This window comes from Microcaecilia unicolor, chromosome 5 (assembly GCF_901765095.1).
Source record: "Microcaecilia unicolor chromosome 5, aMicUni1.1, whole genome shotgun sequence".
In the NCBI taxonomy this organism is placed as follows: Eukaryota; Metazoa; Chordata; class Amphibia; order Gymnophiona; family Siphonopidae; genus Microcaecilia; species Microcaecilia unicolor.
This window is the reverse complement of record NC_044035.1, coordinates 314,921,175-314,993,263: the sequence shown is the minus strand read 5'-3', so window position 1 is coordinate 314,993,263 and position 72,089 is coordinate 314,921,175.

Sequence of the window (72,089 nt, the reverse complement as noted above, 5' to 3'; positions counted from 1 at the left end):
ACTCGTTCTTGCTGGTTCTATGCTGGTCAAGGATAAGGCTGATACTCTGATCATCTTGAATGCCTATCCATGAACTTTGATGTAGGTTAGATACTGTTTTGTATTTTATTTTTATTTCTTTTGCTTTGTATGTTTTATGCGTTTTTATGTGTATATATTGTACCTCGCCTTGAATAAGATGGGTTATAAATAATAAAATCTAAATCTCATTAAAATAGGTGCCTTCATAGCCTAAGTACCATTTTATAAAATCATCTTCCCTGTGACCCATCCCCAACATTGTTAGGGTTAATGCATTTTTTTAGTTAGGAAAATAAGCCATCCTGGTATACAAATTTAGCAGCACGGAACATCCTAGTCTCTTCCATCAGGGTATCAAACTAGGACTGGGTTTTTTTCACCCTGGTGTGTAACAAATTAATTTGCTGTCTCTTAGGCCTATTTTGTATGTTCATTTCGTTGCTGTACATTTGCATAGATTTTGTAAGACAATTAAATAACAGCAAACACACCAAAGTCTCAGTGCTTAGAAATAGCCTATGGTGTCAAGTAAGAGTTTTGCTCAAATTGATCATGCAATCACTTTTTTTTAAAACTGTAATCCTCCAAAGATATTATTCTAATTATAGATCATGATCCTTCTTAGCAACATTTAGAGAAACAATTTATGTAATGCAATGAAGCTTTCTAGCTGCAGGAGCCTTATTTACCTAAAAGATGGGGATTCCTCTGTAAGCATAGCATCAGTTAATACAATCCATTTTCTGTTTCTTCTGCAGAGAAGCCAAATTTAAGTGTGTAATGAGTTTTTTTTTTTAATTATTTTGATTGCTTTACTTATATTTCACAAGTAATAACTTGTTACATACAACACAGGGAAATAATACAAACTGAATATGTCTTCACATATAAAGAAAAAAAGGAAAAAACTTTTTGACTTCATTTTTGTTTTGTATTTAACCCTTCCTTAGACCACAAACTTGGGGAATGACCAAAACATTTAAGGAAATCAAAGTGGAATACAATAAACAAGGAAAGGCCCAGCCCGCCCTATGTTAAATCATACAGCCTATTTAACAGTTGTTAATTCCCCTGATACCCTCTTCAGGTCCATGAAAGCCCTAATCTGATCTGGTACAAAAAAACATATTTTGATTCCCAAATATTTAACTATACATTATTTACAAGGGCAAGCTAAAAAGAAAGTAGCCCCCCCAACAATTTTGTTTCATCTCTCATATCTAAGAAACTTTTCCGTTTGTCTTGAGTAGATATAGAAAGGCATAATCGAAAGCGAACGCCCATCTCCATGGGCGTCTATATCCGAGAATGGGTACGTGAAGGGGTGGTACAGACTGTATTTTCGAAAAAAAATGGGCGTCCATCTTTTGTTTCGAAATCCATGGCATTTTGGTACGTACAAACCGTATCTTTTGTTTCGAAAATACGGTTTGTACGGACCAAAATGCCATGGATTTAGTTGTTTGTGAGCTGGGCGTTTGTTTTTTTTAGCGATAATGGAAAATAAAAATGCCCAGCTCAGAAACGATCTAATCCAAGCCATTTGGTCGTGGGAGGGGCCAGGATTGGTAGTACACTTGCCCCCCTGACATGCCAGGACACAAACTGGACACCCTAGAGGTCAGTGCGGTGGACTTCAGAAAACGCTCCCACATGCATAGCTCCCTTACCACGGGTGCTGAGCACTCAACCCCCCTCCCCCAAAACCTACTACCCACAAATGTACAACACTACCATAGCTCTTAGGGGTGAATGGGGCACCTACATGTGGGTACAGTGGGTTTTGGAGGCCTCCCATTTACCAGCACAAGTGTTACAGTTAGGGGGGATGGGCCTGGGTCCGCCTGCCTGAAGTGCACTGCTCCAGGGACCTGCATACATGCAGGCCTCTAGGACTTGTTGCTGCTGTATAACCTTGGCACACCAGTTGACACCTGAAGACTAATTTCTTTGAAAAAGTCCTTTATTTGAATAAGCACGTTTACTCACAGTTAACTGCAGATCATAGGTTGTGCCCCACTGGCAAAGAGTCTTCCTGGTACTGAGATTAGCAGTAGTTCCGAGCTGGCAGAATGCCCTCTTTCAGCAACATTCAATGGAAGAACTAAGTGCTGTAACGTGGCTAACACATGAAAGGGATCTAAAACTGTGTTACAAAAATGGCCACTACCTCATGGACTACCGGAAACAAAACAGGGCACACTCTGACCCAGTAAGCAGAAGGAAAAGCACCATGGGAGTAGAGCCTACCAACTACCAACATCGTGAGCATTTAACACAAGCTACTGGAATCATGGAGCCCAATACCCTACACCCATCACAATGCATTGCTGATGTGACTCTGCAGTGCGCATAACAGAAAAGGTGTCACACTCACCCGAGAGCCACATCAGAACCAGGGAAAGGCTGTCACAGGATAGAACACATTCTGCTGTCATGGAGGTGGGTACGGCATTTGAGGCTGGCATAGAGGCTGGAAAAAAAGTTTTTAAAGTGTTTTTTTTTGGTGGGAGGGGGTTAGTGACCACTGGGGGAGTCAGGGGAGGTGATCCCCAATTCCCTCCAGTGGTCATCTGGTCAGTTGGGACACCTTTTTGGAACTTGGACCTGAAAAAAAAGGGTCCAAATAAAGCGGACCAAATTCTCGTCCAAAACGCCCTTCTTGTTTCGATTATCAGCTAAAGACGCCCATCTCTCCTCGGCCGATAACCACTCCCCAGTTTCACCTTTGCCACGCCTCCGACTTTGTTCGTTCCTGCAACAGAATGCAGTTGAAGATGACCAAAATCGGCTTTCGATTATACCGATTTAGTCACACACGGGAGAAAGACGCCCATCTCCCAATTTGGGTGAAATATGGGCATCTTTCTCTTTCGAAAATAAGCTGGATAGTGACATCTGGGAATATCCTTAATGTTTGACCACAAAAGTTTTGGTTAACATTCTTAAAGTATAACATCAAAATGGCATTAAAGTCTTGTTCAAATACGAATGATACCAATAATGTGGCACTTTTTGTTACTTCTGATAATGAGTCCTCCAAAATCGAGGAAATATTTCTTAAATCATCCAATTTCTCCTCTTCCTGGACCTACTCGATTTCTTCATAAGCATAGGCGTAGACTGGGGGGGGTGAGGGGGGGCAATGCCCCCCAAACGACAACAAGGCGCCGCCGCGCCATTAGTTAAAAAACAAAACACATGCAGGCACACGCTCCTCTCCATCCGCTTGGCTTCCCTGCCCTCTCTGTCTGCGTCCCACCTTCCTCTGATGTCAGAAGAAGGCGGGACGCAGACAGAGAGGGCAGGGAAGCCAAGCGGACGGAGAGGAGCGTGTCCGTCTACCCCTCTCTCTTCCTCCCTCCCTCCGGCGCAGGCAGCAGTCTTTTTCAGCGTTCCTGGCAGCGGTAGCGATGTACACGCTGCCTTCGGCTCTGCCCCAAAGCCTTCTCTTCAAGTTCCTGTTCCCGCATAGGTGGGAACAGGAACTTGAAGAGAAAGCTTCCGGGGCAGACCGAAGGCAGCGTGTACATCGCTACCGCTGCCAGGAACGCTGAAAAAGCTGAAGACTGTTGCCTGCGCCGGAGGGAGGGAGGAAGAGAGGGGGTAAACGGAGTCACGATCTTGGACCTCGCGGGGGGGGGGGCAGTAGAAGGAAGATGGATGGAACTGGGAGGGGTGGGGAGCAGAGGGAAGATGGATGGGATTGGGAGGGGTGGGGAGCAGAGGGAAGGAGCAAGAGATGGATGGTACTGGGAGGGGTGGGGAGCAGAGGGAAGGAGCAAGAGATGGATGGGACTGGGAGGGATGGTGAGCAGAGGGAAGGAACAGAAGATGGATGGGACTGGGAGGGGTGGGGAGCAGAGGGAAGGAGCAAGAGATGGATGGGACTGGGAGGGATGGTGAGCAGAGGGAAGGAGCAAGAGATGGATGGTACTGGGAGGGGTGGGGAGCAGAGGGAAGGAGCAAGAGATGGATGGGACTGGGAGGGATGGTGAGCAGAGGGAAGGAACAGAAGATGGATGGGACTGGGAGGGGTGGGGAGCAGAGGGAAGGAGCAAGAGATGGATGGGACTGGGAGGGATGGTGAGCAGAGAGAAGGAACAGAAGATGGATGGGACTGGGAGGGGTGGGGAGCAGAGGGAAGGAGCAAGAGATGGTTGGTACTGGGAGGGGTGGGGAGCAGAGGGAAGGAGCAAGAGATGGATGGGACTGGGAGGGATGGTGAGCAGAGGGAAGGAACAGAAGATGGATGGAGGGGTGGGGAGCAGAGGGAAGGAGCAAGAGATGGATGGGACTGGGAGGGATGGTGAGCAGAGGGAAGGAGCAAGAGATGGATGGGACTGGGAGGGATGGTGAGCAGAGGGAAGGAACAGAAGATGGATGGGACTGGGAGGGGTGGGGAGCAGAGGGAAGGAGCAAGAGATGGATGGGACTGGGAGGGGTGGGGAGCAGAGGGATGGACCAGGAGATGGATGGGATTGGGAGAGGTCAGGCACACCAGAGGGAAGGAGCAGAAGATGGATGGGACGGAGGGATGGTGAGCAGAGGGAAGGAACAGAAGATGGATGGGACTGGGAGGGGTGGGGAGCAGAGGGAAGGAGCAAGAGATGGTTGGGACTGGGAGGGGTGGGGAGCAGAGGGAAGGAGCAAGAGATAGATGGGACTGGGAGGGGTGGGGAGCAGAGGGATGGACCAGGAGATGGATGGGATTGGGAGAGGTCAGGCACACCAGAGGGAAGGAGCAGAAGATGGATGGGACGGAGGGATGGTGAGCAGAGGGAAGGAACAGAAGATGGATGGGACTGGGAGGGGTGGGGGAGCAGAGGGAAGGAGCAAGAGATGGATGAGACTGGGAGGGTGGGGAGCAGAGGGAAGCCTACTGGAAAGAAGACACTGCATAAAACAGAAGACACTGGGACCAAAGCGAATAGAAAAACTAAATGATCAGACAACAAAGGTAGATAAAAGTATTTTATTCATAATTTATTTTTTGAAATGTGTCAGCTTTTTGAAATGTGCATCTGTGATATTTTGCCTGTAAATTTCAATTCCTTCCTCCATATTAGCATATTCATTTGTATATGTATATGCAAATGATATGCTAATATGCTCCGCCCATTCTTTGCCCCCCCAAATGAAACAGTCAAACTACGCCTATGTTCATAAGAACCTACTTGTCTCTTCTTTTCTGGAAGAAAGAATATCTTATTTATAGGAGGAATATTTTGACCTGAAATTTTCAAATTTTCAATAAGGTTTTTTTTAAATATTTCTAAAGGAAGAATTCCAACAGGCCTTGGGAAGTTCAATATCCTCATATTTAGACGTCTGTTATAATTTTCAATTTGTTCTATTTTTTGATGTATAAATGAATTATTTTTCATAACTGCTGAAACATTGTCCTTAATAGTCACAACATCAGTTTGATATTTCAATACCTGATTATTGAAGTTCTCCTTTAATTTATCCATCGATTTGGAAAGCTGCTCCACCGTTGAAACTAGTGTTGTTGTTTCCTGGGTCGATTTTGTAACAGAAAAGTTCAGTTTCTCAATTGCCTGCCAGAGGGCGTCAAGAGTTACCACCACGGGAGAGTTCAATACACCCTTCATATCCAAGGTCTCTGCTTCCACTGCCGGCCGCCCTGATGAGGAGCCGCTACCACAGGGCCCAATTCCAGCGCCTTCCGTGTTCTTGGGACCCGTCATCTCCACCCACGACTTGGCAGGATATGGTGGTATCTCGGCTTCCGGGGGGGGGGGGGGGGGGAGGATAATGTTGTTTCATGATCCAGGGGTGCCGAGGTTCCTCCCTCGGCACACACAGCAGAACTTCCCCCGGTTATAGTCCGTGGGCACTGGAGTGCGAAGCTGTCGAGGGTTTGCTGCTTCAGGAAACACGCAAGGGCTGGAAGTGGTAAGGACCTTACAATCCCCTTCCTTTTTTTTAGTTTGAGGCATAGTAATCAATTCAATTCAAAAATCTTCAGCAAGCCTTCCTAAACAGCCTCACTCCTCTCGGCGTGTCAGCGCCATCCTGGTCATGCCCCCCGTGTAATGAGTTTTTATATGGAACTCCTTCTTAGGTCTTCAGGGACCTTGATGATCAGTATAGCAATCAATACAGAAAAACTTCACATGAGGTTGTTCCTATCCAATGGCAGCTGACTGGTTCCAAATTCAACCAAGCTGCTAAAAATGACTATAAAATACTTGTTTCAAAATGACAGTTTTGAACAAAATTTTTAAAAATTCACAGCTGAAAATTCTTGGAATTCTTTTGCCCTCTATTGCCTCTAAGATTTCCTCACAAAACACAATAACATAGTAAATGATGACAGATAAAGACTTATATGACCCATCCAGTCTGCCCAGCAGGGTGGCCAGAGTTGTACTGGCTGCTCCTTAGTACATATAAGTACATAAGTATTATCATACTGGGAAAGACCAAAGGTCCATCAAGCCCAGCATCCTGTTTCCAACAATGGCCAATCCAGGTCACAAATACCTGGCAAGATCCCAAAAAAGTACAAAACATTTTATACTGCTTATCCCAGAAATAGTGGATTTTCCCCAAGTCCATTTAATACTGGTCTATGGACTTTTCCTTTCGGAAGCCGTCCAAACCTTCTAAGTCCGCTAAGCTTTACCACATTCTCTGGCAACGAATTCCAGAGTTTAATTACACATTGAGTGAAGAAACATTTTCTCCAATTCGTTTTAAATTTACTACATTGTAGCTTCATCGCATGCCCCCTAGTCCTAGTATTTTTGACGCTTCACATCTACCTGTTCAACTCTACTTATTATTTTATAGATCTCTATCATATCTCCCCTCAGCTGCCTTTTCTCCAAGCTAAAGAGCCCTAGCCGCTTTAGCCTTTCCTCATAGGGAAGTTGTCCCATCCCCTTTATCATTTTCGTTGCCCTTCTCTGCACCTTTTCTAATTCCATTATATCTTTTTTGAGATGCGGTGACCAGAATTGAACACAGTATTTGAGGTGCGGTTGCATCATGAAGCGATACAAAGGCATTATAACATCCTCATTTTTGTTTTCCATTCCTTTCCTAATATAGTAACATAGTAGTAACATAGTAGATGACGGCAGAAAAAGACCTGCACGGTCCATCCAGTCTGCCCAACAAGATAAACTCACATGTGCTACTTTTTGTGTATACCTTACCTTGATTTGTACCTGTCCTTTTCCGGGCACAGACCGTATAAGTCTGGCCAGCACTATCCCCGCCCCCCGCCCCCCAACCACCAGCCCCGCCTCCCACCACCGGTTCTGGCACAGACCGTATAAGTCTGGCCAGCACTATCCCCGCCTCCAAACCACCAGTCCCGCCTCCCACCACCGGCTCTGGCACAGACCGTATAAGTCTGCCCAGCACCATCTCCGCCTCCAAACCACCAGTCCCGCCTCCCACCACCGGCTCTGGCACAGACCGTATAAGTCTGCCCAGCACCATCTCCGTCTCCCGCCACCGGCTTTGCCACCCAATCTCGTCTAAGCTCCTTAGGATCCATTCCTTCTGAGCAGGATTCCTTTATGTTGATAATACAGCTCAAAACACAGCTGCAAGGCTAATATTAGGCAAATCACGCTTTGATCATGCCCAGCCTCTTCGTTTTAACCTACACTGGCTCCCCATTATAGACCGTATTACTTTCAAAATATGCTCATTGACTCACAAGATAATATATGGTGAAGCCCCTGCTTACATACTAGATTTAATTGATCTGCCATCCAGAAATTCTTTGATAACTGCTCGATCCTACCTTATCTACACTATCCAAGTTGCAAGTCAGTTAAATATAAATTGCTTTTTTCATCATCTTTCTCCTAAGTCAGCCCAAAGTCTTGGAATGTTCTACCAAGGCATCTAAAGGAGATTGATGATCACCAGCTATTCAAGAAATCTTTAAAAACATTTTTCTTCAAGAAAGCTTATCCTACCAATTAATGCTTAATCCCCGCCTACCTCAATTTGTCTATACCCATTTACTACTCCAACCTATTCAAGCATCCTTGTATAATCCTCCTGTACTTTCCCATCTTTCTGACTTATGCCATTACCCTCATTGCATTGTAACCTTTTGTAACATTGTAAGCCACATTGTGCTCGCTCTACTGGGAAAATGTGGGGTATAAATGTACCAAAAGTAAATAAATAAATAAATAAATAATACCTAACATTCTATTTGCTTTCTTAGCTGCAGCAGCACACTGAGCAGAAGGTTTCAACGTATCATCAATGAGGACACCTAGATCCTTTTCTTGGTCTGTGACTCCTAATGTGGAACCTTGTATGACGTAGTTATAATTCGGGTTCCTCTTTCCCACATGCATCACTTTGCACTTGCTTACATTAAATGTCATCTGCTATTTAAACGCCCAGTCTCCCAGTCTTGTAAGGTCCTCTTGTAATTTTTCACAATCCTCCCGCAATTTAACGACTTTGAATAACTTTGTGTCATCAGCAAATATAATTACCTCACTAGTTACTCCCATCTCTAGGTCATTTATAAATATGTTTAAAAGCAGCAGTCCCAGCACAGACCCCTGGGGAACCCCACTAACTACCCTTCTCCATTGAGAATACTGACCATTTAACCCTACTCTCTGTTTTCTATCTTTTAACCAGTTTTTAATCCACAATAGAACACTACCTCCTATCCCATGACTCTCCAATTTCCTCTGGAGTCTTTCATGAGGTACTTTGTCAAATGCCTTCTGAAAATCCAGATACACAATACCGGCTCTCCTTTATCCACATGTTTGTTCACCCCTTCAAAGAAATGTAGTAGATTGGTGATGCAAGATTTCCCTTCACTAAATCCATGTTGACTTTGAGGGGCATAATCAAATGTCCACTTAGCTTACCTTGTAGTTGCACTACCACTTCTGTCCTCGTTTTTTAAGATATATCATAAAACGATCATTCATCTCGGAGACCACTCATTTCGACATGAATTCATGTTTCGCATTTAATGCTGTGATATTGAGAGGATGTTAAAAAGAGTTGGGTAATAGATTGACATCTGTATATGAGAAACCTCCTCTACTAAATATAATAGTGATACCGTATAAATTGTACATTTGACCTTGGGCACTTTGGTTAATATATATTTTTTTTCAAAACAGAGCTCTGCCCTTTTTTGTTTGAATACAGTATAACACATATACTACAACTGAAGCAGCAGACTCGCACTAGCATAAGAGCTAGAAACATAAAGACTGGTTAAAATTCCAACATAGATAAATATATAAATAAGTGCCAAGGCTACAAGACTAATTACAACAAAAAAAATCAAACAGTACAGAGCCTCAGGTAATAAAATATATAATACATCTTTAAAAAGATCTAGCAAAGGCACAAAAATAATGTAAATCAAAAATAAAAAGCCCCTCACAATGTGTGACTTTAGTAACCTGTGGAACTTTGAAAGTCTAAGTGCTTTGAAAATGAGCCCCCGGGGGACTTAAAGGCAGCCAAAGATAATGCTAAAAATACACAAGCCATTAAATTGCCTTAATCGGGGCTCACAGGAGACAACATCAGTGAAGATGCAGCTGAAGGGAACTGAAAACAAAAATCATAACACATACATCATTAGTGGTCCTGTAGCATTTCCAGCATGGGATCAATGTATTGAGAGGTCTGTGCTTTACTGTCTGTCTTATTAAGATCCAAATTTCCCGTGCTATGCAGCTGATTGATAGCCCAACAGGACAACTAAAAAAACTGAAATCAAAATCAAAATTAACTTCAAAGACTCATTAAAAAAAGATTATGTGACTTTAGGGGCTTACCCCTAGATTCTATATATCGCACCCAGAATTCTGCATGGAAATCCAGGCGTATTCCAAAACAATGGACATAATTTAATTAACAGCCAATCAACACACAATTATTAGCACTAATTAGCAGTAATTGCAATTTACACGCATAACTATCTAGGCACAGTAAGTTACAGAATACATGTGATTTGGAATGTGCACATTTGAAAAGGGGCATTCCAAACATTTAAAAATATATGTGATGTGGCATTCCTAAATTCTATGTGTGTGGTTATAGAATTTACTGCTTCCTGCAGAAATCTAGACACAGGCTTTTACACCATGTTTTCCTTAGCGTAAATGGCCACATCTTCCGTTATGGCGCTCATCCAGCAGTTAAATGTATTCTAGTTACTGTGCTTTGGACTTCAACCTTTTTTTTTTTTTTGGAAAAGACCACCTTTCCTATGAACCTATCTGTTTCTGTAGCTTGCACTTCTGCCATACTAAACTTTTGGCCAAACCTGTTTTTCAGTGCCTCAGAACTATCCCATGTACACATTGGTCTCGGTTGATGGAAAAAGCTGGGTGTGGCACTCAGTTGGGAGGGGAGGCACATCACAGCTGGCCACACAATCCCTAACCTAATGAGAGCTTTCTCCTCATTAACAGGCTCACAGGATGTCTTTGCAGTGTGGTCTAATGGCTAGCGCACTGCTCTTTGATGCTGCCAAGTGGGGTTCAAGTCCCACTGTAGTGGCTGGGCAGCAAATACATGTTAACCAAGTCATCTGTCATGAATCATGGAGGGAGAGATCTTGCTTGAGATGGGTGGACTGACATTGAACTGGACCCCACTCCACCTACAAAAAAAGATAAGATACTTGATGGGGAAAGTGGGTCTCCTACTGCTGTGGACTATTGTCTCAGTGGTAAGTCTTCCCATGGAGTAATTTGTGTTTGGAAAATACCTTACTGATTACTGTGTCTCCCGGGTGTGGAAGAGGTCACTAAGAGAGCTGTCAGTGGTCAGGCGTGCCGTACTCAAGTCTTGTGTTTGTCTCATTTCGAGGTGTGAGGGTGAATGGGAGAGGGAGTTGCTGTTGTTGGCTCATACTATTGTTTTGCCAGGCCATTAGATAATGCCAATTTAACCCTCTGAGCTGAACATACTGACTTCCCAAAACATCTTCAGATGACAGACAGTAAAGATTACATAGTAGATGAGGGAGTGTATAGGTTAGATTAGGTGGCATGTCATGCTTGAACAAAGAACGGTGATGCCCCTGGGCTGCTGCCCTGTGCACCCTGTATCATGTGGTTACTGTAACGGTATTCCTGGGAGGCTCTGGGCCCATTGCCAAAGCCAAACACTCTCTCCCCAGATGAGCAGAGTTACCTATTTCCAGAGGGAGACCTCTTGCCCAGTCCAGGATTCCTCCTCACCTCATCCTGGTATGTTATGGGACCTGCAGTACTGATTGCAATGGATAGAATCATGGACTACAGATACTATAGTGTTTTGGAGTGTAGGTGGAACACTAGATCCGGCTCCAAACCTTCCCAGCTCTGTCTAAGCCTTTTCCTAAACTAGAAATCTCTGTGCCCCATTCTCCAGGCGGAATAGACAGTTGTAGATCATTGGAAAGACAATGGAGGAAAAAGAAAGATGCAATGGAGACCTGCATCTTTCTTTTTCCTCCATTGTCTTTCCAATGATCTACAACTGCGTTTTAACATTGACAAAGTTTCTGTATACCATGGATTATCAATTTTCTTCCTATTTTTAATATAATGTGCTGTTCTACAAAATCAAAGTTATAAAGCATCTCTTGCCAGAAAACATCTCCTTTATGATATTTATGACCTATTTGATCTCTTACAAGGGGGGGTCTGACAGAAATTAGACTTAGACAATTTTAAGAAAAAATGTAATAAAAACTGATCAGACCAGATTAAAGGTTCTCAGGAAATATTATCAATCATAAATTCTAAATCTGAACCCACTGTAAAATTAATAGAGTGTCCCTTGTTATGGGTTGAACAAATTGGACCATACCTTAGATGAAGAGAGGATAAAAATTGATGAAAAGTTTCTACTCTGGAATCTTCAATATCTTCCACATGAAGATTCAAATCTCGCAAAAATCACAAATCTATTAAACAACATATTATAATAATAGCCAATGATCTAATTCCCAACTGCCTGGTGGTCTATAGAGCAGCAGAAATCCAAGTGAACCACAAAAATCATTAGCAATAAATTGACATACCATATAGTCCAGGCCTTTATCAACCGATTTCTCAATTAATGTGTCATAGTCAGTCACCAAAATAATCTGCAGTTATTTGTATTTTTGACTGGAAACTATCAATGGCTAACAGTTCATTGTTCAAACGCCAACATGATACCAAACCACAGGACTGCAACCCTTGCATACTGTCAACTGCTGCACGGTTACCAAAATCAGTCTGATATTAACTTCTGTTACAAGTGGGATCAAGTATTTGAATAACAACAGATAATCAATCCTACTCTATGTTGAGTGCAGATAGGAGTAGAAGGTATAGAGCAGTGGCGTAGCAAGGGGGGGGCAGGAGGGGCAGTCCGCCCCAGGTGTCAGCTCGGGGGGGGGGTGCTCCCTGCCAGCTCCCCCCCCCGGCGCATCGACACCCCCCCCCAGTGCCCACCCTCCTCTGTCCAACCAGCTCCCCCTACCTTTAAAAAAATAGCGGAATCCTCGCACCTGCACGTAAAAGAAATGTGCAGCGTCTCATCGGGCCTTCTCTCGCTCTGTCTGTCCCGCCCTTGTGGAAATAGGAAGTTGCGTCAGCGGAGGGCGGGACAGACAGAGCGAGGGAAGGCCCGATGAGATGCTGCACATTTATGTTCAGGCGCGAGGATTCCGATATTTTTTTAAAGGTAGGGAGCTGGTTGGATGGAAGAGGGTGGGCACTGGGGCGGGGGGAGGGGGTGTCGATGCGCCGAGGGGGGGTATGTCATCGTGCTGACCCCGGGGGGGGGGGGGGTGCAACGGCGAACCGCCCAGGGTGGCAGCCCCCCTTACTACGCCACTGATATAGAGGCATATTTTCAAAGCACTTAGCCTTCCAAAGTTCCATAGAAACCTATAGAACTTTGGAAAGCTAAGTGCTTTGAAAATATGCCTCATGGTCGCTTTCATCTGGTTTTAAAATACACCAAGTACCTACCATACTGTGTTCTGTCATTAGTTCTTTCAGCGTAGGGCAGAACTGTAAGCTTGATGGTCTGCACCTCGATTGTTGGTCCAATATCAGGTTCAACAGCAGGTTCAAATTGCCACCCATAATTATGGGCATATCCACAAACTGTAATAATTGACCAACCAGGGTCTTGAAGAAGTCTGGATAGTCCACAGTGGATGCATACATATTACAACTCACAACTTTAACATTCTGGATTCTATATAGCACGACCGGAATTACTCATGCAAATTTGGGCGTATTCTGGATTTGCACGCGCAATTTAATTGAATAATGAGCCAATCAGTGCTGATAATTGCCACTTTACAAGCAATTATTGAACCTTATTAGCATTAATTAGAATTTATATGCACAACTTGCTAAGCATATTCTGTAAAGTGGTCTGCGTAACTTCTAATGCACGCAGTCAAAAAAGAGTTGTGGCCATGAGCATGGAATGGGCGGGTGTTGGGCATTCCAAAATTTTGCACGCAGTGTTATAGAATGGACCTGCACTGTGCCTAACTTAGGCGCCGGTATTTACATCAGATTTTACTTGGTGTAAATGGACATGCCTAAAGTTAGGCCCACCTACTATGGTATCTCTTTTATTTATACTTAATAGAGGGGGTATTACTATATCTCACAAAATATTACCCAGCTCTCAATATACTTCAATATACTTCAACCGTACTTTTATATTCATAAGTAGGGTGGGAGGGTGGTAACATTGAAAATATCTTAAACTATAAAGAACAATCATGGATTTTCTCTTTAAACTCAGTATACCCTAAGGGTTTAAATCGAGAAATTGAGTAGATGTCAGTCATCTAATGCAAGGGGAGGAGTTAGAGTGTGGAGCTCTGTGATTGGTGCTAGTAAATTACTGACGTAAGACTTGAGAAATCCCCTATTTAAATAGCTAGAACGCCGTGGCCATTTTTGAAACATGATGGAGAAAGTAGAGAACTGTTTCCAGACTTGTTTGAGGTATTCTTATTGTAAAATTGTTACTGAGGATTGTTAAAATATTAGAGACTAATATATGTTTTTTAATCCCAGGAGATATACCTTGATACAGCACTAGTTGCGAAACGTGAATTCATGTCGGTGCAAATCTCCGAGATGAGTGATCAGTCATTAAAATCATTTGAAATGAAAGAAGAAATATAAAGCGATGTTCCAGTATTGAAGCTAAGTGCTTTTTTTCGATTGAAATCTGAACCTGATTTTATAAAGTATAAGAGAAAAATAGCTGGTGCAAATCTCCGAGATGAGTGATCAGTCGTTAAAATCATTTGAAATGAAAGAAGAAATATAAAGCGATGTTCCAGTATTGAAGCTAAGTGCTTTTTTTCGATTGAAATCTGAACCTGATTTTATAAAGTATAAGAGAAAAATAGCTAAAAATTCTTAAAATTGAAATTTAATTAAAATGGATCAAGTGAGGAATATCTACCCATCACAAAAGTGTCTGGCTCACATTATTAGCCTGTGTGATGGTGATAAGAAAATCTGATGGATCCTAAAAAAATGCAATAATACCCTCTTATGAATATAAAAGTACGGTTGAAGTATATTGAAGTATATTGAGAGCTGGGTAAAGTTAGGCCCAGGCATGGCTGATAGACATATTCTCTAAATCACGCATTACGTTAGGCATGTTTTATAGAATAAGCCTAGGCGTAATTTTTTCAACACCAATTTCTCAGGCATCGTATATAGAATCTAGTCCTTAATAGGGTAGTTAACATCATTACAAAGAATACTACTTGAAGAGCCATTAGCCGATCAAAATACTTAGCAGTTGAACTCTTACAGATATGTTTTTCCTTCTTAAACAAAGCAATATATTCTGAAAAAATAGAAACATAAACAGAGAAAACGAGTATGACAAATTGCATGTTCATGCAGTAGGGTCCCGGTATATGCCCTGCAGCAAGTTCACTCCCAAATAAATAGAAGACAAAGACCCAACAATCATAGATTGGCAATAGTCTGCTATACCCAGCAGTGATAATGAGGCGCTACCCTAACAGCCCTCAAACAATATGAACATTGAATAAGACCGACAGATACAGAAATTCCAAAGTACGAGCAACACACTTCAACCCCTTCATCAGATATAGAAAAAAACAGAACTCTGGACTTAATGTAACAGCCAGTTAAGATGCTAATTGCACTATTTATGGGAGCCGCTGATTGCACAAGAGGAACACAATACTTACAGTCCCCTAAAGAACATGATGCAGCTGTTCAGAATTTGCCAGACCTGTACCAAGCAAGACTTTTGATCACCATTCAGCCTGTGATGATTTCGTTCAGTAAGATTGAAACCCTGAGGCACTCTGCATTTTACTGTCATAGTCAGTCACCAACATGCTGTAAGGTGAACCGAAAACTTGTAGAAGATGACGCAGCTCAATTGTCCATTTTTGCAGCCTCCTGCTCCAACTCAATAAAGCTCCACAGATCTTCGATTTTATGAAACGAATAGACAGAGTAAGCCATATTTTGCTACTAGTGTTTTCAGTTGCGGTCTTGTACCCAGAATTGTTTTGTGCTGTTGCACTGTGGTACTCCTTAAATCCTGCACAATGATGACTTTTCAACCTCTCACCTCCAGTGATGATTGCAACACATACAATCATACGGCCTGCACTTGAGATAGCAGAGTAGCTTAGCAATAACAGGCCTCAGAGCATCAGATTTCCCATGCCGGTATGCTGCAATTCTGTGAGCCCGTTTGATTTCCAGTGCCAGCATGAAGGTGAGGTTAAATAGTTATTTGCAGTAGACTTTTGAGGTAGTCAACCATACAGTTCCCTTCTAATCCCTTAGTGAGGCTTAGGAGACTTATATTGCTTTGATGACTACAGTTTGTCAGGTCCTCTAGAGTATTTTGCAGCTGCATAATACTGTGAGCATTTGCTTTGATCTGGTGCTGTTTCTGTTCCAACTTGAGTGTTTTTCCCTCCAATTGCTCTAATCTGTCTTGAGACTCCTACACTTGCCAAGTGTTGTCATTGCAAGTAGTATACCATGCCATACTTTGTATTGTTCGAATATTTTTACTGCTCTAATTGCCTCCTGCTCATGTTTGATCTATTCTTACTGTACACTGCCTTGAGTGAATTCCTTCAAAAAGGCAGTAAATAAATCCTAATAAATAAATAAATAAATAAATAAATAAATAAATAAATAAATAAAAGTTAGGGGGTCCTTTTACTAAGCTGTGCTGAAAAATGGGCTGTAGAAGTGTAGACATGGGTTTTGGGTGCGCACAGATCCATTTTTCAGCGCACCTGTAAAAAAGGCTTTTTACAAATTTTTTTGCTGAAACTGGATGTGCAGCAAAATAAAAATTGGCACGCATCCATTTTGGGTCTGAGACCTTACCACCAGCCATTGACTTAGCAGTAAGGTCTCTCATGTTAACTGTGTGGTAATCACCTACGCATGTCAAGTTGGATTTACCACCCGATTTTCACCGTGTGCCAGACAATAAAACATTTTTTCTGGTGCATGTAGTAGACGCGCGTCAAAAATAAAATTACTGCATGGGCCAAGCGGTAGCCAGGTGGTAACTCCCAATTGATGCGCATTGGATGTGCATAGGTGCCTACATGGCTTAGTAAAAGGGCCCCTTCGTTTCTAGATCATGTAACCCCCTTGTCTGCACACCTATGTGGCTGCCTGACATAAGCCCTGGAAGCTGGGTAGAAGGGACACACATCAAATTTGTTGGTTTGGGTCCAGGGGCGGAACCAGGATTTGTCCTGGGAGGCTGCACCAAGCTGCATTAGACTTTGACTCAATAATTCACAGCACTCAGTCCTTTCTGTCTGAACCAAAGCTTTCCTGTCCTTTAAATGATTTAGACACTGCACACTTTATCTTCACTGATCAAGTACTAACTATTTACAGTTCTTTCCTCCTCTCTGCAGACATAGGTGAAAATATACTTAAGGGTTATTTTAATTCCCTTAGATGGTTAAACCTACTCACTGGATTGGTGAGGATCTTTCAAACACACAGTTTAGATTATCTGCTGTTTATTTATTTCATTTATAGCCTACATTTTCCCAATCAAATTGGGTTCAATATGGCTAACAGATTATTATACTAACTATACAAATCAGGATCAATGTATCTAACATATTATTAAACTAACAATATAAATTAGTGAATACATCAGTATAAAAGACTTGTAGAGTTTCATTAAACAATGATTAAATAGATAATTAATTTGAAAGAATAACATTATGAAGTGAAAAAGAATGGAAATGGACATTCTCCATTAGGATTCTTCGTTGTAGAGGCTGTCCACCAGTAAAAAAATGTCTTAGAAAGAAAGGTTTTCAAAGATTTCCAGAATTTCAAATAATTATACTCCTATCTGACTAGTTTCAGGAGGGAGTTCCACCATTTGGAGGGAGTTCCACATTGGTAAAGGAACCCTGCTGTGAAAACTGATTTATATACCACTTTTTTGCAATGGAGAGTTAAATAGACTCTGCGTTACATAAGGGTAGATTAATTAAAGATTGCATATAATCTGTGGTTAACCCATATAGATTTTTGAAAACGAGTATGCAGAGTTTAAGGGCTGTTAGTTTAAAGGTAGTTTCCTGAGCAGAGGAGATGCTTTTTGAAAATGTGTGACCTTCTGGCTGTGGTGTTTTGGGCTGTTTGCAATCTTTTCAAGGTCAATTCTTTGCAACCGGCATAAATGGCATTGCAGTAATCAAAGAGTGATAGCAAATGATTGTAACAAGGTTCTGAAGATATCATTAGTTTACAGATATCTGATTAGATTTAACCTCCATATTACTCTGAATGCTTTTTCTGTGACTTCTTGAACTTGGGCATTAAAAGACATATGAGTCTATTATTACTCCTAATATCTTTAGTTGTCACTCCAACGCATAAGTTACTTGATTGATGGTAAAGCTATGGTAATGTATAGTGTGATAGGGGTTAGATAAGATCAAGAATTTGGTTTTTTTCTCTATTTAATTTTAATTTAAAGGTGGAGGCCCAATTTTCCATCAAATTAAGGCCAAATTTAACATTATTCAGCATGTCTTCAATGGTATTGTCCGAAGGGATATAAATTGTTTACATCATCTGCATAAATGTGGAAGAAATAGAGCTTTGTGATTTGACCTGATAGGATCTGGATTTTAAAAATCCTTGGAACCAATTAAGTACATTCCTACCTATTCCTAGATTGTCCATTAGCACTAGTAGCAAATTGTGATCGACCACATCAAATGCACTAGACATGTCAAATGAAAAATGATTTTCCTCCCTATACTGATTTCTTTTCTGAAGTTAGCAATGAGCGTGGGAAGGACTGTCTCCATACTATAATTAGGTCTAAAGCCTGATTGTGAATAGTGTAGCAGAGAAAAGGAAGTCAAGTAGTCTATGAGTTGGTGAGCAACTATACCCTCCATCACCTTAACCAACAAGGGGATGGAGGCCATAGGTCTGTAGTTGGTGACATCATCTATATTTACCTGAGGGTTTTTCTGAATGGGGGTTAACATTATGGATACTTTATCTATGAGGAAGTGACCTAGTAAGAACAAAATAGAGAGATGAGATCTAAGAGACTTCCCCGGAGTGCATTCTTACTGCTTTCGTATGGCAGTAAGAATGCACTCCGGGGGGGGGGGGGGGGCGCATGCCGAGGAGGGGGGTGCCATGCTGCACCCAGGGGGGGAGTGCACAGTGGCAACCCGCCCCGGGTGTCAGCCGCCCTCGCTACGGCACTGCCTGTAGTTACAAGGTCAGAGGTGGAAGATGAACCTATGACAAAGTGGAATAGCAGGGAGTGGGCTTTAATACTCAGAGGGAATTGCTCTACTGCCACCAGAACCTTCTCTCCGAACATGGTAAGGACCTTCCAGGCTTCTATCAACTTCTAGCACTTTCTAAACCATAAATTCCAGAGTTTTCCTATACTGGAGCTTTCTATAGACTAGCTGGAGCTTATCCTGACAGGTACAGGATGTACAGAGTTTAGCATGAGGCCACAATTAGAATGGACCTCAGGAACATTGCTGGAATAAAATGCAGGCATCTCTTTTCTATTGGCTAGCTAGTTTTTCCCTACTATAGCCAGCAGTATGGGCACTGATACCATCATGACCTTTAGGGCACAGCAATGAAAAATTCAGCCAGATTTAACCTCCTGAATCTCTCAAGATGTTGCAATCATGTTTAATGTAACTAAAGGTATCCAACTGCTTCTGCATCATTGCTTTTTACACATTTATTTATTTATTAGCCTTTATTTTTAACAAATTTAAGATATACAATCACTTCATAAATGATCTATAATTCAGGAGAAAAAAAAAAAGCAAAGATATTTTTGACTGGAAATTATCAATGGCTAACAGTTCATGCCAGTATGATTCTCGACCACAGGACTGCAACCCTTAAATACTGATGTCAACTGCTGCATGATCTGATACCAAAATCAGTCTGATAATAACTTCCAGTACAAGTGGATCAAGGGGCCCTTTTACTAAGCAGCATAGGCGTGTATGAGCATCCAACATGCGTCAATTTAGAGTTACCGCCCGGCTACCGTGTGGCCCGGGTGGTAATTTTGTTTTTTATGTGCATCCGCTACATACAACAGAAAATAATTTTTACTTTCCTGGACATGGCAGAAACCAAGCGGTAATCACATTCTATGTGCGTAGATGAGTACCGCAGGGTTACTGCATAAGACCTTACCATTAAGTCAATGGGTGGTGGTAAGGTCTCAGACCCAAAATGGATGCGTGACAATTTTTATTTTGCAGCACATCCATTTTCAGTAAAAATTTAAAAAAGGCCTTTTTTACCGGTACGCTGAAAGATGGATCTGCACATGCCCAAAACATGCACCTACACTAGCACCACCCATTTTCAGCGCACCTTAATAAAAGGACCCCCAAGTGTTTGGATAATAACACAAGATATTTGGAATACAACCAAACAGAAATAATTTTATAATAACAGATCACAGTAATAGATCCAAGATCTGAAAGAAGTAATAGGAAAAAAACAAACAAAAAAAACCAAGTGAGATAATGTTATCACCACATACCCATCTCAACCCACCTTACTAACAGTAGGAACCACAACCCTGAAACTAGTAGACAATAGTCTTATGTTCTCTTTTGGAGAAATAAACTCCGAATACTGTTTAGGGTCAAAGAAATTATAAGCTATTTCTCCTATCCCCTTTGCTTTTTTCCTCTTACTTTCCTGTTGAAATGGAGTTCCTTTCCTACTAATGATGTTATTAAATGCAATCCATTTTGATGGCTTCGCTTTAGGTGGATAATCAAATAAAAGCAACCTTGAACCTTGATAAGTCACACCTTCAAAAACTACCACACAAACATAAGGAAATTTCAGCACAAAATTGGCTCCCAGTGCTATCACTCTTGGCTGATAGGCCAAGAATATCTAACGCCTCTTCTGCATATCTCCAGGAAGAATCCAAAAAATGTGTATATTTGAATCCATAAACTGCTGATTAATATTACGGAAACATGAATGCAATATGTTGTTGCAATCTAATTCCAGGGCAAAAGTGACAACTAAAGTAAGTCTCTGTGCCATTACGTCAAGTGAGGACTCATGAAAAAAAATCAAGTCCATATCCAGAATATTCCTTCCTGAATTCTCTATTCCTCCAGTAGATTTTCCCAAAATATACTATGGTCTTGCAATTGGAAGAAGAGCTTTCTCTGGTATCTTAAGTACTTCCCTTAGATAATTCTTACCTAGTCCACTGCAGATATAATTGGGGACTTGGGAAAATTCATGAGACACAAATTATTCCTCCTTAACTGTGTGATATTCCTGTCCTTCACAATAGTTTACCCAAGGTTTTGTACTTCCTTAACTTTCTTCTCCTAAAAAGATACCTTAATAGTCTGTTGGTTAAATTTCTGGTCTTGAAAAGCAACCTTCTCAGATAAAACTTTTATCTCACCCTCCATTTTCTCAGCGATGCTCAAAAAAGAGGAATTTAGACCTTGTATTGTATCCCAGAGTACCTCCAGGATAACAATGGCTGGCCATACTATCTTCCCCATTTTTATTCCCACAGAAGGTGTACTCCCCCCTCATGCAGCACTCATAATTGATCGAGCCTGACGATCCAAGAATGCTGGTATTTTCGAGATGGCTCCTTTCTGGGGGGGGGGGGGGGGGGAGGACTCTGCAAGAGGTGAACTCCCAGCCAGTGCAGGTAAACCTAGAGAATCTCCTGAGTCTGCCCCTCACTGTTCCTCCTCTAGCAGACTCCTTATGGGTTGAAAAGGTGCCAGGGCTCAGAAAACCACCATATCCACTATAACTGACAGCAGTCACTGACAACGCTTGGGTGGAAGAAATGGGCAATGTAGACCCCACCGTCAGTCCATATCAGGGGCATCTGACTAGGCACAGGGAGATGTGCCTTTGTCATTCCCTTCCTCTTGTCCATAATGCCGGGCAAGAGAGCCGAAGCTGTACCATATTCTGAGAGCTCAGAGAGACAGCAGGTAGGTGCTAATCTCTCCTCTTGCATCATTGCAGGACGTCAGGACTCACAGAAACAGAATCCAGATCAGCAACGCGACGGAGACCGGCACTGATGAGGACTTCTCTGGCTGGGGTTGGGGACCCCCGCCAGCAAAGGTACCTGGCGGCGGTGGCGGGGGGAGGAGGGTCGAATGTGGCGGGGGGGGGGGGGTGAAAGCAGGGGGGCCAGGGCTAAATCTGTGGGGGCCCATGCCCTCATGGCCCCACCTAGCTACGCCTCTAGATGGCTCATCAAGTGCTTTTTGTCTCTGCTACCAAAGTAAGGCGGCCTAGATTTCACAAGAGGTTAGAAATGCAAACCTATCTGCTATGAAGAGGAAAAAAAAAAAAGCACAATTGCATCTGAGTGCATAGGCTCTTGGAAAGGGGGGGGGGGGGGGGGGAGTTCATGCATTTGAAGACTCATTAAATGAAGAAAAGCTTTTAGTGTCACTGCTGATTGGAGGTGGGGGCAGAGTTTTAAAATCTTTCCTTACCATTGAGAATAATATTGAATATAACAGCAAGAGCAAAGAAGATTATTTATGAATTGATGATCAAGACATTGCATGTCAAAAGATAGCACATGCGCCAGAATGTGAACCAGGATGAACTCAAAATAGGATTTAAACAAGAAAATAAGTGAAACACATAGGTGCCCTTTTACTAAGGTGTACCCAAAAGTGGCCTGCACTGGTGTACGTGTGTGTTTTGGATGTGCGCAGGTCCATTTCCTAAGCACGCCTGGAAAAAAGGGGATTTTTTTTAATGCGCCAGAAAATGGACATGCGGCAAAATGAAAACTAGTGCACATCCATTTTTGGCCTGAGACCTTAATGCCACCCATTGACTTAGCGGTAAGTTCTCACATGCTAACCGGGCGGTAAGCGTGCAGCGTGCTGATTACCGCCAGGTAAGAGCCCCGTGGTAGAAAATATTTTCTACCGCGTGCTTTGGGTGCATGCCAAAAATAGAATTACCGCCTGGGGCATGCGGTAGCCAGGCGGTAATGTCAATTTGACGCATGTTGGATGTGCGTAGGCACCTACGTGCCTTAGTAAAAGAGCCCCATAATTGCCATCTTCGTATTGTAGATGTAATTAATTTTAGTAAATTGAGAATGAGGATATTATACACATATATACAGAGGGAGAGACAAGGAGGAAGAGAAGATCATGCTGGTACTTATATGGCTCAACTTTTCCCCCAATCTATTTTTGCACTCCAGAACTCAGTTTTCTAATAACTGTTGTACCTTTAGATCCTTTAATTCGTCAATGAAGAGTTTACATCTTGTTTGCTAAGGTCAATATTCAGACTTAGCCAGCCATCCACCAATTTTCAGACCCACTTTAGCGGCTATATTTGGCTGCGTGAATACATGGGATATCTTTGGTGGTTTGAACATAACCAGCTAGGTCAATATTCAAACTTAGCCGGTTACGTTCAAGCCGCCAAAGATATCCCATGCATTCAAGCAGTCAAATATAGTCGCTAAAGTGGGTCTGTATTGGTGGATAGCTGGTTAAATTGCCTGATATAACCGGCTAGCCACTAGCTGGCAATATTCAGCAGGAGATAGCCGGCTAAATGCTTTTGAATATGAGGGGGGAGGGAATGGGTTAATCTTTACAACGTTTACAAGTGCAAGTTTTAAGGCTGCTGTCTGATGAGCAATTGGAGGTGTAAAACTATTTAGCGAGAGATGATAACAAAAATATGCAAAACAATTAAATTACAGAATTTTGCATGCTTCTCCTAACATTACACAGTAGGATGTCTTCGGTCTTTAACCCTTACCCTGACAAATGGCTTCATGGATCTCTCGATATGTCAGTACTACAGGCTGTTCTTACTTTTAGTGACAATTTTGACATAGACGCAGAGCTTTTCTTAGAAAAGTGGACATACTTTTCTTAAAAAAGTGTCTGCATTTGTGGGAAAATGTGGGGTAGAAATGAACCGTAAATAAATAAATAAATAATAATACCTGAATGTGAAGACCAAAACAGATGGTGGAGGAAAGGGAACTATAGATTTCGGAAAGCTTTCAAGCTGTATTGAAATTTGAAAATGTATAAGTGATTCCAAGAAAATCCTTCCACTTATAGAGATATCTCAGGAGCAGTGTCTTGATTTCCCAAAAACCAGGGCCAGCTGAAGCAGATTACTTACTCTTTCAGGTTAGTGTTTATAGGGTTTCCCTCCATTTGCCTCGATGGAAAAAAATATGGCAAAACTTTTATTAATTTATTTTTTACACAGGGCCCATCATATTTTTAGGGGTAAGCAGGCAAAACATTTTCATTTTATTCCTCATGTTTCAGGATTCTGATGTTTTCATTAAAAGAGAAAGTTCTGGGTTGAAGCACTATCATTAGTGTGGACTATTTTCCAATAGTGAGCAGTATGTAGTGCATGCTATTGAGAAATGGTGCACACTATTGAGATGTAATTGATGACATGGGCCAAAACCCCCAATTGTTTCCTTATCATTTTGTTTTAAAAATGATATCAAATGGCATCAGAAATTATTTTAAATGAATGCAGTTCCCTACCTATGTCTAGTAGGTTCTTGTATTTAAGTAAAGATGTGTGAACAATTTGAGGGGCATTTTTACAAAGCAGCAGTACGCACTAATGCATGCTTAAAATGCACTACTGCGGGATGCGCTCAGGCAACTTGCAATAGTTCTGGGATCAGTGTGCACCGATCCAGTGCTAAAAAATATAAAATATTTTTAGTACGGGGTGGGGGAACGTGTTTGAAGGTGGAGAGTAGGCATGCCCTGCATTGATCAGGTAGTGTGGGTAAATCACTGCATGCTGCCTGATTAGCGCGGGGTTAGGGGTCATATTACTAAGGTGCACTGAAAAGTGGCCTGTGCTGGTGTAGACGTGTGTATTGGACGTGCGCAGGCTCAAAAGGCCTTTTTTTTGCCGAAAATGGATGTGCGGCAAAATGGAAAATTGGCGCATGCCCATTTTTGGGCCTGAGACCTTACCACCACCCATTGACTTAGCGGTGAGGTCTCACTTGTTAACCGGGCAGTAATCGTCAATGCGCGTACAATGCTGATTACCGCCTGGTGTGCCTACTGAACGCACATACAAAATGAAATTATCACCCGGGTTACACGGTAGCCAGGTGGTAGTTCCAAATTGGTGTGCATTGGGCACGTATAGGTGCCCACGCAGCTTAGTAAAAGGGCCCCTTAGTGCGGTAGTTCTTATTGCCTAGTAAATAGGTGGTGGTAAGCGCTCTCACGCTAATGGCTATGCGCTAATTGGGAAATTAGCATTGGCCATTAAGGGGAAAATAGAAATTGTGGCCATTTTACTGCCGTGCTAGAAGTGGCCTCAGCTGGTGGGAAACCCAAGTGCTAAAAAACAGTGCAGGCCACTTTTTATCGCTTTATTTCAATGGTTCCTAAACCTGTCCACGGGATCCACCAGATGACCAGTAGGCTTATTTTCAAAAGAGAAGGACACAAATTGGGAGATGGGCATCCTTCTGTCAGGGTCGCCCAAATCGGCATAATCGAATGCCGATTTTGGGCGTCCTCAACTGCTTCCCGTCGCGGGGACGACCAAAGTTCCCGGGGGCGTGTCGGCACCGTAGCGAAGGCGGGACTGGGGCGTGCTGAAGAGATCGGCGTCCTCGGCTGATAATGGAAAAAAGAAGGTCATCCCTGACGAGCACTTGGCCGACTTTACTTTGTCCATTTTTTCTTGCGACCAAGCCGTGAAATGGTGCCCAAACTGTCCAGATGACCACCAGAGGGAATCGGCAATGACCTCCCCTTACTCCCCCAGTGGTCACCAACCCCCTTCCACCCTAAAAAAACAACAACTTTTTTTGCCAGCCTCAAATGTCATACCCAGCTCCATGACAGCAGTATGTAGGTCCCTGGAGCAGTTTTAGTGGGTGCAGCGCACTTCAGCCAGGCGGACCCAGGCCCACCCCCCCCCCCCACCTGTTAAACTTGTGATGGTAAATGTGAGCCCTCCAAAACCCACCCAAAACCCACTGTACCCACATGTAGGTGCCTCCTTCACCCGTAAGGGCTATGGTAGTGGTGTACAGTTGTGGGAAGTGGGGTTGGGGGGGTTGGGGGGGGGGCTCAGCACCCAAGGTAAGGGAGCTATGCATCTGGGAGCAATTTGTGAAGTCCACTGCAGTGCCCCTTAGGGTGCCCGGTTGGTGTCCTGGCATGTCAGGGGAACCAGTGCACTACGAATTCTGGCTCCTCCCATGACCAAAGGGCTTGTATTTGGTTGTTTTTGAGATGGGCGTCCTCGGGTTCCATTATGGCCGAAAATCGGGGACGACCATCTCTAAGGTTGACCATCTCTAAGGTCAACCTAAATGTTGAGTTTTGGGCGTCCCTGACCATATTATCAAAATGAAAGATGGACACCCGTCTTGTTTCGATAATATGGGTTTCCCCACCCCTTCGCGGGACCGTCCTGAGAAGACGCCCTCATGGAAACTTGGGCGCCCCGTTTGATTATGCCCCGTGAGGTGTACCTATGGTGGCAGGAGCACAGGAGCAGTCCCTCACTGACCGTCCACTGAGGGTCAGCTTAAATTAGGGCCTCTTTTTCTAAACCGCGCTAGCGATTCCCGACGCTGCAAATTGCTAGCACGGTTTAGTAAAAGAGGCCCTTAATGATAATCCCTGCCCCATCTAAAATTAGATTGGGGAATAGTACAAGGCAGTCTGCATTTGCCTATATGGCAGAAAAAGGAGCTGAATACATGGCTCTTTAGTAAAGCTCAATGAATTACTGGCAAAAAAGAAGTTTGATCTTGCATCACTTATACCTATAGAACTGCACTGGCTTCCTATTGCTGCATGAATATCATTTAAAGTGTTATGTCTGGTTTATAAGGCTTTTTGTATGGGTGTTCCTTCTTATCTCTCAAATAGATTACAGAAATATATGCCTCAATGCATGTTGCACTCTTCCCAGAAATGTGTGATTCCACTACCCTCCCTGAGTTCCATCAAGTTAACAGACACCAGAAGCAGGGTATTCTGTTATGCTGGACCTTAATTATAGAACTCATTACCACTGGAGATAAGCAGTATTCCCAATTATTCATTGTTTCAGAAAGCCCTGAAAACCTTGCTGTGGACTGAATCTACACTGAGTATGTTAATTTCATAGTAGGTTTTCTAATTGGACATGTATAAGTGATTTTATTTTTAAATATTGAATTGTAATTGTATATAATATTGTAAAGCAGTATATTAAGTGAATAAATCAAATCAAAGGATGGAACTTTTGAGAGCTTTATGATTCAGAAGCCTTTTTGTTTTATTCCAATAATGAGGGAATTCTATATATGGCGCTCAAAGGTGCGTGCCAAAATTTAGGCACACGCTCAAGCTGCATGTGTAATTTAATTGATCAACGAGCCCTTAGCTAGCAATAATTGGGCACTAAGAACCAATTACTGCAGTTAATGGGCATCAATTAGAATTTGCACATGTAACTGGCTGCGTGCTAACCTATAAGACTTGGCACCTAACTCTCATATCATATTTATTTATTTATTTATTTATTTAGCAGGATTTATTTACCGCCTTTTTGAAGGAATTCACTCATGGTGGTGTACAATAAGAATAAATCAAACATGAGCAATAGACAATTACAGCAGTAAAAATGTTCAAATAACAATATAAAGTATGTAGTATACTACTTAAAATGTCAACACAATACGTAATAGAACATTTTAATTGAAAGTGTAGGGTATAAGCAAAAATGGAACATATAGATAGATAGGTAAGAGAGTCATAGGAGTTAGAAAATAAGGTGACTAATTTAAAGAAGGTTGCACATTAGGTCAGAGAAATGGTTCAATATTATTGCAGCTAAGGTAGGATTGGCTAAACATGTCCTGCTGCTGTATGTGCAGCCGATGTCACCCCTTGTATGTGTGAGTGAAACTAACAAGTTAGTTACTTCTTCCATTAAAGGCCTGGTTGAAGCGCCAAGCTTTCACTTGCTTCCTGAAGTAGAGATAGTCTTCTGTTAAGCGAAGCCTTTCAGGGAGTGCATTCCAGAGTTTGGGGGCTACTCCGGGGAAGGCTCGCTTACGGGTATCACATTGTCTCATAGACTTCAATGGGGATGAATGAGATGAATGTACAAATGATTTGGTGTACAAAGACTAACCATACAGATTCCAGGGATGAACGCAAATGGACACGAATATTTGTGGTGTGCATGTCCCTAGAAGACAGTCTTATTCTTTGGCAGTTAGGCCATGCTGCTGATTCCTTTGAGGAAGGCCAATTCCACTAGTGATGGGAACACTGGGAAGGCTCATTTAGCAAAAGCCCCTGACTTCTGTATCTTACCTAGATGGCATGGTAGGGATACATAGTAATATAGTAACATAATAACATAGTAAATGACGACAGATAAAGACCTGAACAGTCCATCCAGTCTACCCAATAAGATATATGGTATGTGATACTTTATATGTATACCCGAGTTTGATTTGTCCCTGCCTTTCTCAGGGCACAGACCGTAAAAGTCTGCCCAGCACTGTTCCTGTACTAAAAGTTCTGAAGCTAACATCAAAGCCCCTTAAAATTTACACTCCAGCCCATCCATATCTATTCAGTCATGATGAAGGGCACAGTTCATAGAAATCTGCCCTGCATCTCCATTTAAAATCATTTTGTATGATTTTTTTTATTTTATTTGAAATCATTCTTTTACCTTGTTTTTGAATTTAGATTTCAAATTACATATTCAAATGATTTTGTATCTTTTTCAGTTATAAAACCAAACATCATTTGCTGATGGATGATGATTTAATCTTAAGATTTATGGATTTATTACTGTGATGATCTGTGCCATCGGTAAGGTCTAACCTTGAGCCTAAGGTACTAAAGTCCATAAACCCTATTTATATATTCATTCTTGCCATATATGGACTCCTAATTTGCATGTCCACACTTATCAATATTGACAGATTAGTATAATCCTGACCTGTGACAATTACATTAAATAGTAGTAGCTTGCTCTGTTGATTTTCAGTTTGAAATCATTTGTTGACTGATTTTGATTTGAAATCACAGTTGGCTTACAGATTTTGATTTCAAATTCATTTTGCACTTAGTGATTTTGTTTGGAATTCTTTGTCAAAATGATTTTACCCAATACTGTTCTATCCAAAACCTTTGTACTGGCCCTGCATCCATCAAAAAACCCAAACCAAAACAACATGTGAAGTATCAAGCTGCGTCAGACCATTATCCATTGAGTCCAACATCTTGTCTCTAACAGTAGATACATTAGCCACCTGGCATGTTCATCAGATCTCAACTAGAACACCCATTTTTTGTTGCTCACTCCCATAAGCAGAAGTTAGAAACACTTAAGCCTGTAGGGCTAAATAATAGTTGATGGAACTGTTATCTAGGGACCTGCACTAAAGAAAAAAATGCAATAAAACCCTGATATATCAAGTCACATGCATTTGGAGTGTGACATACGCATTGGGCCCCTGACTCCAGCTCACATGCCAAAGCTCCCTCCTCTCATGCATTAAGAGAAGGAGGCTTTGGCGTGTGGTTGGGTGGCAGGAATCCCCCAATCGCTGCTTCCTGTGCTGGCTGTGTGGGTTACAATGGTGGCTGTGAACTCTCATAAGAGTACTGTGAAAGGTAGCATCCACATTTTAAACCGCAGAGCTGGCAAAGACAGCAGCAACTGAGGATCATTGCTGCCCAACAGTACCCTTGACCATCAGGAGTGAGAGGTGCCTGAATTGGGATGGGGGACACTGCCAAACTATTTGCGACACTAATCTACTTCAATCTGAAGCTAATTCAATACAAAATGGTAGATAATTGCTCCTTAGGTGTACAACTGGTGTGTTTTAAGGGGAAAGTCTCATACTGTCACAGGGATATCTTGAATTATACACCTGCCTTACGGGTGAAACCCTTCATGTGACTGTTTTAATCACAGACAAAAACCCCCTTCCTTCCAAATGTGTGCTGAAAATTTTGTGAACACCAACTAATCGTGTTTCTGGTTTTTTTTGTATTTTTTGCTATCTTTATAATTATTTCTGATTACTATTGTGCACACATATTGCAAATTCTTCACATCATAGTGCTAACCATGGCAGGCTTAAAGTGGTCACTTATCTGGATATATTCCAATGTGCTTAGACTTTCCCCTTAAAACATACCAGTTGAATTGGGGGGGGGGGAGGCAGGAGCGAGAGGTGCTGCATCGGGTGGGGGGGACCAGGAGTGAGAGGTGCTGCATTGGGGGGGGGGGGGGGGCAAGGAGAGAGAGAGAGATGCTGGACAGGTAAGAAAGAGAGATCCAATGAGAGAGTGAGGAAGAAAGAGTGCGTGGGGAGGGGAAAAAGGTGCTACACTTTAGGGGAGGAAGGCAAGGGAAGAGAGTGGTGCCAGGACCTGTGGGGAAAGAAGTAAGAGGGAAGGTTCTGGTTCTGCAAAGGGTAGATGGAACAGGAGCAAGGGAAGAAAGAGGAACATTTTCTTGACCCCTGAGGGGGGCAGAGGGATGAAAGAGAGAGGGAGAGATGCTGGCCAGGAGAGAGAGAAAGAGAGAGAGGAATGAAGGAAAAGAGAGAGAGAGAAAGAGAGATTCTGGCAAGGGGGGCAGAGGGTGGAATAGGGACACAGAAATGGGAGATGCTTAACATGGCGAGAAGACAGGGGTGATATTGGGTCAGATAGATAGGGATACAGAAAGATAATGGATGGTGTACATGCAGAGAATGTTGCCAAATGGACAAGGAGACTGGCAAGGCAGTTGAGAGAAGAAAGAAGAAAGCAGACAGCAGAGACTAGGACCAAGATAATAAGAAAAATAAAATTATCAGACAGCAAAGTTAGAAAAAATATTTTTATTTTCTATTTATTCATTGGAATTTGTCAGTTTTCTGAATGTGCATCTGCCAGAACTAGTTTTAGACATGACTGGGGCCCGTGAGAAAAATCTCACTCATTGGCCTTCAATCTCCAGCATTGTGGTGGTAAATTGTAAGCCACACTGAGCCCGCAAATAGGTGGGAAAATGTGGGATACAAATGCAATAAATAAATAAATAAATAAATAAAATCTCCAGCAACCACAGAGCAGAGCACCCAAACAAAGACTCTGCTGGATGGGAGCAGACTAAGCTCAGGGCCTAACCTGGAGAAAATTTTAGAAGACACAGACGAAGCAAAAGGATGAAAAGGACAATATTGTAGGTGATCTCCCAAAATAAAATACTCTAAACAAACAATAGATAAGAGAAAAATATTGATTGGTTGTTCAAAATTCAGTGACACTTAAGTCCTTCTGTATAATCCTTCTCTTTGTTTTTCTTCCTTGAATAGTTCCCAAGTGGGCACCTTCTTAGTCTCTCCTTCACTTTCAATCCATAGGCGGTCGGTGGCCCAACTGTTTGGGGAGGCTAAAGGAGGCGGGGTTGGGGGTGGAACTTAAATCCATAATTGGCTGATAACACATAGAAAAAATAAATAAAATAAGTCACAATTAATACCTTTTATTAAATTTAGATATTAGATATGTATCATATGTCAAAGAATAAAGTGGTTGCTCAAAGCATATACTAACCACAATCGCTCAACTGCAAAACACTATGCACAACTTTTCCTTCTTCCCCCCTTTCCCTTAACTGGTAAATCTCTCTAACTTCCATTCATCTTCTATCTCTTCACCTTGCTACCTATCAATCTCTCCCTCTTTCTGTCTCTTCTTTCCTATCTCTCAATCTCTTGTTATATCTTTTTGCACTCTCCAAGTCTCTCCTCTTTCATATCTCCTGCTGTGTTTCATATCTCTCCTCTGTTCAGGACTTGGAGCAGTGAATAGCCCTAGTCCTTCTTTGCCTGTCACATTCTCTGATTAGTGGCACTCTCTGCGTGAGAGGGGACTTGTCTCTCTGCCTTACCTCTGGGTAAACTTGTACCAGATGCTCCCTTGCTGCTGCCTCCTGCCTTCTTCTGCTCTCACAATCCAGCCTGCAGCTGCAGGGGGAAGTAGTTAGTGTCAGTGTGAGTTAAGCTGCAGCCGGATGCTGAGACGGGGAGGTTATCCCGAGTGAAGCCAGCATTGCAAGGAGCAGCAGGCTCCAGCCTTCCCTCGCATGGTTCTGCCCTTGCGGAAACAGGAAATACGTCAGAAGAGGGCGGAGCCATGCGAGGGAAGGCTGGAGCCTGCTGCTCCTTGCAATGCTGGTGCCGCCCGCTCCAAGAAAATTACAATATTTTAAGGTAGGGCGTAGGGCGAGGGCAGGAAGGGAATGGGCTATCGGGCAGCTGAGGGGCGGGCACTCCGGGCAGACGTGAGATGATTGACGACGGGGGGAGTGGGGATCGGGGGATCTGGAAGACGGCAGGAAATGGCAGCTGAGGGCAGACGGGGAAGCCTGCAGCTCGTGGGGTGGGGCAGCGGTTTAAGCCTCCCCAAGCCTCTTATACCGGGCGCCTATGTTTCAATCCCTTTCTTCTGCCTCTACTGATGCTCTTGGAAATGCAACAAGCTCCCTTTCTTATGGGCACTTCAGTGAAGTAGGCCAGTGAGCCCGCAATCAGTGGGAAAAGGTGGGATACAAATGTGATAAATAAATAAATAAATAAATAAATATACATACATTCTACTCTGAATAATAAAACACCAAAAATTCTCTTGATGGTCCTCTACCGAAGAGAGATATATCATCTAGATGGGGTTAGACTTAAGTGGGATTCACCTATTCTCCTCACCACGAGTGCAGGGTGAAAAGAACAGTTCTCAAAATATATCTTAAACACCTTCTGACTGGGAAGATAGGGATGCACCTGGGTTGTCCAGTCCCTTTCCATCATAGTACTGAGTTCCAAGCTGTAGAGCAGGATTGTGCCTGGGTGTCAAATCCCTCCTTCTGCTGTGAATGTCACAATTCATTTTAACCCCAAAGGGTTAATTAAAGGGTGTACTGGGGGGGGGAGGGTTCCCGTGGTCTTCGTGCCACTTCTGGCCCTGTTACCATTATGGGTGGCCACTGGAGGGACCCATTTGGGGTCGGTTCATTCACGGATGGGTCCATAGTGGAGCTGCGCTTGTTACAGCTTGCCTTAACGCTGCTCGGTCGGTAAGTGATGTTTCCCGGCCAGGTGTGTCTAGGAAAATGGCTGGTCGCGGCCTGGTTCAGGACTTCAGAGCATGCACACATTTTTGCACATGCGCAGCAGTGCTCCAGAGCCGTGACTAGATTCAACCCAAAGCCAAGGCCTAGATTTTGCCCGACCAGAGATCTGTGGATTTCGTGATTTTAAACCGCTACTGCTGGGGGTTCGTCAAGTATCGAAAGGGAGGGGATGGTCACCATGTGAGGAAGCCCTGAGGAATAAGATAAGGGGTCTGATGACTGGAGGAAATGCTTAGTTATTTTTAAATTTTAGGTTTTTGTGTCATGGGGGCTGGGACATGAGGAGTTAATTTAACTTGAACATTTTTTGTAGTTATGGGACTTTGAGAACTTCCTCAGATGGGCTTGGGGGTGGGGGGTGAAATTTGGGAAAAAATTTATTTAAGGGACGAAACCCCAGGGTAGTGCTTGTAAGGTCTGTGGTGGGTTCTTTTGAAAATTCCTTGACGGAGGAGGTACCTGGGATGTTATATTCTATAAAATGTATGCTTTTAAAATGTATGCTCCTAAATTATGAGCATAATCTATTTTGGAGCATACAGTATGCTTGTAATTTAGGAGTATTAATTATGCTCATAAATTTAGGAGCATAGCCTTGATAGAATAAGACCCCATATGTGTAATTAGCACTCTTCAAAAACCTGTGTGTGCAGATTTGCAAGTTAAGTGCAAAAATGTGCATTCAAGATTATAGCTGAGGGGGTATATATGTATTCCTATTGCAAAATTGGAAATTTGTATATAATTTTTCATTCTATTCAAACCACTACCATGACACATACAGTGGTGGAAATAAGTATTTGATCCCTTGCTGATTTTGTAAGTTTGCCCACTGACAAAGACATGAGCAGCCCATAATTGAAGGGTAGGTTATTAGTAACAGTGAGAGATAGCACATCACAAATTAAATCCGGAAAATCACATTGTGGAAAGTATATGAATTTATTTGCATTCTGCAGAGGGAAATAAGTATTTAATCCCTCTGGCAAACAAGACCTAATACTTGGTGGCAAAACCCTTGTTGGCAAGCACAGCGGTCAGACGTCTTCTGTAGTTGATGATGAGGTTTGCACACATGTCAGGAGGAATTTTGGTCCACTCCTCTTTGCAGATCATCTCTAAATCATTAAGAGTTCTGGGCTGTCGCTTGGCAACTCGCAGCTTCAGCTCCCTCCATAAGTTTTCAATGGGATTAAGGTCTGGTGACTGGCTAGGCCACTCCATGACCCTAATGTGCTTCTTCCTGAGCCACTCCTTTGTTGCCTTGGCTGTATGTTTTGGGTCATTGTCGTGCTGGAAGACCCAGCCACGACCCATTTTTAAGGCCCTGGCGGAGGGAAGGAGGTTGTCACTCAGAATTGTACGGTACATGGCCCCATCCATTCTCCCATTGATGCGGTGAAGTAGTCCTGTGCCCTTAGCAGAGAAACACCCCCAAAACATAACATTTCCACCTCCATGCTTGACAGTGGGGACGGTGTTCTTTGGGTCATAGGCAGCATTTCTCTTCCTCCAAACACGGCGAGTTGAGTTCATGCCAAAGAGCTCAATTTTTGTCTCATCTGACCACAGCACCTTCTCCCAATCACTCTCGGCATCATCCAGGTGTTCACTGGCAAACTTCAGACGGGCCGTCACATGTGCCTTCCGGAGCAGGGGGACCTTGCGGGCACTGCAGGATTGCAATCCGTTATGTCGTAATGTGTTACCAATGGTTTTCGTGGTGACAGTGGTCCCAGCTGCCTTGAGATCATTGACAAGTTCCCCCCTTGTAGTTGTAGGCTGATTTCTAACCTTCCTCATGATCAAGGATACCCCACGAGGTGAGATTTTGCGTGGAGCCCCAGATCTTTGTCGATTGACAGTCATTTTGTACTTCTTCCATTTTCTTACTATGGCACCAACAGTTGTCTCCTTCTCGCCCAGCGTCTTACTGATGGTTTTGTAGCCCATTCCAGCCTTGTGCAGGTGTATGATCTTGTCCCTGACATCCTTAGACAGCTCCTTGCTCTTGGCCATTTTGTAGAGGTTAGAGTCTGACTGATTCACTGAGTCTGTGGACAGGTGTCTTTCATACAGGTGACCATTGCCGACAGCTGTCTGTCATGCAGGTAACGAGTTGATTTGGAGCATCTACCTGGTCTGTAGGGGCCAGATCTCTTACTGGTTGGTGGGGGATCAAATACTTATTTCCCTCTGCAGAATGCAAATAAATTCATATACTTTCCACAATGTGATTTTCCGGATTTAATTTGTGATGTGCTATCTCTCACTGTTACCAATAACCTACCCTTCAATTATGGGCTGCTCATGTCTTTGTCAGTGGGCAAACTTACAAAATCAGCAAGGGATCAAATACTTATTTCCACCACTGTACCCTTCAAATCTCTGTGTCCCAAAATCTACACTAATTACACACAAAGCTGATCTACATGTTTAAATGCAGTTATTCACATGTGTCAGATATTTCTAAAATGACATCCTTAGTTTTCCATAGTACAACTGCCTCTATGGAAGAAGGGTATCATTCATCCACATTTAACTTCACCAATACCTAGGCAAGCATGAGCTAGGCAGCTAGGCCTTTTCCCATTTGGCTGAAAGCTACAGTATGATTTAACTATATGAGAACAGATTACATGATATGAATGTATATGTAATATGAATGAACTGTAAATTACTAAATATATGTCATGCATATTTCATAGACTGAGTGCTCATGAATAATAAATACATACATTATGTTGTAATGTTAGGTAGATGGGAATGGAATTAAGACCTTCCAACATTTCTTGACTTTACATCTAATGTGATTTTCTTCCTGTTATAGTAGCATGACAAGATGACTCCATGAACACATGAAAAATTGCCTACTATCATTTTTCAACTCTCAGCCGAAGTATTCTGATAATTGTAGGCCTAAGGAAATGAAAAATTAAAGAATAGGTTGAACAGGCAATTACATTTTATTGCAAGGACTATGGAAAGGTCTCAGGCCCACGGATACTTTCAACTCATGGACCAGCAAGACTATTTTTATGTCCTTTTTAAAATTTATTTTTATTAATTTTTTTTCATATCATATTCAAAGAATTAACTTGAATGAATCAGAAATAGCAGAAATATACAATCCATACAATCATGTGTAGAAAACAATATATCAGAAAATAATAAATCTAACACTTTAGGCCACAACATAAATTGGGGACAAGAAAAGGAAAACATACAATATTCATAAGAAAATAAAGTAGAACAAACAGAAGAACAAGTGGGATTCAAAGGCAAGCTGGTTAAGGTAAAACCTAGGTAAGGACAACAGGTTCTTCCTTAGTGTTCAAAAATTCCTCAAGCTGACTTGGTTCAAAAACAAAAATTATTTTACATAACAAGGACCTTGAACATAAAATTCCCTTCCAGGGCCAGGACTCTTGGTTTTAAAGCCAAGGAATTCCTTTTCCTGGCTTGGGATAAATAAGAAAGATCAGGAAATATACAAATATTAGAACCAAGTAACAACTCGTTTCTTCTAAAGTTTTATAACCATATTACTATCAGGTTCAAGCATGAACGTAACCAGGAGAGTAGAATTTCCAGTTATTGGCTCTAGTGAATGCTCTAAGAACTGAATGAAAGTCAAAATCTCCATTTGATATCCTTGATGTTTACTAGCAGCCCCAGATATATCACCTGAGGGGAAAGATAGATATGTGACTCTGGAAATAGGAGGCAAATTGTCTGATGAAAATCCCAGAACTTCTCTCAAATATCACTTAATGGGTAGATGTGAATGACTTGTTTACTCTTTCCAAAAATACTAGGGCTAGGGGGCATGTGATAAAGCTACAAAGTAGTACATTTAATATGAATTGGAGAAAATATTTCTTCACTCAATATGTAATTAAACTCTGGAATTTGTTGCCAGAGAATGTGGTAAAGTTGGTTAGCTTAGCGGGGTTTAAAAAAGGTCTGGGCAGTTTCCTTAAAGGAAATGTCCATAGACCATTATTAAATTGACTTGGGGAAAATCCACTGCTATTTCTGGGATAAGCAGCATAAAATGTATTGAACTTTTTCGAGATCTTGCTAGGTATTTGTGACCTGGATTGGCCACTGTTGGAAACAGGATTCTAGGCTTGATGGACCTTTGGTCTGTCCTAGTGTGGCAATACTTATGTCTACAGCAGACACTAACAGTGACCTAGGAAAGTTCAAACATCTTAAATTGTTCTTCCTAGATTGGAATATCTGGAAAACCAATATTTGCTGAATCAATTTGCTTTCCTTAAGTTGCATCATATCAAAGTTTTTCAATTCAGCCACTTGCTTCGTTGTATGATCTAATCTAGAAGTATGCAAACGCTGTGCCCGAGACTGAGATGCAATCTGTGAGGCAATATCATCTGACTTTATAGAAAACTGTGAAGATAGTACCTGCAGAGAATTATCTAGGCCTTTGTAGAGTTTCCCAGAGTGTTTCCATGTTTATCACCACTGGTTTCACCAATCCTCACAACATAGAGGGAGACTGGTATTGCCGTTTCAGGAGAATGAACAGCTGACTCCTGAGATGAACTTTTTGAGTACAAGTGGTAAACAATTTAAAAATTGGGACTTAAGATAATAGATACAGTGCCTATAGGTCCTTTCAGAATGATGTAATGCTTAACTGAGCCATTTGCTGTTAATTTTCAAAGTTTTTTGATTTAGTCTTCGGCAGTATGAATGTGGAATGAGTGACAACTTAATATATGTTTTTAGTCATTTGTGAGTTTATAGGAATTAAGACAGATTGTAATAATAAATGGTGTGCATTAATTTACAATAAGTTGTTGAGAAAATTATTTACACTGGAGTCCTTAGGAAAATTTATTTAACATTACAGACTCTGGTGTTTAATTATTGTTCCCTTGTAATTGTACAATTACATTTTTACTGCCAGACCCTCGACCATTCTTCTAACTTTCGGAGATCCCTTCTCATTGTTTCTACTCCCTCCAGGGTATCCACTCTATTGGCTAACTTTCGGAGATCCCTTCTCATCGTTTCTACTCCCTCCAGGGTATCCACTCTATTGGCTAACTTTCGGAGATCCCTTCTCATCATTTCTACTCCCTCCAGGGTATCCACTCTATTAGCTATCTTCATGTCATCCACAAAAAGGCAAACCTTTCCTTCCAACCCTTCAGCAATATCTCTCACAAATATATTAAACAAAATGGGCCCCAGCACCGACACCTGAGGAACCCCACTGCTCAGATTTTCCCAAGTACATCTTAATAATGGCTTATAGACTTTTCTGTTAGGAAATTATCCAAACCTTTTTAAAACTCTGCTAGACCACTGCTTTTACTACGTTCTGTGGCAATGAATTCCTGAGTTTAATTATATATTGAGTGAAGAAATATTTTCTCTGTTTTTTAAAAATTTACTACTTAGCAGCTTCATTACGCGCCCCCTAGTCCTTGCATTTTTGGAAAGAGTAAATACGTGATTCATGTCTACCCGTTCCACTGGTACCGCTGCTTTTTAATATATTTAGAAATGATCTAGAGATGGGAATAACTAGTGAGGTAATTAAATTTGCTGATGATGCAAAGTTATTCAAGGTTGTTAAATTGCAAAAGAATTGTGAAAAATTAGAAGACCTTACGAGACTGGGAAGCTGGGCATCTAAATGGCAGATGACGTTCAATGTGAGCAAGTACAAAGTGATGCATGTGGGAAAGAGGAACCCAAATTATAGCTATGTAATGCAAGGTTCCACGTTAAGAGTCACCAACTAGGAAAGGCATCTAGGCATCATCGCTGATGATATGTTGAAACCCTCTACTCAGTGTGCAGCGGCGGCTAAGAAAGCAAATAGAATGTTAGGTATTATTAAGAAAGGAATGGAAAACAAAAATGATGACATTATAATGCCTTTGTATTGTTCCATGATGTGAAAGCACCTTGAATATTGTGTTCAATTCTGGTTGCCGCATCTCAAAAAAGATATAGAGGAATTAGAAAAAGTGCAGAGAAGGCGCGACAAAAATGATAAAGGGGATGGGCCAACTTCCCTGTGAGGAAAGGCTAAAGCCGTTAGGGCTCTTCAGCTTGGAGAAAAGACAGCTAAGGGGAAATATGAAAGAGGTCTATAAAATAATGAGTGGACTAGGGGGCATGCAATGAAGCTACAAGGTAGTAAATTTAAAACAAATTGGAGAAAATATCTCTTCACTTAATGTGTAATAAAACACTGGAATTCATTGCCAGAGAATGTAGTAAAAGCAGTTAGCTTAGCGGGGTTTAAAAAGATTTGGATGGCTTCCTAAAGGAAAAGGACATAGACCATTATTAAAATGGACGTGGGGAAAATCCACTGCTTATTTCTAGGATAAGCAGCATAAAATGTATTGTACTGTTTTGGGATCTTGCTGGGTACTTGTGACTTGTGTTGGAAACAGGATGCTGGGCTTGATGGACTTTCGGTCTGTCCTAGTATGGCAACGCTTAAGTACTTATGTACTTATTTTATAGACCACTATCCTATTTCCCCTCAGCCGTCTCTTCTCCAAGCTGAAGAGCCCTAGCCTCTTTGTCCTTTCCTCATTTTTGTCACTCTTCTCTGGCTTAAAAAAAAACAAACAGTTTCATCACATCACTCTCTCTCTCACACACACACACACACACACACACACACACGCACACACACACACACACACACAAACGTCCAGCATGGTTTGCATTTCAGCAGAATATGCCTATAGCAGGGCAGGCTACTCCTTCGGCTGCACCATTATGTTGTTAAGGAGATAAAAATATCATAGCGTAGAAAACAAAATTATTATGGATGCAACACTGAAGAAGGCTTTTAAATATTCAACAGGCTTATGGGCTGTTAAGCACAAGCTGGTGTGATAAAGAAAAGAATGTCCAGAAGGGAAGATATGTATAAAATATGTGCAGGTATTCCAATTGCTGAAAGCCAGTGAAGAGTTTGGAAGTTGTATTGGACTCAGTATTATGCATGCAAGAACATAGGACAGGTACGTTCATCTTTTTACCCACTCCATCTGCTGAGCAGATTGAAACCGATGCTGGCAGGTTATGATTTTAGGATTGTAGTTCAGAGCTTAGTGCTCAGTAAGTTGGATTATTGCAATGCATTTTACCTGAGGGTTTCCGCTGCTCACTGCAAGGCTTTGCAGGTCATTCAAAATGCTGCAGCACGTTTGATTACTGGAACCTCTAGGTACATGCATATAACTCCAATATCGAAGCAGCTTCATTGGCTGCCAGTGCCTAGTCGGATTTCATTCAAAGTGTTGACTCTGATATATCAGGCTATTAATGAGACAGCTGCCTGGTATTTTTCACAGATTTTGAAGCTGTGTCAACTGGTGCATACTGTGCATTCTGTGGATGCAATATATTTGGAAAATTTCCCCAGACTTACAGTGCATTATGCAGAGACAAGGGCAGCTGCATTATCTGTTGCAGGACCATGTTTGTCAGGGTACGTACGTCTGACTATGAATGTGACACAACTTAAGAGGCCATTGAAGACCTATTTGTTTCTGTTAGGATATCCTCTGGTGGGATGAGAGTACAGGTATAGTCTGGGACAGCATTTCAGTTTACTTTTTGTTTTATGTCAAATCTTACTGTTGTGTATGTGTAAAGTTTTTATTGATGTTTTATTGTGATCCGCCTACACGTTCTGACAGACTTCTGTAAACTACTAAAGACTAAATTGTTCAAAGAGACATAACCTAAAAGATCCTTCATAATGACCAGACATCAAAACCTTACCAATTCAAGTTAACATTGAACTATTTTTATTTTACTTATTCACATGAATACTGTTGAATGTTTTTTACATCTACTCTGATCTTTAATGCCTGAAGTGAACTGTAGATCTACTTCTTATAACTTATCCTATATTTTCTGTACTTAAATGCAATAATGCTCTGTATTTCTCATTCCGGAATGGCGATCGCCATTACGGTATAATGTAAACCACATTGAGCCTGCAAATAGGTGGGAAAATGTGGGCTACAAATGGTGCAAAATAAATAAATAAAATAAACAATATGCAATCCCTTTCACATCAGCAGACACTACTGATAAGTTGTTTCATCAATAAGTACTTTATTTTCTGTTACTGAAGTTTATTGCCCCCCCCCCCCCTTCCCCCGGCTTATCCTCTTTATAGTTTTGCATGTTCTCAATATATATTTTTAAAAATTGGCAGTAGCCCAGTTGATAGGAAAAAAAAACCCTCTCTCATTTTATTTTTATTCAATCAGATTCACACAAAACAAAACAAGAAACTTTTTTAAACATATGCTGCTCTCTCGTTTGATGAAACTTCTTATTTCTTAATCAGTGCCAACAGAAAACAGCACTTAACCTTTAAAAATAGCTTTTCACAATAAAATGTAAGCTCACATTCTTTACTTCACCACAATCTTATATTCTGCACGCATTGCAAAGTTTTGACTCTAAACCTTTTCTGAGGAGAGTTCAACTCAATGCTGCCTTGTCTGTTTCAGGCCTGGTCCCAAATGACAAAACAAACAGAGGCATAGTAGACAAAATTAAAATAAAACTGCCTTCATGAGCATCCTTCCACTCTAAACACGATCCTCTCAGCCAATCATTGCACAGCTTCCCCTACACACATTCTATTGTGACATGAAGTTTGCAACATCCATAGCTTCCAAATACATTATGAAATTGTCCACCGTTCTTAAAATATCAATTATGGGTTCTTTTTACAAGCGGTGTAGGTGCCTACGCATGCCCAACGTCCGCCAATTTGGAGTTATTGCACAGCTACTGCATGACCTGGGTGGTAATTTCATTTTTCACGCGCGTCCGAAAAATCACTTTTATTTTCTGGCGTGCAGCATTTGGCACGCGTAGACCATTACCGCCAAGTCAATGGGTGGCGGTAAGGTCTGAGACCCAAAATGGATGTGTGCCAATTTTTATTTTATCTCATGTCCATTTTTGGCAAAATAATAAACATTTTTTTACAGGCACGCTGAAAAATGGATCTGCGCATGCTCAAACACGTGCCTACACTAGCGCAGGCCATTTTTTAGCGAACCTTAGTAAAATGACCCCATTTTTCTTCTTATGCATATCTTTTCACTAATTTCACACATTCAGCGGTCCTTTTACCAAGCGGCAGTAAACACTAACGCGTGCTTATTGCACGTTAAAAAGCACTACCGTGGGACATGTTCAGGAGTTCTGTGGTAGTTGTGGGATTGGCATGCACTAATCCTGTGTTAAAAATATAAAAATATAAAATATTTTTTAGCACTGAGGTATGTATTTGGGGGTGGAGAGTAGGCGTGTCCTGTGCTCATCGGCAAATTGCCGCATGCTGCTGATTAGTGGGTGTTTAGCGCGGGAGCCCTTACCACCTAGTAAATAGGTGGCGGTAAGGGTCCTCATGCTAATGGCCACACGCTATGTTCAGCAATGAGAAAAAAACCCCAAATTGCAGCCACTTTACCACCATGCTAAAGGTGACGTCACGTGCAGGAAAGCCACATGCTAAAAATAGCACAGGCCACTTTTTAGCGCAGCTTAGTAAAAGGGCCCCTCATTTTTTAAAAATATTCCTCTATTCCCCTAGTCACCACAGTCACCAACATGTCAAAATTATTGGAGGAGCAGACATAATACAAAATACCCCTTCCTGGAAAAAATGAAGGATCTAGCTCAATATTTAGGGTGCACCCATTGGCACCTACAGAGCCGGCAGCCCATTTTAATTTTATTTTCAACCAGTCATCCTGTTCCCGAATCTGCTGTTTCTTGTTCTTTTCTCCTTGCCACACACACACACATTCCCAACACTCACACGAGCATTCCTAGCTCTCTCTTCCACTTCTTTTACCTCCTGGTCCCAGTTCTCAGCTCTCATAAAGCACCTCTGTACTCTTGTACATGCACCCATGTGCATGTCCTCAGCCACCTCTGAATCATGCCTGAAACCCTACCCCTACCTTTCCCAACAAACTCAGCCCTGCAGGGACAGCAAAATACCTACTGTACCTGAATGTACATTGCTTCATAGCTTTCAGGAGGCAGTGTTTAAGAAATTATTGGGTTCAACATTCAGCCAGCAGTGATCAGCATTTTCCTGACTGCCACCAATGTTAAACTTGGAAATTCAATGCTGGGCTGTATCCAGGCACTGGCATTGAATTTTAGGGTTTCAGGAGCTGGCTAAAGCATAGCTAGTTAAGTACAATATTCAGCACTTAACCGTATGTGGGTTACCACATAAAGATAGGACTGACCTTTATGCTTTCCTACTTATGCGGTTAACCTGGCGGTCAGGTGCTAACTCCACCCCTGGAACGCCCCACCAAATAGCTGATTTTCAGTTCAGTACTAAACAGTTATTTTCAGCAGTACTAACTGGTTAAGTGCCACTGAAAATTAGCGGTTAGCCCCGAACAGATGATTTAACCATCCAGGAGCCATTTCTGCCATGCATCTCCCCAAAATGGCAACCAACTGCTTGCCTTTTCCTCCTTAACCCACAGCCATATTCCAGTCACCAACAACATCATGGTACTATCACCAGAGTGTCAGTGGTGTCATTTTGAGCCTGGTGTCCGATGGGGCAGGATCAACTGAGGATCACTCCTGGCCTGACTAGACACCAAGAGAGCCCCATGAGATTGAGGGTTGGAGACCATGTCTGCAGGATGGGTGCAATTAGGGAAGTCTGGTTGCTATTGGGAAGGGGGGAGGTGCTGATCTGAGGAAGGAGCAGTTTGAGATCAGGGACCCAATTGAGGAGGCAGCTTGATGTTGGGGAGGGAATGGAGATTGGGGAGGATATCTTGGCTGCCGGAATCTCAAATTTAAAAAAGCTGCAGATCTGGAAATTTGAGGAGAGCAGGATGCTCATTTTTCCACATGTGGCTTTTTAAAAATTGTTTTACCTGCTGTACATGGTGGCAAATATGCATGCAATCTGGCACATCTCTATAAATATTTTACAAAATGATCTGCATCTGGCAGAGCCTTTTGTAAAATACCAGGGGAATTATGCATGTCTGGACCTGGACATCTCAATTTGTTATGCAAAATGAGCCTTTTTAATGACATAAATTTAATTGGATAGTATGGATTATCAGTACTTTTAAAAGAGTAATCTTATACAAGGTAGCCCAGGTTGAGAAGTCAAGCAAGTGCCTATTTTAAGGGTGGAGGGGGGCGTGTATGGTTGACAGTTCACCTAGGGCATTAGATACCCTTGTGTTGGTCCTGCCTGGCATGCCTCAATCCCCGTCCCAAGATAACGTGTTACATTTCGGTCTGTGGTGTGGGAAATTCAAAGGGTAAGTATTGTCCCCGTAAGCTCTGAAGTTAGCTGGACAAATCTTATGAATATCAGTCCTTGAATTATCAAAAATGTTTTCGCTACCGCAGCTCTGTTAATCACAGCACATTTTTTCATTTCTGCCTTACTTGGTGATAAGGTACGGTGAATAATGATTGCTCATTACTAATTCATCTTCCCTCATCCCAAGGAGATAATCAGAGCACAGTGGCAGCTGCTTACCACATCTCAGGGATATAATTGGAACATATTCTCAATCAATACTAATCATCCAATTGATTAATCAATACAGATTCCTCTGAAAGCAGCATCTTTCTAACTCTTCTATAGTGCTGTCTTGAGTGCCTGTTCTCTTTCATGACATGTTAGATTCTTTCATTTATTTCCACGGTTCCCTCTTTTCCCTTCATATTCTGTTTTCTTTTATTAATCTTTTTTTTTCTCTGCACCCTTCTCCGCTGAGCATTTTGCTAAATAACTGTTATATTAACTAGCCCCCAGCACAACAACATCACTGTCAGTATTTTAGGCAGAGACTAGATCTGTTTCCATTTTCTTCCCTGACTTTATCTGCAACTCCACAAGGACATGATAGTGTCCAGCACAAGCGTATCAAACTGCATAAACTAATCAAGCAGAGTGAAAGGTTATGTGAATACACCGTAATTAAAAAAAGAAAAGAAAAAGAAATCTCTCAAAAAGTGAGGTTTCATCTAGAAAGATTGTTTACACAGAGGTATAACAGTAATCATCCTGGGAATAAAATGACCCTAGTGCAAGGCAAGAAACCACCAAGTAAGGCGCATCTTCTTACATGAATAAAATAATCAAAGTAATTTTGCAGGAACAATGAACCAACACCAACCACCTCTTTTGTAGGGCAACTGCACTGTCCTTTTCTTTTCTATTTTCAGACAGATAGGGCTAGGTTCAGTAAATGACACTCAAAATTTGGCCTTAAAAAATTGGCACTGAATGATATTCTATAATAGGTGTTCCGGGCTTGATGCCCTTTATAGAGCAGTACATAGCGCTGGGATCCAACTTTGGGCATGAGGACTTACACCAACTGAAGCCAGATGTAAATCCTGGTGTGCAAGTTGGGTGCAGATCTGAACTATTCTATAACATGCTGTGCATTTTAAGGGAACACCCCTGACCACGCCCATGCCCCTCCCATGGCCACACCCCCTTTGCAGATATATAATGGGACACTTAGGCGCAATTCTATAAATGGGCGCTAAGGGGGAATTCTATATACGGTGCCTAAAAAAAATCTGCATGGAAAACATGTTTGCTTAAGCATATTTTATGAGCGGCGCCTAGATTTAGGCACGGAGTATAGAATATGCTTAATTGATAACCCAGTGCATAAAACTACGTGCATACATTTACATCAACGAAAACATGGCATACATTCTGGTGCGTGGATTTAGGCGCACTGGGCGATATTCAGAATATTGTGTTGCCTTTGTAATTTATTGCAAAGTATTTAATAACATGTAATACCATCAAACTTTAACAATTGGTACCAACTAAAAGAAACGTATCCAAATATTTCCATTTATTACTATTTAATAAAATATCAAAAATTTTTCTTGTCAAACCTCTTGGTTGTATGGAGTTTATTTGGGAATCCTACCAGAAACTATGGGGTCCTTTTACAAAGGCGCACTGAAAAATGGCTTGTGGTAGTGTAGGCGCGGGTTTTGGGTGCATGCCAATCCATTTTTTAGCACGCCTGTAAAAAAGGCCGAAAATGAACGTCCCGCAAAATCAAAATTGCCACACGTCCATTTTGGGTCTGAGACCTTACCGCCACCCATTGACCTAGCGGTAATGAATCCAGGAAGTAATGACCTACACGCGTCAAATGCCACTTAGTGCACGTCCATTACATGTGTCCGAAAATAAAAAAAAATTTTCAGACGTGCGTATCGGAAGCATGCAAAAAATGACATTACCGCAAGAGCCACACGGTAGTCAGGTGGTAACTCCATTTTGGCATGCGTTGGGCGCACGTAGACTCTTACACGGCTTAGTAAAAGGGCCCCTAAAACATTTCTATCAAACTATTTATGTATAGTAATTCTCTACTCCACCACTAGGGGGTCTACAATATCTTAGAGCACCAGAGAGAGTGCAAGTTTTTTTATATCCAGAACAATTATAGACTATGGGTGCCTATTGCAGATTCCAAATAACCAAACATATATAATAGTCGTCTATTATATAGAAAGGACTATTTCTAAGGCTATTGGAGAGGAGGGAGGGACCCACCTAGGGATTTACAGAGCTCAGAGAAAAAGAGGGAGTTCAGAGCACCGCACTAAATCCTAGGACTTGGAAAAATATTTCAAACCACTTTTACTATGGCTGTATTTTAATTTAGGACTGTAAATACATTATTTGTGGGGATCATCAATCAAAGGTGTTTCACCTAAGTGGATTATTGGTGCCTACTGATATTTTTGCCTTTTGTCTTTTAATCTCATTCCAATTTAGGCCTGACTTTTGTCTCCTTTTATTATTTCTTTTATCATTTCTGTGCAATGGTGTTGTGATTCTCCTATTTTTGTCCTCTTTGAAGTTGTCATTACTTATGAATTCTTTTGTGTATGCCAGTTTGTTCTCTCTCATCCCCTAGTGAAAGATGGACTACAACAGGCTGTATAGTGCTCTTCTGAAAACCCCCAGGCCTTCCTTAGATTGGGCTCTGCCACCAGGCTTTGATCTGCTAATTACTAGGTTTCTGATTTACCATTATGCAAATATATACAAAATCTATCTATCTATCTATCTATCTATCTATCTATCTATCTATCTATCTATCTATCTATCTAGATAATTAGCTATAGATATATAAATAATAAAATAAGAACAGCTCTGTTTTATTATTAGCAAAGATCTGTTCTGCCAGAATGGTGTTTATTTGATATTGATAAAAAGAAGCACGCAGTCTGCAGAAGCATCATTCTTGAAAAAAGTGTCTCATTATGCAGTTTCTGCTTTAATATTCTGCTCAGGAGATGAGTTGGTAATAATAATATTAAAAGTCAGACAGACCAGGCTGACAAAGAGAAGTGACAGCACAACCGGAGGGATATTGTATTACTCTTGCAAAAGTTATTGGCGAGGGCACTCAAGAAATAAAGAAGCAGTAATACAATGTAGGGTGTGCAATATGACAATTTCAAAATGCTTGCCTTAAATGTGTTGTAAGGGACATATCATTGTTAAAAAAAAAGCCTAGAGGGCCAAAACAAAATCAACCTTCGCCCCATTATTGGTTTTAAAGCAAACGTCTAACAGACTCTGATACCTATATTTATGCAGTGTGAAACTTTTCATTCAACAGTGACTTAGAATGTTCATAACAGGGGCAATTCTATAACAGGGTAGCTAGAATTAACTGTCTTGAGGGCGTGAGGTAGGAGCCGGGTCTCCAAAGGAAAACAGGCACCTACTTTCCTGTATAGAGTACTAATGTAAGCAGGTATATACATGCACATGCAGTTAGACATGGGCACTTACACCTGTCATAGAGTGCAGGGGCGTAGCCAGACCTCGAAGAGGGAGGGGGCCAGAGCCCAAGGTGGGAGGACACATTTTGGTCAGCCACCCTCCCCTCGCCACCGCCGCCCCCTCCTCCACCTCACCATCCCCATCTACCGCCTCGATGCCGTGCTCCTCCCCACCCCCAGCTGCCGCTCCGCTGTTAACATATCTTGGCTAGCAGGGGTCCTCAATACCTGCCAGCTGAAGCACTGCCAAACCAGCTGAAGCCTTCATCCAGCACTGGTGTCCGGCGCCGCTGCATTGTCTGTGCTGCTCTTTCTTCCTCTCACGTCCAGCACGCTCCTTTTAGTGAAACTGAGCATGCTCAGTTGCACTGAAAGGAGCATGCCAGAAGTGAGGGAAAGAGGGAGCAGCGCAGGCAATGCGGTGGCGGCGCCGGAGACCAGCGCTGGACGAATGCTTCAGCTGGTGAGGTTTGGGAACCCCCTGCCAGCCAAACCAGGGGCCCAGAGCAAATGTGGGGGGCCCAGGCCCCTGTGGCCCCATGTAGCTACACCACTGAGTTGGTGTGAGTGCCTAAGTGCAGCAGATATCCACATAATTTACGGTAAATCACTGCTGATTCAGTCCTGCATTGGTGTCTTTACCAAATACCATTCTTTGTAGTCCAATCATCCACTTCTCTCAAATCACCAAACAGTTCTGAATAGCAAGGTGCATCACACTAACCACGTTCTCTTGATTCAAAGCCAAGAGAAGGAAAGAAACTGAAAAGATTATGAGTCAAGAACCAGGCAGATGTTACAGCATTAAATGGATGTTTATTACTAGCAAGCCTGGGAAGTTTTAAATTAGACAAATAGATAATAGCTTTGAGCAACTTCACTTTCAATGTTCCCTATTCGTAACACTTTTTCTTTTACAGGTGCTACTGAGCAGTGAACCAGAATATCAGATAAGTATTACTATTCGATTAATTTCTGTTTTACTATTAATTCTCTCTAAGGAAAATGTCTTTTCTCTATGGAATGACTTTTGGATTCATTTTCAAAGGGCTTAGACTTACAAAGTTCTATGGGTTACTATTATGTAACTTTGTAAGTCCACATGTCCAATTTGTTTCAGTGTCCTTTCTTTCATTCTCAAGTGTATGTGTGTACTTAGCTGTAGAAACTTTGGTCTTTCTTAAGTCTTTTCCTTGCTTGGACAGTGGGATCCTGTGCTTCACTTAGCTGTAGAAACTTTGGTCTTTCTTGAGTCTTTTCCTTGCTTGGACAGTGGGATCCTGTGCTTCACTTAGCTGTAGAAACTTTGGTCTTTCTTGAGTCTTTTCCTTGCTTGGACAGTGGGATCCTGTGCTTCACTTAGCTGTAGAAACTTTGGACTTTCTTGAGTATTTTTCTTGCTTGGACAGTGGGATCCTGTGCTTCACTTAGCTGTAGAAACTTTGGACTTTCTTGAGTATTTTCCTTGCTTGGAAAGTGGCATCCTGTGCTTCACTTAACTGTAGAAACTTTGGACTTTCTTGAGTCTTTTCCTTGCTTGGAAAGTGTCATCCTGTGCTTCACATCTGCTCCAGTGTGGACTCTGGAACTGGGACCTATTACTCTAAAGTTTAATAAATGAAAAAGAGAATCTACCTTCCTGGCTTAATTCAATGTTCTCTTTCTGTGAGGAAAGGGATTACTTGGGCCAGATAACTATTAAAAAAACAATTAATTGTCCTTAACCTAGACACCTGGCTTGTCACTTTTGTCCCTAGACTAAGAAGGGCACAGGTATCTTTCCGTTCACTTTCTTTCTCACTCGTACAACAACCCATACACACTCGTGCCTTGCCTTATTATTGGAGCAAGCAAGCCAGTACCTAGGCCTTGTAGGTCCAACACTCAGAACCTATAGGCCCAACTTCAAAGCAGTTGTATTAGGGAAAATTACTTTTAAAATAATCCCCTTTTTCCTGGGACTTCACTGCAACCTCTAAATAAAACTTCTGTCGCTATTTCAATCGGTTTCACACTACTCACACAACACTTTCCCAAAGTGTCAGAGCATAAATTTATTTTTCTCATAAGAAAATCACTTCTAGGGTGAAAGTCAGATCTCCCTTAACCCCCAGGGTCAGAAATAATAACTTTAGAATCAGCTGAGACAGCTTTTAAATCCAAATATTCTCTCAGTCACAGAGCTCTTTTACATGCATTCATCCTCTCTGAGAACTTCAGCCCCTCTGACAATAGTCAGTGCAGCTATTGCTAGGGGTGACAATGACTCTGAGTCACCAGCTGATCTCCAGTAGCCAATCAGATCCCAGTGCACAAAACTTTCAAATGCCTTGAACCTATTTGAAAAGTTCAGTCTAAAAATTATCACAAAAATGTCCACAAAATTCACTCAAAAGGTCCTGTTACCATAGGGCCCATCAAATCCCACATTTTTCTCTAACACTTCATTCCATATTTACAGATGATAACACATTTTTTCAGAAATTACAAAAATTCCAAAGAACCGGAGAAGTCCACACACCCCCAAGCGACGCCTGCTCAAAAACAACAACCCAAATAACCCAAACGAAAACTTTCTTGTTATACCACCAAAAGGTTTAAGCACTAATCCACCTCAGGAAGTTTTCTGGATCCCATAACTACCACTACATTTTACCAAAAATGAACCCCTTAGCCCCCCTCCCAATGGGACCAAACCATGTGATTTTAAAAGAAACTAAATAAAAACTTGGGCCACTAGACCCTTTACCTTGACCCCCAAAGGCTCCTTGCTCAATCACCACCACCACCAGAACGGGTCCTGATGGACTTCCAGCAACTGTGGGAAAAAGGCTGCAGATACCATGGAACTAAAGCCAGCAGATCCAAAAATCGAGGTTCCAGCTTTGGTTTGGCCTAGTTGCGGCTCTGGAGCACTATTGCATATGCATGAAAAGTTGTGCCTGCTCTGGAGTCCGGACCAGGCCCAGACCGGCCATTTTCCTGAGCACATCTTGCCGAGGGAACTTTATTCCTTGGCCAGACAGCATCCAGGAAGGTCACATTTGGTGTATCTTTCCCCACCCCCCCCAGAAGGCCCCACAAGCCTCTGGACCATCAAAGGCTCCTTCCTGCTGTCCACCAATGAAGCAGAAGGACCACCAACACCTATAGAAAGCCCCGGGCCATAGATAGCCCTGGATCCAGGGAATCCCCCCCCCAGAGCCAGGTAAATAAATAAAACTAATTCCATTGGTTATACCACTGCTCATACACATTGAACTAGATCTACCCACAGCTCTGAGTGAACTGACTGCTTGCCTAACTGCAACTCAGAAATGGGCAAACAACAACAAGCTTTGCCTGAACCTAAATAAAACTGAGATTTTTGGGGTACCAAACACAAGTGGACAAATACCTGACTTCAAAATGCCTTTTGGGAAGTATGAACTCCCCCTAAAATCAGAGGTCAGGAATCTTGGGATACTGCTAGACTCATCACTCACTCTGATCCCACAAATTCAAACAATCTTCAAAAACTGTCTCTATCACCTATGGCAGCTAAGAAATCTCTCTCCATATATTGAAAAGATGAGTCTGACAACAGTGGTACATGCCATGATAACATAGATTACTGTAATGCCCTGTACACTGACCAAACTAAAAAGACAAACTCTTTTTGGTTTGGTCAGTGTACAGGGCATTACAGTATCAGCTCCAACTAATTCAGAATACTTCAGCATGACTGATTGAAGGCTACAGGTGGCGTAACCACATCACACCCTTCCTGCAAAAGCTACACTGGCTACCAGTAGCTTACAGGGCTAAATTTAAAACTCTATGTTTGATTTCCAAGGTCCTCAGACAAAATGGGCCAAAGTACTTAAAGAACAAGTTAACCCTTTACTCACCTTTAAGACCTTTAAGGTCCTCTCAAGGATCATCACTATCTGTACCCTCATCCAAAGAAATTGTACGATGTGATACCCATCAGCAAGCCTTCTCAGGAGTAGCCCCCACGCTCTGAAATTTACTCCCAGAGGGACTATGTATAATTCGAGACTACCTCTACTTCAGGAAGCAGATGAAAGCTTGGTTCTTCTCCCAAACCTTTAATACATAAGGTGGCTGACTATACACCCATTCTGCACCTGGACCTTGCTACACATACTGTAACTTAGATGAGTTCCTTATTTCTTGATTAACTATACAAAGAACGTGCCTTTAGTTTAGTTAACCATCAAATTATTACAACTGACTCTGTACCATGCATCTTGTTCCCATCATATATCTGCTCTTGGTTCCTCAGCTATGTGGTAAAAGCCATATTATAGAAAATCTTTAGCTTCATATCTATGTCAGTTGAATGTTCTAATTCATGCTTATTAGGTGTATCATTAGTATTATGCTAACATTATATTATATCTCTGGTATTTGAATTCCACTGCTGTTAAATATGTATATTTTTGATATTGTTTCGCGGTAGTTCTATTATTAGGTTTCAGTTTACTGTTTTCAAGTTTACCTCATTTATTGTATTTATGTTTATTCTTGGTTATTTTACTGTTGTTATGCTGTTAACAGAATTATAAGTTTTATGTTAAACTGTACCTACTATACACTGCCTTGGGTGGATCTCTTCATAAAGACGATTAATAAATCCCAATAAATAAATATTACAGTGGGGTCTTTTTAGAAGCTGTGGTAACAAATGACCTTAGTGTGCCCATACATTTATTTATTTATTTGTTGCATTTGTATCCCACCTTATCCCACCTCTTTGCAGGCTCAAAGTGGCTTACAATACATCATGAGTAGTGGAAGAGTGTTAGTAATATAAACATTTAGTATTGCATGATCTTGGTTAGTATGATGATAAAAACAAAGTAGTAGTATACAAGCAGATTGTAAGAAACAGTTCTGAAATTAAATAGGCGAGTTGTGTATTATTCCATGGGCGTGCTATTGGGCAGTCTGTGGTGATAGTCAGTGAAACTGTCTGGTTAAGTGCCACTGAATATCACCACTTAGTCAGTGGTAAGCGATTTAACCAGGCAAGAGAGGCTCCTGCCTGGTTAAATCACTTTGAATATTGGTCAGCAAGAGTATCAAATGTTGTAAAGTGAATAAGATGAATATCATCTGTGTAGCTGTAGGCACTGATGCCTTTAGATTGAATAAGAATTGCCAGAGGACTGGGGAGGAACCTGGCTCCCTGGGAGATGGATGTTTAGGATCGAAGCTCCTCCAGTATGTGATCTTTGAACACTATTAACAACCTTAATCTACACAACAAATCACACTAAATCATCTCTTCTAAATCAGAGGTGGCAAATTGGAATCTTCTCATCTAGCTTGAGTAACAAAAGAATAAAGAAAAACTGCCAGACTCCTCTCAACATGGCACCATGGAACACCATGAGTTTCTAGATCCAGTCATAGCAGAGCTACATGCCATAAAAATAAATATGATCCAAGATAATATGTCCAGTGTAGCAGAACTCAAACTGGAAATTATCAAAATTAACTGCAAGCTTAAATCATGGTTGGACTGGGGGAAGAACTCAGTTGCAGAGTTCCCTTTGCGTGCAAACACTACTGTGGTTGAAGGGTGCATTACTGATGTCACTTGTGGGTCCTAAGTGGGATCTTTAAAGAACTTTGCCCTGCCGCAGCTTCTCAGGAAGAACCGACTTGCAGAGAAGAAGTGCCCTTTGTGTACAGTCACTACTGCGGTAGGAGGCTGCATTACCGACATCATTCGCAGGTCTTAAATGAGATCTAAAGAACTTTACCCTACTGCGGTATGTAGCTGTGGGCACATGACCAAAGGGGTACACCCCTTTGAAGCCCCTTTAGAGCACTGAGGAGTCAGGAGCAGGAGAGTCTTTTTTGAATACCTAGATGGGGAAGCGGAAGAGTGGAAGAGGAGTGGTAAAGAATATTGACTTGATATCCATAAGAGGTATGATGGACCAGCATGTATCTATTATCGCCTCTCTTCTCAGGTCTTCTGTAGTGGAAAGTTTACTGGAAGCTTCTCTCTCCTCTGGCACCCCACCTCCCCAGCTTGCAATTGTGTGGGAAAAGTTGTTGCCTTCCAAAGTTGGAGGAGCAAAAGCTCTTGAAGCTGATTTATCAGCTGTTGGGTCTTCTGCTTTCCTTGCAGTTTCTTAGCAGTTGTTACCTGTTCCAGTTCTAGTTCAACTTTCGGCTGGCTCTTTTTCTTCTAAAGTGGGCCAGGTAACTTTACAGGATCTCACTTTAAAAGATATTGGCTCTTCTTTGTCTCAGATGGAACAAAAACTCTGCAGGAGAATTTGCTATTATTGTCTAATTCTCAGTAGAGGCCTCATCTAAAATGGTGGAACATGAGAATCATATAGTGATTCTTGAACAAACCCTGGTTAAAACTGACTCTCAGGTTAAAACAGCTCAGTCAGCAGTATTCTCACTAGCGGAGTAAGTCCTCCTCATTCAGCATCAAACAGAAACAAACTGGACTAGGAAGCAGTTTTAGACTTCAGTTCAATTTGTTTCTGTTTGGCGATGAATGATTTTATCTTTAATCTTTTTACTAATTCTCCTTTGTTATTCCTTTGTTGCCTTTAGGCTGAACTGCTAGTTCCTGCCTTTTTAATTTGACTAACAACTAACTATTAGGTGCAAGTGCCCTCAGGGACCCTAATAGGTATGTGTCCCTTTTGCCTGTTTTAGGATTTAAGTCCCTTTGGTGAATCTTTTGTGTTCTTTAATTTGGTAAGGAAATAATTTTGATGCAAGTTTTAATTTTAGTTCTGTCTTGAGGCATGATTTACCTTGCTTTGCTAAATAGACTGTGTATTAATATGTATTATGAGTTTTATTTATTTTTATTTATTTATTGCATTTGTATCCCACATTATCCCACCTATTTGCAGGCTCAATGTGGCTTACATAGTTTTGTTAACATATTCATTGCGGGTTCAGTGTGGCTTACATATTTTGTTAGCAAAGTCATTGTAGGGTGACAGATACATTTAATATTGTGTCGAGGTTAGGTAAGGGTAGAAGGAAGAAGAAAGGGGTGATTAGGTAGTTATAGTGATTAGGTAGTTATAGTAGGTGAGTGTCAGGCGGATTTGTGTGCCCTTTAGTTCTCATTGTATGCCTTGTTGAAGAGATACTGTATGTCTTTAGAGATCTGCAAAAAATAGTTGTTTCGTTGATTGTTCTCAGGTCTGTAGGCAGTGCATTCCACAATTTTGTGCCCAAGTACGAGAATGTGGTATCGTGCATCTGCTTGTACTTTAGTCCTTTACAACTGGGGAGGTGCAGGTCGAGGAACTTGCGGGATGCTCTTGTGGCGTTTCTTGGAGGTAAGTCTACAAGGTTTAGCATGTAGATTGGGGCATCTGCGTGAATGATTTTGTGTATAATCGTGCAGATCTTGAACGTAATGCGCTCCCTAAGTGGGAGCCAGTGGAGCTTCTCTCTTAAGGGTTTTGCATTTTCATATTTAGTTTTTCCAAATATGAGTCTGGCGGCAGTATTCTGGGCAGTTTATAGTTTTTTGATAGTTCGTTCTTTGCATCCAGCGTATAGTGCAAAGGGTGCGGAATACGTATCTCGGGAAGAAAGGTTTTACTCTTTTAAGCTTCCACATGGAGTAGAACATCTTTTTCGTTGTGTTCTTCACGTGGTCATCAAGGGTGAGGTTTCGATCAATGGTAACTCCAAGAATTTTCAAGTTTTTTGAGATAGGGAGAGAACAGCATGATGTGGTTATGGTGGAGAAGTGTTTTGTTTTATGTTGTGAGGTGAGTACAAGACATTGTGTTTTTTCTGCATTAAGTTTTAGTTGGAATGCATCTGCCCAGTTGTGCATTATATGGAGGCTTCGGTTGATCTCGTTGGTGATTTCGTTTAGATCATGTTTGGACGGGATGTAGATTGTGACATCGTCTGCATATATGTAGGGGTTGAGGTTTTGGTTAGCCAGCAGTTTGGCTAAAGGTATCATCATCAGATTGAAAAATTTGGCGAGAGGGGAGATCCCTGGGGGACTCCACACTTGGGTGTCCGTGGGGGTGATCTTTCTGCGTTCGTTGTTACTTGGTAAGATCTTGTGGTCAGGAATCCTTTGAACCATTTGAGGACTGTACCTCCTATTCCGAAGTATTCTAGTATATGTAACAGTATTTCATGATTAACCCTGTCAAAGGCGCTGGACATGTCGAATTGTAGAAGGAGTATGTTGTTGCCAGTTGCGATTGTTTGTTTAAATGAGTTCATTGCGGACACTAAAATAGTTTCGGTGCTGTGATTTGATCGGAATGCTGATTGGGAGTTTTATGTTTTTTGAGCACTAATATTTCTGCTATTAATCATTTTAACCAGAGTTTGTTAAGTATGTTGGGTAGTTTTAATATATTTCTATTAATTTACTATTTTTAACATACTGATATTGTTATGCTGTATGTTTTGCCATATGGTTTTAGCCCCTGATGCAGCCTCTATAGGAAGATAAAACGTGGCCACGTCGGGCATTGTTTGACTTTAAAGTGGTGGAAATACTTTAAACCCACCTCCCCACTCCCCCCGTTTTCTATTTCTGTTGATGGCTCTCTCATTCTCCCTGTCTCCTCAGCTCGAAACCTTGGGGTCATCTTTGACTCTTCTCTCTCCTTCTCTGCTCATATCCAGCAGATCGCCAAGACCTGTCGTTTCTTTCTTTACAACATCCGTAAAATCCGCCCCTTTCTTTCTGAGCACTCTACCAAAACCCTCGTCCACACCCTTGTCACCTCTCGTTTAGACTACTGCAATCTGCTTCTTGCTGGCCTCCCACTTAGTCACCTCTCCCCTCTCCAGTCGGTTCAAAACTCTGCTGCCCGTCTCGTCTTCCGCCAGGGTCGCTTTACTCATACTATCCCTCTCCTCAAGACCCTTCACTGGCTCCCTATCCGTTTTCGCATCCTGTTCAAACTTCTTCTACTAACCTATAAATGTACTCACTCTGCTGCTCCCCAGTATCTCTCCACACTCGTCCTTCCCTACACCCCTTCCTGTGCACTCCGCTCCATGGATAAATCCTTCTTATCTGTTCCCTTCTCCACTACTGCCAACTCCAGACTTTGTGCCTTCTGTCTTGCTGCACCCTATGCCTGGAATAAACTTCCTGAGCCCCTACGTTTTGTCCCCATCCTTGGCCACCTTTAAATCTAGACTGAAAGCCCACCTCTTTAACATTGCTTTTGACTCGTAACCACTTGTAACCACTCGCCTCCACCTACCCTCCTCTCTTCCTTCCCGTTCACATTAATTGATTTGATTTGCTTACTTTATTTATTTTTTGTCTATTAGATTGTAAGCTCTTTGAGCAGGGACTGTCTTTCTTCTATGTTTGTGCAGCGCTGCGTACGCCTTGTAGCGCTATAGAAATGCTAAATAGTAGTAGTAGTAGTAGTAGTAGAAATAAAACCCTTTTTAGAACAGAAGACATGTGCTCTGATTTTGTGGACTGCTTTATGTTGGAGGGGTATGCATGGCATGTGAGAGTTTCTCTCATTTATGCACACATGTTATAGAATACTATCAGATGCACACATTGATTGATGGATCCAGGTGTGTCCTCCTACACCTGCCATTGACTTGGCATAAGCGGGTGACCCTTCTTTTTGGTACACCAGTGCGAGCTTGCCCTAGTATTCTGTAAAGGCACCAGGGTGCCCTGATGCTGTTATTAAATTGGCATTCTCCGTGCTGCATAGGTGTACCAAAAAGGAGGCGCTAATTTATAGAATTGCCACCTATATGTTGAGTTGTAGAGTGAACGCATCGCCTTCAAAGTCTGCACCCTGGTTCACAAAATCATCTACAGAGAAGCCCCGAGTTACATGACAGACTTGATCAACTTACCAATTAGAAATACATCCGAATCAACACAAACTTATCTAAATCTGCACTACCCAAGCTGCAAAGGACTTAAATACAAATCAACTTATGCATCTAGTTTTTCCTACATAAGCACACAACTCTAGAACACATTACCAAAAGCCTTGAAAACAATGTACGACCACCTAAACTTCCGGAAATCACTAAAAACTAACCTGTTTAAAAAGGCATACCCTACTGATCCAACTTAAATGCCTAATCTCAGCAACACAACCAAACTAAAGCACGTAATGGACATAACACAACTCTTCCATTTTACGATTCCCTAATATGGCTGTGCCACATGAACTTTATCTTACCACAACATCACCTTGTATTTGTTCACACCAGAGCCTGCAAAGGCCTCTCCGGTACTATGTAAGCCACATTGAGCCTACAAATAGGTGGGAAAATGTGGGATACAAATGTAACAAATAAAATAAATAAATAAACATCCTTCTGCTCTGCACCCATTGTTGAGGAAGTTTTCTTGGTTTGCCTGGGAATGTTCCATGTGAATTAATAATGCATGTTAAAATGACATTAAGTTAAATTAAATTACAATAGTAGTTTTACTTGGTGACTGAAACTAGCTGGAGATACAATATAATCAGAAGACAATGGCTGGTCAAGGTAGATTTGCATTTCCACTTCAGGACATGAATAATGCTCTATGCAGCTTGCTCTTTTCCTATTATCTGTGTCTGGAGCTGCTGCTGGGCTTGCTGGAGCAGTAATGGGAACTTAGGACAGGGATTTAAACTCTGCACATGCACAGATAGATAGGAAGGCAGAACATGGCAGCAGCACCGATATCTGAAAAAGTGCTTGTTAATGGAAGGGGAGGAGCTCTGGACCATACGAAATGCTTCAACTCTAAAAACTGGATAAAAGCAATGCCAGTTATGTGGGACTCTTCTTGTGGCATGATCCCTGACATCTGTGCAGTTCACACTAAGTCAAGTCTCAAGATAGAGGCATTAGAGCCACAACCCCTTGAGCCAGCTCAGTTTACCATACACTACTTTCTGCCATATTTTTTTGTCTCCTTTATATTCATTTAGATAAGGATCTAATTTTCATCTTCATGAACAGAGAGGGAAATTCTATACTGGGCACCCACATTTACATGCAACTTGAGCGCATAAATGTACAGAACACCAATATTTTCATGGGCAGCAGGGAGACAAAGCACCGTTCTGTCACGGTGCACTTAAGTGGCATACAGTGGTGTACTGGAGCTGGCTCGCAAGAGCCAGTTGTTAAATTTTCTTCCGGCTTGCAAGCCGGTTGTTGAAAATAGCGAGCTGGCTCTGGCTTTCCTCCCTCCCTCCCTCCGGATCCGCCTCACCGCCCGCTTGTTTTTTGAATTCTTCGGGGCAGGCAGTCTTGCCTGCCCGCTTCCAGCGCTGACTGTCCTCCCTTGCCGATTCGCGCTTTAAAAATGGCCACCGAGACTTCCAGAGGCGGCCTCGCGAGACTTCGGCTGAAGTCTCGGCGGCCATTTTGAAGCGCGAATCGGCAAGGGAGGACAGTCAGCGCTGGAAGCGGGCAGGCAAGACTGCCTGCCCCAAAGAATTCAAAAAACAAGCGGGTGGTGAGGGACCGGATCGGGAGGGAGGAGAAGAATTCGCGATACAACTTGGGAGGGGGTGGCAGGGGGGAAAAGGGAGTCGCTGCTGGGCATGGGTGGAGGGGGTCGCTGGACATCTGGGTGCATGCAAGGCAGGGGAGAGGAGGGTACACTGCTGGACATGGGTGCATGCAGGGCAGGGGAGAGGAGGGTCACTGTTGGACATGGGTGCATGCAGGGGAGAGAAGGGTCACTGCTGGACATCTGGGTGCATGCAGGGCAGGGCAGAGGAGGGTCGCTGGGTATGGGTGCATGCAGGGCAGGGGAGAGGAGGGGAGAGAGAAGAAATGCTGGACATGGATGGAGGGGAGAGAAGAGTGAGGAAGGAGATGAGATGAGGGAAAAGGAAGAGAGGAGAAAAACTGCACATGGATGAAGAAAATAGGCAGAAGCTGAGGACCAGAAATGAAGAAGAAAGGAGGAAAGAAATAAATGGAAAGGAAGGCCTGGAAACGGAGTTAAGAGGACAGATAGCAGCAGAATCGGATACTGGGCCAGCATGATCAGAAAAACAGTCACCAGACAACAAAGGTAGAAAAAAAAATCATTTTATTTTCATTATAGTGTTTGGAATATGTTCACTTTGAGAATCAGGTGCTCAACATTAAAAGTTTATATTTATTTACTTATTTATGTATTTACTTATTTATGGCATTTTATCCCACATTAAGCATGAATTAGATTGGAACCTGGGATCATTTAATTTTTTTTCCTGGAGAGAGTAATGCATTGCCCCCCCCCCCCCCCCCCCCACGGCTATAGCCAGCTCTGCAATTTTGGGGGGGCGCAGAGGTGGATGGGGGGGCGCAGTGGTGGATGGGGGGGGGGGGGGGGCACCGAGGTGGACCGGAGAGAGAATCTGTTGTTAAAAATTTACCAGCACACCACTGGTGGCATAGCATGTAAATGCAAGGGGGGTGGAGCATGGGAGGGGGTAGGGCACGGGTAGGGCTGCTACTTGTAGAGAATTTACAGAATATTGTCAGCTGTGCGCCCCTGTTGCATTTACACAACTGCAGTTTTACTAAGAGTGGGGGAGTAACCTAATAGTAGCGTAGCAGCCTGAGTACCAGGGGAACTGGATTCAATTCCCACTGCAGCTCCTTGTGACTCTGTGCAAGTCACTTAACCCTCCATTGCCCCAGTCAATGGCATAGCCATGAGTGGGTGGAGGGGCCTCCCCCCCCTCCCAGTTTGGGCTCAGGCCCTCTCCAGACCTGCACTGCACCCATTAAATGGCTAGTGGGGATGCCGAAGCCCTTCCAGCAAAGAAATTCCCTACCAAGAGCTCCCCTTCTCCTCACACTGTTGCACTAACCTGGAAGTTGTTGGGGTTCTTCCCATCACTGATACAGGGACTCCTCATGCATGCAAGAACCAACCTCCAAGACTCCTCATACATGTTACACCAAGGTCCAGGTTGGTGTAGCAGCATGAGGAGGAGGGGAAAAGCTCAGCAGGGAATTTCTTTGGCTGGCAGGGCTTTGACAACCCTGTCAGCAAAGGTATTATTTTTAATGCACTGGGGAGGGGTTAGGGAGGAATACAATGCCCTCACAGCCTGCCTTTGGGCTCCCCCTCCCCCAAGTCAGAGTGCTGACTCCACTTCTGGCCCCAGGTATGAAATAAATACCTGTATATAATATGTCAGCTGCTTTAATTGTAACCACAGAAAGGTGGTATATCAAATCCTATCCCCTTTGCTGTCTATGACTGGTGTAACTGAAGCCATATGCATCTGAGCACACCAATGCCAGCTTACAGTACTATTCTACAATGGAATACAGACACCCAGATGCCATTTAGAATAGGCTTTGACCATATGACATTGGGGCACCTAAAAGGACAATTGCATAATAGCTAGCCTGCCCCTAATTACACGTCTACTTATCGTGCACCTGGTTGACTTTTGAAATCCTAATTTTGTCCCAGTCATATATCTCTCTTAATTTTATTGTTTGTGTTACAATGTACATGCAGGTTGTAAAATGGCACATCACATACAGTAAATTTCAAATAACCTACAAAGAAATGGGACAGGTAGCAGCAGGACTTGGCATTAAGCATGAAATGTGTCTGATCAAAACATAAATGGAAGGACTTCAGATAAGCAACTGATTCTCCTCCGCTTCAGTGCACAAGGATGGCTTGTGGAGTGGTGGGGTAGAGGAGGGGTCTGAAGAGCACTGAGAAAGATCAAAGGGACTTTTAGAAAACAGAAAAGCCTGAAGCAAATGTAACAACTCAGCTAGCTCCTAACTAATTAGTTAATAAAACAGAATTAATTTTTCTTTTAGATCATACTGGAAGCAATACTGCTTCATGCATGCTTCCCCCCCCCCCCCCCCCACATAAAAAATGGAATACGAAAGTTCCATTATTTTCTATTACAATAAGATGACAAGGTTTGCTGCACTTAAAAGCTGTCCAGTGGAAACCTTATGTAAAAATACTTCTAGTGGGTGAGTGAGGCATGAGTTGTTAGAGGAAAAAGAAGAGAATAAGAACAAATATAACCATAAAAATAACTAACCAACTCTTATCTTTTTAAAAGACTCAACAGTAAGGGGTCCTTTTACGAAACCGCGGTAAAAAGTGGCCTGCGGTAGTGTAGGCGCAGGTTACGGGTGTACGCAGAATTATTTTTCAGTGTACCTGTAATAAAGGCCTCTTTTTTTCCCTGAAAATGGACATGCGGCAAAATCAAAATTTTTGCGCGTCCATTTTGGGTCTCAGACCTTACCACCAGGCATAGACCTAAGTGGTAACGAATTTGTGTGGTAATGACCTACGCACATCAGATGCTACTTAGCGCACGTGACAGAAAATAAAAAATAATTTTCAGATGCACATAGCGGACGCACGCCAAAAATGAAATTACCGCAAGAGCCACATGGTAGTCGGGCGGTAAGTCCATTTTGGTGCGCATTGGGTGCGTGTAGACGCCTATGCAGCTTAAGAAAAGGGGCCCTAAATGTCTGTTACTTATAGAAGAGCAGCTACAATGTACTCATCACAGTATATGTAATCTTTGGCCATGGGCTTGCCCCATTGCTACAGGCAGAAAGATCGGGACTCTTCCAAGATGAACTTTATATATGGATTTCAAATTTTATAATCTGTCTTCTCAAAACACTAGGGGCCTGATATTCAAAATGTTTTAAACATTCAGGAGAATCTCCTGGTTGTTGAAATCACCTGCCCAGGGCTAACTAGGCATTTTCAGCAACATGTAACCAGATAGTGCCACTGAAAATGCCCGGTTAGCTTGGCATTCTGGGGGCAGAGTTGGCATTTAGCCAGTTAAGGGCCCCTTTTACTAAGAAGCAGTAAGCCCAACATGGGCTTACCACTCGCTAAACAGGAAGTACTGCCAGGCTATCACAGCAGCAAGGCGGTACTTCCCACGCCTAGTGTGCCGTCATATCCAGCGCTACAAAAATATATTTATTTTTGTAGTGCTGGAGTGTACCCGGTGGTAATCGGGAAATTCTGGCACTAGGAATATATATTTTTTCTAGCACTGGGAGCTTACCCGGCAGTGTTGCCTGGTTGCCTCCAGCTTGTTTAGGAGCCCTTACTGCTTCCTAAATAGGAGGCAGAAAGGGATCCGGGAGTAAATGGCCATGCGCCAATGTGCTGCCTTAGCACACAGCCATTTACTTCCCAGTTGAAAAAAAACCTTTTACCCATTGCGGTAAAAGGGAGCCTCGGCATGCGGCAAACCAAGGAGGTTGGATGAACGGAGACAGTCATCCTATCTAGTCCATTATATGAGCTGAACACCCAAAACAATAGCCAAAGATTATTAGAAATAAGGGACTGCCTATACGTGGTCCATCTGTAAAATGTCTAAACCTGTTCCAATTTATTTATTTATTACATTTGTACCCCGCGCTTTCCCGCTCGTCGCAGGCTCAATGCAGCTTACATAGTAACAAGAGAATACAATCTGTAGTATCAGAATCAACAAAGGAGGTATGGCAATTGGATAGGCAGTGCCTTAAAAGGTGGAGGACAAATTTTTTAAAAAGCTTATATGGCAGCTTTTTAATCTATTTGAAAGCTTCCCATATCTAGATATAAATATCATGAAATAAAAATTGACTATCACTAAAACAGCTTAAAAATTATTGTAGCTGGTAGCAAAAGCAGTTATAAACTCTGTATTTTGTGCTCATTTTTCTACACTGTTCTATACAATAAGATGGCCAAATTTCAGTGAATATATCCTGTTTCCCGATGGGCTCATCTTAACTGTTGTTGCAATTTGCCTGTTTGTTAAGATGATGGAATATATTGAAATTAAATGAAAGTAAAATTAAACTCTTCTTTCATTGGGGCACATAGAATCACATCTTCGTCTGTTTTGTAGAAGTTTACATTTTAGATACACAAATGGATTATTCTGTTTGAACATGTTTCAGGGACAAGTGGTTTTATAAGTTAAAATACATTTTGTTGCATTCAGATCTCTTTTGTTTAAACATAACTAAATGGGCTATAAGCCCATTGGTTTTCTTATATTTTGTTCTTCTGATGAATTATACTGTGCCAAAGCTGAAAACTCTTTATCTATTCTATCTGGTGCATAATAAAAGGAGCTCATTATGAACACTATCTACACTAAAAGGTTGTTTTGTGGCTGTACATGAGGAATTGTGATATTGAATAAATAAGTGCATGTTTGTGTCCCTAGTCATTCATCCAAAGATTATATAATCCTTTCAAGACAGCCAGTTAATCATTTAACTTATTAGTGGAACATAACCACAGAGGTGTGATATGGTCACATTTTGAATATGGTAATACTAGGACCCAGCTAAGGAACAGATTATTTTGAGATAGTCTTCACTGGACCAAACTTGCTTTCAATGTGCCATCACCTTCCAGCTGGATAGGCAGTGTCTTAAAATGTGGAGGATAAAGGATGAAAAAAAAAACCATTTTGTCCCTTTGAAATGGCTTGGCTAGGGCTATCCAGGGATATTTACTGAATATCCCCACTAACCAGTCATCTCTTAGTTGGCTAGGTTAGGGGTGGGGACAGGGCATGGGCAGGGCCCAAGTTAGCTGGTTAGTGATGATTTTAAGCCAAGTGACATCTAATTCGACTACATCAGCCACATGGATAACTGAATGCGGAGTTCCACAGAGATCCCCCCTCTCACCGACTCTATTCAACTTAATGATTATACCCTTGGCCAAACTACTATCAAACCAAAACCTCAACCCATACATATACGCAGACGACGTAACGATATACATCCCATTTAAACAAGATATAACGGAAATTTCCAAAGACATCAACCAAAGTCTACATATCATGCATACGTGGGCGGATGCATTTCAGCTGAAACTCAATGCAGAAAAAAAACAATGCCTAATACTCACCTCTCAACATAACAAGAACAAATTCACCACCATTAACACAACAAAACTGAATCTCCCAATCTCCCAAGTTCTTGGAGTTACCATTGATCGACACCTAACACTTGAGAACCATGCGAAAAACACAATCAAGAAGAGGTTTCACTCAATGTGGAAATTAAAAAGAATAAGACCTTTCTTCCCAAGGACCATCTTCCGCAACCTGGTACAATCAATGGTACTCAGTCATCTAGACTATTGCAACGCACTGTACGCTGGCTGCAAAGAGCAAATAATCAAGAAACTCCAAACAGCCCAGAACACTGCAGCTAGACTCAAATTCGGTAAAACAAAATATGAAAGTGCCAAGCCCCTACGAGAAAAGCTACCCTGGCTCCCACTTAAAGAACGTATCATGTTCAAAATATGCTCCCTAGTTCACAAAATCATTCACGGAGATGCCCCAGCCTACATGTCAAACCTGATAGACTTACCACCCAGGAATGTTAAAAAATAATCCCGCACATTCCTTAATCTTCACTTCCCCAACTGTAAAGGTCTAAAATATAAACTAACGCATGCGTCAACCTTTTCATACCTGAGCACACAAATCTGGAACGCGATGCCTCGCAACTTAAAAACAATTTATGAACTAACTAACTTCCGCAAATTACTGAAGACCCATCTCTTTAACAAGGTATACCACGAAGATCAACAAATGTGAACTCCTCCACATACACCCAGAATTATCTCATAATATCTGCTTGTTATACTACTATCATGTTCTTTTTCATTATAATGTTACCCAAGATCCTTCTGTAATACTAAATGTCTATTTTCTTATATATTGCCACCATTCATGATGTATTGTAAGCCACATTGAGCCTGCAAAGAGGTGGGAAAATACACCACTGTTGAAACTTCAACTACAAAAAAGATACATATTTTGCAAGAGATGGCACCAATAGTCAGCATAAAATAAATGTCTACATGTAAATAAAATCACTATATCAGGTGCATTAAGGTAATAATGAAAACACTGAGGGGTGTGTTTACTAAGGTGCACTAGCATTTTTAATGCACCTGTAAATTTAAGGTACGTTAAATGCTAACGCACCTACACATTTCTATGGGCGTGTTAGCGTTTAATGTGTGTAAACCATTTATGTGTATTAAATATGCTAACGCACCCATAGTGCCGCTTAGTAAACATAGGCATGAATCAGTGAACATATCGTGCAGTGCATATATTCCTGTGACCTTAGTATACATAGAATATAATATAATGTAATATCAAATAAAGTTAACTCTGCTAGCATTATACAGACTGGTTTGTGTATATCTTTAAAAAATTCACATGGATAGCATATTTATTAAAAAAAATTGTGAAAACAAATGTATGAAGTGTCCCGCATGCTTCCGTTGTGTGAATAAAAGTATTCCGCTCCTTATACAACTGTATATTGGCAAACTTGCAAATTAGCAACATATCTAAAAACAGCTGTGAAAACAAATATATGAAGTGCCCTTATGTGAATAAAGGATTGTACTCCTTGTGCGATGTAAAAGAATGCAAATATATACATATATAACTCTGACAGCATTATACCAACTGGTTTCAGAAAAAAAAAACCTTGATAGCATATTTGCTTGACATAAATCGTGAAGACAGATGTATAAAGTGTCCACATGCTTCCACTGTATGAGCAAAAGTATACCGCTCCTCCTACGATGGTATAAGGGCAAATTTCCAAATTAACAGCATATTTATTAGCCAAGGGACTATGAAAGCAAATATATGAAGTGCCCTTGTATGAAGAAAGGGAAGAAGTGTGCAATGCCATCTAGATCAACATAAATAATAGTAATGAATGTGTGATTCAAAATTACACATCATCAAGATGTGAGACCATCTTTATGATGGAGTAGAGGAGTAGCCTAGTGGTTAGTGCACTGGACTTTGATCCTGGGGAACTGAGTTTAATTCCCACTGCAGCTCCTTGTGACTCTGGGTAAGTCACTTAACCCTCCATTCCCCCTGCTACAAAATAAGTACCTGAATATATGTAAACTGCTTTGAATGTAGTTGCAAAAACTTCAGAAAGGCAGTATATCAAGTCCCATTTCCCTTTCTTCCCCTTTATGTGATAATGTACACTTACACTAGATTCCAGGTCCTCCTATTAAAACTTAGTAACACTGCCTTAGTGAGCATGAAAAACATCCCTGTGAAGTCTGGGATTAAAGGTGCAAAGGTGCTCTAAAATGAAAAAACAATAGAGGTTGAGAAATAGCCCTACAATAATCATACTATTGAAGATAGAGGGGCCTTTTTACAGAGGCGCATTGGGTGCTACGTGCATGCAGTGCACCCCTAAACAACAGAAAGATGATATTAGAATTGGAGGGAAAAATACATCAATATAAATGGGCTGTGAATAAGGCGAAAAAAATCATATTTTGAAAAAAAATGATCTATCTGAAAATTCTACTAAGTCTCTTTTCAGAATTTTTTATTCATTGGTTAACACAAGTTTGATTACTAGGTCATTGGAAACATTGACATCCACAGCTGAGGCACTTTTTTTTTGTACCCTGCGCTTTCTCACCCATGGCAGGCTCAATGCGGCTTAGGTACTTATTTGTACTTGCATCCTTTTTTCAGTCTAAGGTTAAGAAGAATAGACAGTCATTTGCTTCTAACACTCCTAATGCTATAGAAATATTGTTCTCTCATTTAATGGAAGCAATTCCTTTTGATAGATCTTGGAATTAATTTCAATCAGTTTCTTCATGGCAGATTTTTGAGCAAACTTTCTAATAAGTCCTGTTTCCTTGATATTTGTTCTTTTTATTTGTTAAATCAGGAGCCAAATAAGAATCTTATTCGGATAACCGATTTTGTCTATATAGCTTTATCAACTGGTATCCTGTAGATCTTGAAAATATTATGCTTAGTGCCATTCTGAATTCCTGAAAAGCTGATCAAAGTTTAGTAGAAATTATCAACCGGTGGCTAGAATTCCTTCTCTAACTAGCTTCTTGAGTTCTCAGTGTCTGCCAACTTTCAGAGTTTTTAGATTGTAATAATTGTTTATATTTCACACAGCATGTCTTTAGATCATTACATAGCACAGAATCATTGATAATTACTCTAACATCAGATATCAGGAAAAATTTAAGCTGCAAGGAACAAATTATCCTTCTATACTCTTTGGCCTTTGACGTTGACCATTGTCTGCTGTTGTGTAGGCTGATCGTGGGTCTGTAAACACTGATGTAACCATCATGATGCTATACATCTAACATGATGCACAGACATTATGTCCGCCCACTTCTGCTATAGAGGCACCCTGCTCTCTATCTGTTCTCAGCACCAACTGGCTTAGAATTTCTTTAAGATTCTTACCTTTGCTGTAGACAGAATGAAGAGTAGCCTCCGAGAACACTGGCATTGGCTGCAGTACATGCCAGTTTTTCTTAATTGCTGCTGCCACACTGGATGTTGTAGCTGTAAATTTCAAAACACAGGTCAGGATATCTTCATCATCGTTCTCCCTCTTTCTTGATATTAACAAGTATTGACGATTATTAAAGTTAGCTCTTTGATAAACTGTTTTAATAGCTTGTTTCAGATATCCTCTTTCCAGTAATTGCTTTTGTAGATCTATTGATTTTTCTTTAAAATTCAGATCTCTGGAACATATACGCAATATATCAGGAACTGAGAGAAAGGAAGACTATCCCTCAATTTTTTCGGATGACAACTACTGTAGTCTAAAAATGTATTCCTATCTGTGCTTTTTCTAAAGACAGTTGTTTCAAACCCATAATCTTTTTTTATCAGAACAACCAGATATGGTATAATCATCTTGTTGTATGGTACAGTAAACCTCAGGCCTGAATGGCATCCATTAAGATTTGTATAAAGCTCAACGATCCTCTTCTGATCTATAAAATGGACCCACGTGTTAACGCTATCAAAAGAAAGGGGAGTTATATACATACTGCTCGTCAAGGTGGGCCACAAATAAATTAGCTATGGAAGAAGCCTTAGTTACTCCCATAGTTACTCCAGATTTTTGTTGAAACAATCTTCCATTAAAAAGAAAAAAAATTCTTTCATAACCAGAGATGTCAGAGAGATAATAAAAGGCCCGGGGGGGGGGGGAGGGGGGGCGTCTGATCTCTTTGCATGTCCAATAAAATTACTAACACATCCAATGCTTCTTCTTGTGGTATCACTGTACATAGACTTACCACATCCAGTGTGACCAGCCAGCAGTCCTTAAGAGCTTGATCAATTTGATTCAAGTGACACATAAAATCTGCTGAATCCCTTACATATGATTTTGTTTGTTCCACAAACAGATGCAAGAAGGTGTCAACAAACATGGAGAGTGGTTCCAAAAGGGATCCTGTGCTAGATTTTGGTAACATGTAAAATACTGGAATGTGAGGATATCTGGTATTCAAAAATGAAAACTCTTTTTGAGTTAAAAATCCTTGAGAAAAACCACTCCCCATAATTACATAGATCTTCTCCTGAATAGCCTTAGTAGGATCTTCTCTCTTCATATTCTATAGGATTTTGTAGTTGCCGTAAAATCTCTCTCTCAGGACATGGGTGGGACATGCTCAGCTTGGCACACATTACCATGTCTGTAAAAAGGAAAACAAAGGATGGCAGGGTCATGGGCACAACTGGCCAGGCCATATTTATATCCCAACAGTCTTTCTTCCTTAATCTCACCTCATCTCCACCAAATTACTACACTTCACGTTTCTTCTCCATTCCCTCTCCCACCCACAACTTATCCATACCACAGTCCTACTTCTTTGCCAAGACTTACTTCCTAATTTCCGCTGAAGATTGATGCACCCCCTTGTCCCTTACCCTGCCTAGCTCACACTGTTAGATTCTCCTCCCCCTTTTTGCTTCTTGTATGCTTTTCTGCGCTTTTACCTTTGTAATTTTTACTTAACTTTCTGTAAGCCACATTGCGCCTGCATGAGTGGGAAAATGTGGGATATAAGCAACCCATAAATAAATAAATATCCCTTCCGGTCCAGTCTGGTCTATTTATACCACCAACACTTAGGTAGGATGATTATGCTATTTTTGTGAAAAAGGAACATGATGTTTCTCTCCATTTCTCTTTTAGTTTGAGACTTGACTATAGGTCCTCTCTATTACAAAACTTATTCCGATCATGGCATCACATACTGCCAGAACTCCCTCTGCTTCCCTTGCCCCTTCAGTAAAATAACTTGTATATCCTGGTGACTGTAGGCTGAAGGAGAATGGCAAAATATCAGTTATTCCTCACCTTTGACCCAGCTCAGTTAGCACAGAAAGTTTTGTGTCTATAGCTTGTCTTACATCTCTTCATATTCTTGGTCTTCTCTTATGCTTCCTCTTTGCCTTCATGTTGTCTTTTACATTATTTCTTTTTCAGTCTTCTTATTTCTTTCATTTCTCTTTACTCCATGTGTCTGAGTTTTCATAGCCTCTCTCTACCTTCTTTCATCTTACTTCCTTCTAGTTAATCTCTCACGCCACTTGTCACTTTTTATATCTCTTCCCTCCATCATGACATTTTTCCTTTCACCTTTCTCTCAGCCCCTCCTTTCCCAATCCCAGAAAGATGCACTCCATCTCTTTCAGTTCTTCTTTCCTCTGCATTTTGTGTCCCCTCTGCCTGCTCTTTTCTTTCTGAAGTCATGTCTCTTTCTCCCAGTTTCCTTCCTCCATCATAACCCATGCTCTCTTTCTTAGTTCCTCTCATTTTCCCATCCTGTTTCTTCTCCATTCATGCAGCTACATGTCCAGTTGTTGTCCCTCTCTCTCAGTCTGTCTTCCTTTTAGCGCATTCAGACACTTCCAACTCTTTATAGCAACATTCTCTCTGCCAACCAATAACTTCATTCAATTCTCTTTACTTCTTCCTAGCCCCTCCACAGTTCCAATACCAGTGCCTGTCTCGATCACCCAGCCCTTTCCCCCCATATAGTTTCTTTCTGTTTCTTCTAGCCTTTTACAGTAGCATTCTCACTCCAAGACAGTTACCCCTTCATATTCCTTTCCCTACAGGTCCACTTTCAGCCTGTCCTCATTACCCAGCTTCTCTTCCCTGTACAGATCCTTTCTGTCTCTTTCATCTCTTCAAAGCAAAATTCTCTCTCCTTCCCAGTATCTCTTTCAATCCCCATCATCCCTTCCTGGCAACTAATGAGAAAGGATTTATCAAAAATCTAGGTTTCTTATCAACTTATAAATCATAAAATCCTACTGCTGTGCCACTGGTCTTTATCTGCCATCATCTACTATTGGGTCAGTATTGGGGTGCAGCAGTGAGTGATTCTTTTCAACACTCACTGCAGCATTTATCATTATTTGGCAGGTGATGGCATTGAATATACATATAGCCTGAGCTAAATGAATAGCTGGTAATGCTCAGCTGCTATGTATATAGCTACATGGTATAATTTAGGACAGCATTATTTGGATAGTACTGGGGCTGTCTGAATATCTATTTATTTATTACATTTGTATCCCACATTTTCCCACCTATTTGTAGGCTCAATGTGGCTTACATAGTACCGGAGACGCTGGGCTCCGGTGTGAACTAATACTGGGTGATGTTGTGAAACAATACTTCCCGAGGGATGCATTTCGCAACCTGATACAATCAATGGTAATAAGTCAACTAGACTACTGTAATGGAATCTACGCAGGTTGCAAAGAACAAACCTTAAAGAAACTCCAAACCGCTCAAAACACGGCAGCCAGACTCATATTTGGAAAAACACAATTCAAAAGTGCAAAACCCCTCCGAGAAAAACTACACTGGCTCCCAATCAAAGAACGTATTGCCTTTAAAATCTGCACCATGGTTAATAAAATTCTCTATGGCAAAGCACCAGGATACATGATAGACTTAATCGACCTACCAACCAAAAACGCCTCCATTTCAACACGATCACATCTCTACCTACACTACCCAAGCTGCCAAGGTCTTAAATACAAATCTACTTATGCATCCAGCTTTTCCTACATAAGCACACAACTGTGGAATGCACTACCAAAGGCAGTGAAAATGATCTACAACCACCTAAACTTCTGGAACATGCTAAAAACCACCCTTTCAAAAAGGCATACCATCCCGAACCAACCTAAAAGACCGACCTTGGCTATACATGAAAACCAAAGCACGTATGTTCACAACAATACTCTTCCACATCACGACTATTCTATGGCTTTGCCATATAAACTTCTTCCTACCACTACAGCACAATGTATCTGTTCACACCACTCCTTCACATATATTCAGAACTGTCTTATAACATCTGCTTGTTATATTACTATCATGTTTTATCATTATCATGTTACCCAAGCTTCTTCTATAACACTAAATGTATATTTTCTAATATATTTCCACCATTCATGATGTACTGTAAGCCACATTGAGCCTGCAAAGAGGTGGGAAAAT